Raw genomic sequence first — 72,089 nt, forward strand, 5'->3', positions numbered from 1 at the left:
CTCATTTCTTACCTTTGGAAGAATGGATTTTTCAAAATTATGGGCATAGAGGAAAGACTACAAAGGGACATGGGATTTTTCCTTTATTTTACAAAATGGTTTAGTTTGAATAAAATTCCACAAGTTATTTTCCAGCTTTAATATTCTGGAAGTCTAAAATTCTGTGAATCTTAGATCTCCTTGAGAGATTGGAAAGTGGATAAGTAGAGGTGTTGTATATAAGGAAGGCTTTATTTTATTTGTCAATAAAGGGCAATGGTCAGCAAGGGAAGAGACAGTGACAAAGAAAAAAAAATGATAATGATGGAGCACAATCCCTGGAGGAGAGCTAAAGCAGAGATGAGGACATTTGCTGTGGCAAGCTGATGCAGCTCCACAGGAGCACTGATGAAAAAGGCATTGGATAAAGATAGGAGAAGGCTTGAGAAGGGATTTGAGGAAGTGCATTTCGTTGGGCTCAGCCCAAGCAGTAAATTAATAAGTGACGTTTCTCTTCTGGGAATGAAGGGGTAAGGAGAGGGAACTGGAGGGATCAGTAACATCTGCTATCAGGAGTGCAATAGACAAGAGATGCACTGAAAATTGCCAAATAGCAGTGAGGAGCAGATTCCTTTGAGTCTACACATTCCTTTGTCTGCATGGCCTCTCTGTATGATTTCCTTAAGCAGAGAATGTTAATCTAGAATGTTTAAAAAGATATTCATAGATGAATGTATTTGTCCTGTACCCCTCTTCAGTGAGGTTAATTGAGGCTATAAAGCCCAGGGACATGCAGGTGTGACATGGGACAAAAGGCATTTTATATGACCTGAAAGGGAGATGATGTTTCTGTGATCCATTGCACTTCATTTAAAGTAACTGGTATAGATAGATTGTCAGAGAGGATTTTCCTCACTACAATTTCACATCCACTGAGCCCAAATTATCATAGTCAGCAGTTTCTTAGCTTTTGATAGAGGGTAAAAAGGAAAGCAGGGTGAGAAATACTGAGCTAAACCTCTTGTCTGATTTTATCCGGCCTTAGAGAATCTAGGGTACATAGAAATGCAATGTTTAAAATATTGGCTAAATATAAAGATCAAAGAAAGGGATTACAAAGATAGCTTAATTTTTTTAAATGAGAACATTTATACATATGTAGAACATAGCAGTGGTAACATGTGATGTTTGGACATTTTCAAAGTGAGTAAAGAGAGTCTTCAAGTGAACTCTTAGAAAAGTCTGTTCTGTCAGTAGTCATCTATAAACTTCCCTAGCTTGGAGTCACAGCTGGGAAACTGGAGCAGGATCAAGGGCACATAGCATTTCTTAGCACCAACAGATCCACAGTAATTGGACTTCAAAACCATGCTGAGTCCTTGTTTCTTAAAAACCAAACTGAGAATTATGTAGCATTTAGCAACAAATAATATTCCCTGGCCAAAATCGAACACTGCACTTGTAGACAATGTACAATCTGGACCCATTCCACCTGCTTTTGAAAGCTGCCAAATGTTTACTTTCTTCTAATTTTGTCCTGTGTTGTGTTTTCACTCATAACACATATTTTGCACCAAAAATAATTTAGTGGGTTACTGGGAATAGAGTCATAAATGAGGAGAAAATGGAGAAACTGCTGGCTGGTGGAACAGCCCACGATTAATAAATTGTGCAACATGTGATTTGGCAGCTCTTTGATTCACCAGCAGAGTCCCCTCCCTTGTAAATTCTAGTTGGCTTTCCCATACATTATTATGTGGATTCCTTATAACCACTTCCCTTTCTGATTTTCCAGAGACAGGGTATAAAGTTTCCCTAAACGCCAATAAAATGTGAAATCTTATCCCTCTCTTTAGGCTGGCTTTGTGTAGTCATCTTCTAAAATAAGAACAGCAAATGTCTTAAACGTTGCTATTTTCTATTTTTATGTTCATTCAATAGTTACAATTCTTCACAGTTTTCATTTCAGTGGCAGTTTGTTAAAATTTGAGAGATAGATATTAATAGAAATTGTACATATTTTCTTTTTGCCTTTAAAAATAAAATTAATTTCTCATAATGTTGTGAAGAAAAATCTACATACTTAAATTAGTACAGATTATATACTAATTTCTCTACCTAATCAAAATCTATAGATGAGTGGACTTGAAGTACATTAACTTCAAATCCATTAACACATAATTTTAGTTTGCTGTTGTATTCCTGAAATAACATAAAAACACTGGGGTTTGAATGTGGATTCTGTTTACATAATCAGAGAATATTTGTTTTTTATGGAGGCAATATGTTTAGTCATTGTTATTAATTGTGACACACTAAAAAACGATGCTTTACTGTATTTTACTATACTGAAGCATTTGTTGACAAGCTTTTAAAAGGAGGTTTTCATTTTGTGCAATGGAGGAGAGGAAGGATATAAATAGCTTTCATCGTGCGCAGTGTCTTTGGAGAATAATTTTTTTCTTTCTTTTCTTTTTGTTTTTTAAATGGAACTTTGGCAAGGAAAAGCCTAAAATATATACACAGCATTACATCATTTGTATTAAATTATTTTGTGTTTTGAGGGCTTTCTAGATTCAGAAAGTAAAAATTAGTTAGAATGAAAAGATAAATCATTCAATATGTTCAAAAGCCTCAGAACCCATGTTCCCCAGTATCAAAAAAGTTCATGGCATATTTATATTAGACCTGCAATGTATAAGCCTTGAATGTTTAGAAGTTGCCTTGGAATGCAACTAGAGAAACAAAATTTGCAAAAAGATTTAAGTAAGTTTGGGATGAAGGGAGTTGTAGCTTCATTTAACTTTCATTATTATAGCTCTCTATAAAATTTAAGTAATGCAAATAATATTTTGAGGGTTCTTATATGCTTTTCTCTTTAGCATTTCTGACTACATGACTTTCCTGCTTATTGGACTTGAGCATTTCCCTGCCTCTGGGGATGGGATTTGGGGTTGGGTAGTGTTGTATGGATTAACACATTGGACATGTTTCTAAAGATAGAGAGACTTAATATTTAGCTATGTTTGCACAGAAGATAATAAGCTTGAAAGCCAGGTTTAGGTGAAGGGAAAGAATTGTCCAAATTTCTTTCACTTGCATTAAGATATCAAAGATCCAGCCTGAAGGAGCCATACATAGAGTTAGGCTTCTGTGTGGATAGAATGTCCCCTCTGCTTCCCTCAGTGAGGCACTTTCGTGGTAGAAAACAGGACATATAGAAAGTAAAAGGCAACTTCCTCTCTAGCCTCAGGAAAACATGAGAAGCTTTGGAGAAAGAGGGAGAGGAAAACAGAAAAGTTGCCAGATGTGTGTCTCTAATTCATGTGTCTCTAATTCATGGTGTGTCTCTAATTCATCTGCCTAGGAGGTATGTCATATAATTAGCGTAGGACAATGAGAACAGGATGGCATCAGCTAATTCCCCATCAAGAAGAAACAAGGAGGGAGGGGGTTCCAATATAGGGCAGTTTGGTCTAGCCAAGAAGCAAAGCAGCATAGTTAGAAAGGATAGGTCGGGCTGACACACCTCAGCCTCCTTCAGCTCCTGTGATTGGTAGCTGAGATGAGATCCAGGGGACTTGTGGGGTGCAGGGGTTGGGGGTTGGTGAGCTATGGCCAAGACTGCAGTGGGCCATCAGGCTTGGGGAGTGATGGAGACTCAGCAGAGATTTGGCTATGAAACCTGTGATAGCTGTGGGGAAAGTCAGCAAAGGACAGATGGTGGATGTGCCAGGGGAATCCCCTTTGCGCAAGCAATGGGCAACGGGCTAATTAGCCATGGAGTTTAGAAACAGTTTAGAGATACATGCCAGCAGATGCCCAGGAATTAGGTGGATTGAGATCATTATGCTAGAAACAAATGGATACAGCCAGTATACATGTGCAGGTCTGTTTAAAATAAGAGTTGGGATAGGGATTGTCAGATAAGAAGCAGCATTACCTAAAGAGACTATTTGCATATGCGCACCAGGCTGAGTTTTAAACTGAATAAAGTTGAAGTTTTAATTTTTCCCTTCACTAACCAGTAGGTGATGGCTCAAGAAAAAAAAAAAAAAAAGCTTATTTATAAGTTAAAAAAAGGAGCTACATTTTTTTTTTTAGCGTGTTTGAGTACATTGACCCATCTATACTTTGAGCAAAGCTCTGGATTCATTATTAAAATTGCTGGTTGTCTATTGAGCAGCATCACTATATCTGAATTCCCAAATGTGTCATGTGATGTCATATCAAAAATTTTATTGTACTCAGAAAGTGGCAGTAAAACCTTTACTCCTGATGCTTAAAAAAATCAAAATTATTTCATAGTTCTTTGCCAATACTAGAAGTCATAAACTAATGCACTGCAGGTCACAACATGCTTGTATACGTTTTACTTGACCCAAGCAGTGTTTTTAAAAATAAAGATAATAGTTGAAGCACTATTCACAGTAGCCAAGACATGGATTTCAACCTAAATATTCATTAATGGTATACTAGATAAAGAAAATGTGGTACACGTACTCCATGGAATACTATGCAGTCATGAAAAGAATGAGATCATGTCCTTTGAAGGAACTTGGATAGAACTGGAGGCCATTATCCATAGCAAACTAACGCAGGAACAGAAAACCAAATACTGGATGTTCTTACTTATAAATGGGAGCTACATGATGGGAACACATAGACACAAAGGGGTAAACAACAAACACTGGGGCCTACCTGAGGGTGGAGAGTGGGAGGAGGGAGAGGAGTAGAAAAAAAATAACTATTGGGTACTAAGGTTAGTACCTGGGTCACAACATAATCTGCACAACAAACCCTTGTGACACAAGTTTACCTACATAACAAACCTGCATATGTACTCCCGAACCTAAAATTAAAGTTAAGAAAAATGTGTTGTACATTTCAAAATTGCTAAGAGAATAAATTTCAAATGTTCTCACCACAAAGGATGTTAAATATTTGGGTTGGTGCATATATTAATTAGCTTGATTCAATGATTTCACATTGTATTCATAAATCATAACATCACTTTGTACCCCTTAAATATATACAATTATAAAATGTTGTACCCAAGGCTGGGCGCGGTGGCTCAAGTCTGTAATCCCAGTACTTTGGGAGGCCAAGACGGGCGAATCACGAGGTCAGGAGATTGAGACTATCCTGGCTAACACGGTGAAACCCCATCTCTAGTAAAAAAAAAATACAAAAAACTAGCCGGGCGAGGTGGCAGGCGCCTGTAGTCCCAGCTACTCCGGAGGCTGAGGCAGGAGAATGGCATAAACCCGGGAGGCGGAGCTTGGAGTGAGCTGAGATCCGGCCACTGCACTCCAGCCTGGGCGACAGAGCGAGACTCCGTCTCAAAAAAAAAAAAAAAGTTGTACCCCATAAATATATACAATTATAAAAATGTTCAAACTTAATTCCATAAAAATATGACAAAAAGATTCATACCAAAAAATTTGACAAAAAAGGAACTAGAATATTTTACAAAATCATGGATTTCTGGTTACTGTTGATGGTATCTCGAGGTCTGGCCTCACCGTGCCTGCATTCCTAAACATCACTGATTGCTAGAGCTGAGTATTGCGTGTCCATTTCTTATGAGTGATGGTGTTTCACTTTGCCACTGTTCCTATTATTGTCTCTACCAGGCATGCTTCACCTATACCTCTAACCCCCTGGCATTCTTTGACATTGGATATGTAACTTGTATATCCAAAGGATAAATTTCTTCTTTAATCCTATACTCAGCCCCTGACAATGGCCCCTGAACCTGTATTTTTAGCTTCATCTCTCACTCTCTCTCTGTAAGTTCTCTACTCTTCAAACACAGCAGAGAACTCTTCATTTGTGTTTGCCTGATCCCATTATTTTCTTTCTTTATGACATTGGAGGTCCCCCTGCCTCTTTTTAGTCTAATCAAACCTTCCAAATAAAAGAGTTAAGTCAAACCAAGACCACAGACATTTTCTTAAATGCCACCGTGTGGGAGCCATTGTGTTGGATGCTGCTGGAATCCATTCCCATAAGGAAATTACAGTATTTTTGGGATATAACACATAAACATTTAAGTAAACATATAGTGCATTGGATAACAGATCACAAGAGTGATAGAATGGTATAATGAGGCAGTATCAGCAATGGCACCATGAAAATCTTCATGAGTTGCCCACATCATCTGCATCTCCCTAAAGCAGAGACTCTAAATCCTGGTTTTTGTCATGGAAGAGCAGCTTTATTTCGAGGGTCTCACTAAAATCTCGATGTTAAAAATATATTCATTTAAATTTAAAAAAATCTAAGAACACAATGTACATCTCAATTTCATGTATACATACACACATAAAGAATACATAATGCACATTTACTAGAAGTTAATGAAAATTAAAAGCATGCATCTATAGTTCACATTTCTTCCAATTTCTTGGTCAGCGGTTCTTCAAAGTTATGCAATTGAAAACTTAATACTATGAAAATATTTAGAGTTGTTTTCTATTAGTTCATCTAAGTAAGAACATGGTATTTTTTCTCACTATATTAGAATTTCCCCAGAAGAATTTATTGCCATGAAAAAAAATATGTTCTAGGAAACAAGAGAAATTGTTTTTTCTCATTTCTGTCACTGTCAGGACTTGCCTCTCCATGCTTAGACCTAGCAGAGAAATGCTGAAGATATCCTGCTGGTAAGCAAGTTAACTGTTAAATAAGGCTCTAGGGTTAAAGGTTAACAGGCATGGATTCAGCAACAACTTTTTATAATAAACATGCATCACACCTATTAACCTAAACACCCTATTGTATTAATCATATTTAATTGATTTTATTTCAATTTTCAGCATTCCCACCTAAGAAAATTGCTGTTTCCCTAACGTTCCTAGGACTCAGTCATTATTATCATGTTAAAATTAGTTCCTCTATTGATCATATTGACATCAGGCATTTAAATGATTATTTAATATAATAAATAAGGTCTAAATGGAGTTTTGCTTAAACTGAATTAATGCTGCTGCCTCTTTCTTTTTATTGATTTTCATGAATTATTTTAGTAGGTCAAAATAAAATAGCATATAGCTAAATATTATTGTACGAGAATATATATGGCAATTCATTTATCTCAACCAACTCAGTGATTAATTAATGTAGGTTAATTAATTAACCTTGCTATATGGTATCCTGTGGGGTTAATGCTAACCATCCATCTACATACTTCTGCCACTGCTGAGGCAAAGGAGTAAGGCATCACTAGGAACTGGAAGATTTACAATCTTCCCCGGTCATACCTACATACGGCATAGCAAAAATTATACACGTTCCTATTTGAATAGACCATTACTCCCAGCTTAAAAAAGTAGAAAAGAGGCACAGAGAGGCAGAGAATGCTCCCTCCCTCTCCATTGCTTTCCCAGATCACTACTGAAAACTTATCAGGCCTTGGTTTAAAAATCTCTATTCCTTGGCAGTCTGCTACTTAGCAACTAAATCATTCTCCCTTTCCCCATTTGTTCTATTCACCTTGCAACCTAAAAGAAGAAAACATTTATCCCAGATGCATAAATTAAATATGCAGGCATTCAAATTCAGTAGATTTTCATACATTTAGGTATGTCAGGAATGTAGCTAAATGCTAATATTATCTAGGGTATCTCTGATGAAATGGGATTTAAGTGTGCTTGAGTAGCAAAATTTTATCAGATAGAATGGGGTATTATTACCAAAATAATTTATTTAATGATCCATCCTTTCCAAATTTATAAGCAAGTATTTTTCCTTAGAAAAAAGAGTGGAGGGGTTCTTAGGGCTGCTTTTTAGTGAACAACTGACCAAAAGGATAATTATGTAATACTTTTTTTTTTTTTTTGAGATGGCATTTCACTCTTGTTGCCTAGGCTGGAGAGCAATGGCGTGATCTTGGCTCACTGCAACCTCTGCCTCCTGGGTTCAGGCAACTCTCCGGCCTCAACCTCCTGAGTAGCTGGGATTACAGGCATGCACTGCCATGCCTGACTAATTTTGTATTTTTAGTAGAGATGGGATTTCTCCATGTTGGTCAGGCTGGTCTCAAACTCCTGACTTCAAGTGATCCACCCTCCTCGGCCTCCCAAAGTGCTGGGATTCCTGGCCAATTCTGTAATTCTTAAAAGCTGATGTCTAGAATGGGAACATTGTGGGGTTTTCGTTACAATAGTTTAACTTTCCCCATATTAGGAATATGTGTGTGGGTTCTATTTTATTCATATAAACCTCTATTGTTTAAAAAACACATAGAAATAAAGATTGAAAGAACATTTTATGTTCACGTGTATACTCATTATGATTTTCATCTTTTTTCAACTTAAATGTTTTTAAACTTTAAAGTTTCTCTAAACATTTGCTTGAGTAAAGGATAATCTGCACTTTAGATACAATTACCAAAAAATGCATAATTAGAAAGAAACACTCAAATGCACAAACACATTAGTATAGTAAAAAAATACACTGCTGATAAAGCTTTCTTATCTAAATATTTGTTAATGGTTTTGCCAGAACAACAATTACCACACACACACACACACACACACACAATGGAATAAACTTTAATTTAGGACCACAGATTGTGTAAAGCAAGCTCACCGATAATTACAAATCAGGCAAAATTGTGGTTAGTTCAATGAAAAGGCTCAAAAGTGTGCCAGGCCAATGGCAAAGGACCTAAATCTAAAGACAGACAAGCTTTTCTTGATTACAGTGATTACATCATGGTCATTAGAATTTAAAGTAACTAACCCAAACACAGACATCATATCTTCATTTGATAGCTGTAGTCTAGTAAATAGTGGGAAAGGATGTTATGTATGGATTAAGCTTGATGAAATGAAAACAGACATTCTTTTTGAACCTGTCTGGCAAAGAAAATAAAAACTTCAGAATCAGGCAGTAAAGTTAGCTTTTAAAGTTCAGTCTCTTTGATTGGAAGGGGTCTGTGTACTGTTTTTGGCTATTCTTTGTTTTATAGAGAAGCCACTGCAACAACTAGCTATGCATGACTCTTTCAGCATGCAATCTCTAGTCAACTCAGATGTTAGAGACCGACTTCTTGGTACTTAGGCCAATCAGGAATTTAAAATTTTCAAAGCATGATGAGGTGCTAGCAATGGTTCAGTATTTATTTTCTCATCAACTGTAATACAATTAAACCTCGTGTGTCTTAACTCTCCAAATGTTGATCCTCAAACAGTCTGCAGGATCCTATCCTGCTCTGCATGTAGCCATTCATGCTGAGAAGACAAATGCTTTGCTCAGGGGAAAGAGATGCATTGGGTTACAGTTAGAGCTACACACATGAAAGCAAGCCCACTGGCCCCTGACCCTGAACCCCTACTTCACAGCATTACCTGTGGGAACACTGCCTGAAGAGCAGTATTTAGGATCAGGGAAGGGAGGCAAAAGAAAAAAAAAATGTGGAGGTACTAGAGAAAAATAACAGCATCGAAACAGCATGTTGAAGTTTTTCTGTATTACCTGTCTTATGGATAAAAGATCCCAGCTTGTTTTAAGAAAACACAGCCATTATTTCCTTTTTTGTGTTTTTGGATTCTGCACTAAGAAAATGAAGACATGGAAGCAGTGGACTAATACACTGACGTTATTTAACCTTAAGGAACAATGACATTCTACAACCTTAGGATAAAAAATAACTGAATAAGACAACTTGTAGTCTGAACTTTATGTATTTATTTATTTATTTTTATGTATTTGAGACGGAGTCTCGTTCTGTCACCCAGGATGCAATGCAGTGGCAAGATGTCGGCTCACTGCAGCCTCTGCCTCCCGGGTTCAAGCAATTCTCCTGCCTCAGCCTCCTGAGTAGCTGGACTACAGGCTTGTACCACCATGCCCAGCTAATTTTTGTATTTTTAGTAGAGATGGGGTTTCATCAGGTTGGCCAGGATGGTCTTGATCTCCTGACCTCGTGATCTGCCCACCTCAGCCTCCCAAAGTGCTGGGATTACAGACATGAGCCACCGTGCCAGACCAGTCTGAACCTTAGTAAGACATTCACTGTAAGTAAATACAAGAACGCTCATGTTGCAACTTCAGCATTATCGTCATCAAAAAGCATTTATTGAGTGTCTGGACTCACTGAGCATCCTTGAACCTATTAAGTTTAAAGTACTTAAGAAAGGAAACTAAATCTCATCGTAAACACAACTCAAGCAACATGAGCTGACGTCAGCTCCTTAAACTGTGCCTTGAAGAAACCAGGTTGTTTAAAGAAAAACTGTGTAGAGACTACATGTAAATCTTGTATGCTTTATCACTCTGGTAAATAAGTGCTTTCATTTTCTACTTTACTAATGTTTCAAAATGGTCAGAGGAACTCACAAAAGCTTCACAGCAATTCTCAGATAAGGTTTTATCATCAAAGACAACAAACTATAGATAAAAATTAATCTTCCAAAATGCATTTTCTTGGGTCATGTTTTCTGGAAAAAAAAGTCAATGAAATTTGTAAAGTTTTACTTTATGTGTTTTCCTGGCATCTGCTGCAGCCATTGCCAAGAAATTTTCCTCCTAGCTAAGAAAATGTGCAAATACAATTGTATTGCTCGGGAACTTTTAAATCTATTAATATACTAAGAACCTGAAACCCTAGCCTGCTCAGTTAGAAGCCAGAGAGGTGGCCATGCACAGAAGTCTCAGGAAGCAAATGTGTGTGTTCAACTTCTTTCAGGGCATCGTATCCCAGCCAATTCTGATTTAATTGTTTGGGGTAGAGACCAGGCAGAAGCATCTTATAAAATCTCCCTAGGTTGATCTAGTATTCACTGTGATCTGGTTTGGATTCTTTTACCTATTTCTAGTCATTAAAGCAATGTTACCAATATGGTAGTGACTGGATTTTCAAGCAGGATAGAAATCACAATGATGATTCCACTAAGAGATAAGCTCCTGGATATCTAAAAACTCTGATCACTCTCATTTCTCTTGTTAATTCCTGCAGCCATGCCATGGGATATAAGAGACAGACAAGCTCTAAATTATATTGAATTGATTGTATAGAGCTTCTTAGACACTAGCATTTTTCATTCACTTGGATATAGACCTCACTTAGCTGTCCTGGGGATGACGAGACTCCAGCTTCTGGGACATTTACCACTTAAACAAGTGGTATGTTGCAGTGACGATTATAAAAACTGATAGCACTGTACGGATAAAAGTCAAGTTGGATTCTAGTTCCAAGGGATTCAGCAGAGGCTGTAGGCAGATGCATTATCACACTGAAGGGAAAACAAACAAACAACATCCATACATATACATAAGAGTTCGAAGTAACAGGAAAGGTAAGCACTGAGGCCTGAGGAACCCAGAGCTGGTCAGGATCCAAGACAGAGTGGGTGAAGAACCCAAACATTAAGCAAGGAAGTCAATGTATGCAGTTGATAGACAACTTGGAAACAGAGGCCATGTTCTTCCCACTTAGAAATGATATTCATGCTTCTGAAGTTGAACAATGAGATCAGGCAAGTGAATAAAAAATATCTGAAAGGGAAGACGGAGCAGTAAAAGTTGACCCCAGTCCTAGGTCACTCATTATTCAGAATTCCATGGAGCTGGTAAAGAAAATAAGTAAATGACTCATGTGCATCTGCTTACTGTTCTAGAGACTTCACATATATTGTCACACTTAATTCTCATTATAATTACAGATAAGAATTATTGAATCATTTTTCAGATGAAGAAACTGGAAATTCAGAGGTGTTAGCTTGTCCAAGGTATGTACTTATTAACCATAGAATTAAATTTGAACTATCTGCTTATAATAAATGTTAGAAATTTTCCTCCACACTATTTTATTATTCCATTATAATTTCTGTGATCCAGAATATAGAATCAGATAATTAACTAAAAAGAGTTGCTGCTTTCTGTAACATTTGTGAAATTATAGAGTTGTTTTGCTCATTTTTCATGTTTTTGTATTTTCGTATGCTTGGTTTTTTTCTTCCAGTTTTGTAAACTTTGCTGGAAATACCTGAAGTGTTAATATTTGGCAATATATGTTTAAATTTTCTAACATTAAGTTTAATAACCTTAGTAGAATTAAATATATAAAAAGAGAGCTCACCATTATGATGCAGTGAGTATTTTTAACAATGACTTCAAATGGTAGCATAAGTTTACCAAGAGTCTATGACTTTGGGATTACTAAATGATATGATTTCAGGTTTTGTTTAAGCAACACGCAAACATGAGCTAAATTACTGAGGTTCTGTTTTATTAAAGACATAGAATTAAAATATAATTATAATTTTTGAACCTAGTTATCTGTGTATTAAATTATTGAACTGTTCACACCTCTAAAACCTAACCTATGTGGATTAGGAGCTCACTTTTTATCCAATCCTTGGTGTTTTAAAACTTTTCTAATATGCTAATATTTGAATTTAGAGACAGTTCGTAATTTTTTTTTTTTTTTTTTTTTTTGAGACAGAGTCTCACTCTGTCACCCAGGCTGTAGGACAGTGGTGCAATCTCAGCTCACTGCAACTTCCGCCTCCCGGGTTCACGCCATTCTCCTGCCTCAGCCTCCTGAGTAGCTGGGACTACAGGCATCCACCACCACGCCTGGCTAATTTTTTGTAGTTTTAGTAGAGACGGGGTTTCACTTTGTTAGCCAGGATGGTCTCTGTCTCCTGACCTCGTGATCTGCCTGCCTTGGCCTCCCAAAGTGTTGGGATTACAGGCGTGAGCCACCGTGCCCAGCCTATAAAATATTTTAAAAGTCACAGCTTTATGTTTTAAAATAAATATCTGCTCTAGAAGGCAGCATCTATCCTAATCAATAAATCAACTAGAGTTTATTAATCATTTTCTACTTCCTAGATGCTGTTGTACAAGCAAGAGAAGGGCAATTAAGACCTGGTTTTGCTCTCAAGAAAACATACAAAAAATACAAAGAGAATACTATAAGGTAGAGTTAAGTAAACGAGTATTTAAATAGATACTTTCAATCCAAGACATGAAGGAAGCAGAAAGTGAGGCTTGGAGATGGGTTTATAAAGGAACTGGCATGTTAAATGAATGTTCAACAAAAAGGTATTATTTAAAGAAAAGTGGCAACAGCTTATCAGACATAAACAAATTATGGAAGGAAAACTATGTCATGGCTAGCCAGAGAGATGTGCTCATTTTAGAGAAGTGATACTGAAGACAGAAAGTAAGCCAAGATTACAGAGAGCTTTATTTTCCCAGCAGTGTTTTAGACTTAGAACAACTTGCTGAAGGTTTTTGAGGTAAGAACTTTCTTAAAAAGCTTTGTTATAGATCAACTGGATGAAGTTCTGCAGAATGACTTGGAAAAGAAATGTACTATCAGTCACTTCAAACATTTATCATTTCCTTGTAGTGAGAACATTCCAAATCCTCTCTTTTAGCTATTTTGAAATATACTTTATTATTAACTATAGTCACCCAGTGGCATAATAGAACACCAGAACTTATTTGTTCTATATATAATGGTATTCAAAGATGTATTGAATTTTAATTTTTTTCTTGTATCAGTATATATATTTTAAAAAGTCCTGTTATTGTTGAAAATCAAAAGGAATTTTGAAGGAAAAAATAGGAGCTTAAATACCTGAATACTATGGCTGTAAATGATAGAAAAATTAAATGTGACTCCAAAAGGCATTTGTAACAGAGGTACAAATAATAGAATGGGAACTGGTTAGTGAGTGGATACTAAAATTCCATTTTGAACGTAGTGACAGTAAATTGAAAATTCTCAGAAGTAGCTGAGCACATGAGACTAGTGATCTGTTCTGGAGATGGAGATTTGACAGCAGGGAAACACTATGACATAGTGAGTTAATGTTCATACAAATTTAGGGCTTATGATGATCCTTTCTCTTTGTAATCTGGGTGACCTCAGCTAAGTCATCTAATCCTTGGAGTCTTAGATTTTTTGAAAATAAAAATTGTCTTTCAAAATATTGGTGACTAGTGCTTTATAGGCACAATTGAAATGATAGTTATTCCGAAGAAATAATCATTATCAAAAAATTTATTACAGCATCTCCATTGCTATTTCACTTTAATTGAAGATTGTCCTTGGCATACTAGTTGAGAACACCGTCATGAGTTAATATGATTTTTTTTTTTAAGTCAGGAATGTTCTAACGTGGGTATGTTGGCCTAACACATACAAAAATATTTGTTTGGCATAAATCTTTTCTCAATTACATGCCTGAAAGAACAAAACATCATTTTATGAATAACTTTGTTTTTTCTAAGTTCATCTTCCTAAAATACTATATAACATATCCCAAAATATATTGCTAATTTGAAACTCCTATTTTTGTAAAAGCTGTCTAAGAAATGAGAATGAGAAATGGTCATTTCCATGTAGCTAGAATATGTCTATCAGAAATGATGCCTGATGAAATGTGAAAATGCTGATTAATGAAGGAGAGATTGTATAGGTCTGGAAATGCCAGATAACCCAGCACTCCAGGTTGCATCTGAAAGCAAAGAATGGGGGAAAATGTTCTGGTTTAGCCTCTTAATAAAAGAACTTCAGTCCTCGTGACTGCCCATCTGGCATTTTTCACCAGCACCAAATTCATTAGCAATGATTAGTCCTTTTCTCCAAACCCTTCACTCAAAATAAGTAAATAAAAGGAGAGTTTAGGCAGCAAAAGATCAAGGGACAGTATCTCTATTTTGAGAAGTCCTTAAGTTATCCTGATTGGTCAAAGCCTAAACAAGCATTAAAGAAGGAGGTACATGATGAAAAGATGAATTTTCCCTAAACATCTCCAATGTTATGTTCTATGTTAGGTAACATAGAGAATTTGGTTAAAGTGATTCATATATATTATCATTTTTTCATGTTAATTTAGATCAAAAATGACATGGAAAAATCTTTTTTCTTTATTTCATCACCTCAGCCTTTGTTTAATAGAAACCCTCACTATATAAAATTTTCATGTCTTTTAGCTCAATTTTGAAAAAATATACAATGTTATAATAAAAGATCTGTTTAATGCTGAGTCATCATGTGGTCGGTTGGACCCTCCAACATTATATCAGTTGATATTGTAAAGCCAGTATGCTTCCTAAGAGTTTAACCTTCAACATTTATGTATCAGCAGTCAACTCTAGATTTTAGGACTCAGTTTTAAAAGGAGAACAGGGAGAGGGAGATGGAGGGGGAGGGAGAGAAAGAGAAGAAGAGAGAGATAATTTAAGAATAGAGATTTAAGAATAGGGATTTTCTCAAGAAAATTATATGATCATTTTGATATTAGATTTCACATAGGTTTGTACAAAAGTAATGGCCATTTTGGCCATTACTTTTTTTTTTTTAGACAGAATTTGGCTCTGTTGCCCAGGCTGGAGTGCAGTGGCACGATCTCGGCTCACTGCAGCCTCCGCCTCTCAGGTTCAAGCAATTCTCCTGCCTCAGCCTCCCGAGTAGCTGGGACTACAGGTGCATGCTACCACGCCCAGTTAATTTTTGTATTTTGAATAGAGATGCTATTTCACCATGTTAGCCAGGATGGTCTCGGTCTCCTGACCCCATGATCCATTGGCCTCCCAAAGTGCTGGTATTACAGGCATGAACCACTGCGCCTGGCCTGGCCATTACTTTTAATGGTAAAGACAGCAATTACTTTTGCATCAACTAATAAATATGCTAGTTAACAGTGGTGAGAGAAATAATATAAGTTGTTTTATGAAATCCCATAGTATAGTGCTATAGCCATATCTTTCCCAAGTATATTTTTATTTATGCCTGGGCAAATTTCTATTATATTACTTACTGCTGTCCATTCTTTTCATATATTAACCATGTTTCTCATATTCTCATGTTCCCTTACTCTCTTACTCTTAGTTATATTTTATGTTTTTGGAAATTCATTTTGTAACAAGATTTGTGTATGTAACTGCACATTTAGTATCATGCACATTTAATACTATGCACTCCTAATAACATCTATCATATAAAGAACATGCATTTTAAGAAGTACGTTGCCAATAGCCACAAAGCTATTATTTATTTATTTTGTGTGTGTGGTGTGTGTGTGTGTGTGTGTGTGTGTGTGGAGGGGGACCTGATCTGTACATGTGTTCTCAAATATAATAATATTAATATTGTTGGATTTTTTTAAAGGGATACAATGTGAATAGGTAACACTTATTGAGCACTGGGCTAAGCCATACACATACACACACACACACACACACACACACACACACACAGAATCTCATTTTTGTACATATAATAACCTTATAAAGATAGAAAATATTTTTATCCCCATTTTAAGATTAAAAAAGAGGTTTGAAGACAAGTAACTAGAACGAAGGTAGATTGTAAATGGTGGGACTGTAATTGAAAATCTTGAGCTCCACATGGTTGTAAAACAGAATTCTCAGGAAACAAGATAATTTTCATGTATATTGGCATGAAACTATAGTGCTTATGGCCTACAATTTTGGTTAGTTCTGCCATTGAGAGATTAATTTTCTGCCATTGAATATTCCTCAATACCAGTGGTCCATCACATTTCTCAATTTGCTGAAGGCTAACAATGAGGGAGTGTGTGTGTGTGTGGTGTGTGTGTGTGTGCAGGACAGGTAAGGGAGAAAGGATTTCAATAAGAGTGAGTTCTTCACCAGACTGAAGGGTGCTGAACACTGCTGAGTATGATCTCCTTGCCCTGGTAATAATTCCTTTAGAGTTCTAGGGAAGCAGTATATGGCACCAGAAACAAGCCTTTGGGTTTAGATGATTGTTCAGTTTGATAACTTGGGAGTTGGGACTTCTGATTGTGATTAACTGGTTGGTGCACACTGAAGTCTATCTTTAGCTGCTTCAGCATCTCTCCGATGGCATTAGTAGATGGGGAATTTACATTTTTGTTTTCAAAAGAGAATAACTAAATGCCTAGAATTAGTACTAGCATAGCAAAATTTTAGTGGTGAGTACACGTAAACATGTTCTTGAAAAATCAATTATTTCATAATGGTAGCAAAATTAATTTGTCAAATATTTATGACAAAGTCTGTGCCAATTCCTGCTTCATTTTTACCTTGATCAAGAACCTCCAATGCTGCTAATGCTCTGTTTTCATTGAAGGAAACATCTGTTGCCTCAAATATTAATAACTCAAACAGGTCCATTTTAAGACTGTGGAACCTCAGAGTCTATTCCATGGTTATTTTTATTTGTTTAACTATTACAAATAGGCACTTCATCTTTGAAATGAGAACAAGTTGTATAACTTTATCTATTAATGAAAATGAGAAGTTTCTGAACTGTTCTACTACTTGGCTATGTAAGTGGCTTGGCTTGTGATAAGCAATAAATCCTCCTTTCATGAAATGTTCTAGAGATACATTTTCCTGATGTCCTTAGTCAGTTGATAGCTTATCTCCGCAGGAGCCACGATTTAGTTTTACAGATGTAGGAGGAGGAAGACTTTCCAATATATTTTTTTAAAAACTAAAATTTGATTTCCATCTGGGCAATATGGATTCTCCATTCACAAGGCTGTAAAACTTCTATGAATAAAAATGTTCTAGTATGAGATCTCTATTGAGGAGGAGCCTGGGATAAAGACTATTGGATTAGAAGTCAACAGCTTTAAATTCTTGTTCTTGCATAATGTCGAACTACCCTGACACCTTGGTTACATCACTTAATTTCCCTGACACCATTCTTTTCAGTTGTTAAACAAAAACCACAGTTTCTGGGGACTCTCCTTACTCCAACTCAATTAATGATTACCTGTCCCCTCCGGTTTTGTTTGGGACCAGAGTGTGCCCATTGCCATTCCTGTGGCTATAAGCGCTTATCAGCTTGATATATCCTGAGAAATGAGTATTTGGCTTGTTTAGTGATACTAGATGAAAGCTAGCATTTATGAAGCTGCTGTAGGTTTCATTGTTTTGGCAGCACTTTTTATTATCATATCTATGTATCGTAAGTATTGATTAATATAGAGGGGACAACAGATTTTTTTAATTAATGTTTTATATACTATAATCCTATTTTTTAAAAAATCAGTTATTCAATTGGAACATTTAAAAAAGGATTTGTTTTATTTAAGGGGCTCCAGTTTTTTAAAAAGTTAAAAGCAATCTTAAAAAGTTCAAAATAGGGCTGGGTGCAGTGGTTCATGCCTGCAATCCCAGCACTTTGGGAGCCTGAGGCAGGTGGATCACCTGAGGTCAGGAGTTCGAGACCAGCCTGACCAACATGGTGAGACGCCCCCCCCATCTCTACTAAAAATGCAAAAATTAGCCGGGCATGGTGGTGGGTGCCTGTAATCCCAGCTACTTAGGAGGCTGAGAAAGGAGAATCGCTTGAACCCAGGAGGCAGTTGTAGTGAGCTGAGATCGTGCCATTGCACTGCAGCCTATGCAACAGAGCAACACTCAGTCTCAAAGAAAAAAAAAAAAGCTCAAAATAGGTACATAACATCAAATAAGAGAGTTTAAAAAGCTGAATTTTAGCTGTGTTGAACTCAGTCTTATTCAAGAAGAAATCTGGTAGCATGTATAGTTGGCTCAAAGGTAATTATCTAGCGAAGCTGAAATTTTATTGTTGTAAATATTACTAGTCATTGTATATTTATGTTAAGATAGACTATTCATATGTAAATTAGTCAAAACTGAAGAAAAGGAGGAGTTGAAATCAATGAAAGTATTTTCAGAGTTGATTTATATGATATTCAAAAGTAGTAACTTGTTTATCAAAGACTATGAGTCTAAAAGTACATGTAAATTCCCTTTCGTTAATGTATCTCTTTCCTACTTCCCCATCCACCTCTAAAAAAGTCAGTAGTTCTTAGACTGTGACCTTTGCTGAGACTTTATCTTCTAAATCAAGTTATTACACTAGGTTTCCTAATGCTCTCCTTCATTCTGTTGAAACTCTAAGTTGATATTTAAGAACAATTCATGCAAACTTCGGAAAAAAGTACCATTTCCGATTAAAAAAAAAAATCTTAAAGCTACTTTGAGTACTGTCCAGGAAAGAAAACAGATTACAACTTTTGATAACATAGGAAGAAAATATTATTATCACAGCTTGAAATCTGTTAACAGGAACTTTCTTTAGGGAACAAACATTAAAGTACAACAGAAATTTAATTACAAGAAGATTTTCCACTTGTCAGAAATATTTGCATTAATGTCGGTAATAACTACAATAAAGAGACTATTGTCTGGTGCTGGGAGAAAAGGAGATGAAAGGGATCCCTGAGTCCCTGTTACAAACACACTAAAGGCACGTTGATTATTGAGATTCTCTTTTGGATAAACCAAAACAAAATATTGAGTAAAAAAGTATTAAAGCAATATTCATTCATTAGTATCATATTGATTGTCAGTGTTTCACCAGGGAACTGTTGGGGCTACTATTTGCCCTTTTAGCCTGGTATGAAATTAGCTCATTGAGTATATAATATTTGTGAAGAAATGTGACAGCAACATAAAAGAGCACTGGCATCTTTTATTGATTCTTCCTTTGCTTTTCACCCCTGAGTTCAGGACACTACTTATAGGATGAGCTTCATGAGCTGTATCTAATCTAGATATTGAATTTGTTTGTTTGTTTTTTGAGACAGAGTCTCGCTGTGTCGCCCAGGCTGGAGTGCAGTGGCCAGATCTCAGCTCACTGCAAACTCTGCCTCCTGGGTTTACGCCATTCTCTTGCCTCAGCCTCCCGAGTAGCTGGGACTACAGGCACCCGCCACCTCGCCCGGCTAGTTTTTTGTATTTTTTAGTAGAGACGGGGTTTCACCGTGTTAGCCAGGATGGTCTCGATCTTCTGACCTTGTGATCCGCCCGTCTCGGCCTCCCAAAGTGCTGGGATTACAGGCTTGAGCCACCGGGCCCGGCCAAGATATTGAATTTGTTTAGAACCTCTATCATAATGACATTGCGAGAGTGAGGGGCAAGCGGAGGTCCTTGGCAGATCAGGTAATCCTTTCAAATGCAGTGTTTGTAGGCCTCTTTGTGCTAGTGAAATGAATATATTGCAAGGAACTAAGAGTATTCTATGAATTAATTTTTGTTATACATCTAGTTTCTCTTGGAAAAAAGGGAGCACTTTGCAGAGCTCTTACTATGTGTGAAACCCTTTGCATATATTGTTTCACTTGTCCTTACAATACTTTCTTTCCTTTTTTTTCTTTTTTTTTTTTTTGAGACAGGATCTTGCTCTGTCACCCAGGCTGGAGTGCCGTGGTGCAATCTTGGCTCACTGCAACTTCCACCTCCTGGGTTCAAGTGATTCTCCTGCCTCAGCCTCCCAAGTAGCTGGGATTACAGGCACCCACCACCATGCCTGGCTAATTTTTGTATTTTTAGTAGACATGGGTTTTCATCATGCTGTCCAGGCTTGTCTCGAACTCCTGACCTCAAGTGATCAGGCCACCTTGGCTTCCCAGAGTGCTGGGATTACAGACGTGAGCCACTGCACTCAGCCACAATACTTTCTTAATGTGGGTATAATTATGTTCTTTCCAGATACTTCAGAGAAGTGAAGTGTATTTCTTAAGGCCATTTAGCTAGAACACAGTGGAGCCATGATTGAAATGTAGGGCTGCAGAGTTCACAAAACATGCACTTAACCACACCATTTTCTATAGCTTTGGTGAGCAATTTGAAATATCCTTTGAGACCAATTTCAACGTTAACATAATAAAGGCAAAAGTTTTATCTAGTCCTTCCTAACTTATAGATAATGTACTCTTTGGGGATATCTGAGTTAATATAATGCATCCATAAATCCAAATATACATCAAGCATTATCTATATACAATAAAGATGTTACATACTGCATTTATTAAATGTAAATATATGCATATAAATAATAAGATATAAGTCCAATCATTAATCACCATTGATTTTTAGGAGCTTTGTTCATTATAATTTTCCTAACCAATTTTGTCAAGAAAGAATAACTCTAAACATGTAGGGTTAGCAAAGTTATTGTCATGATTTTTTACTTTGAAAAGGAGTTCTTGTTCTTGAAAACGCTAAGAACTGCCATTTTGTGGGGTAATGATTTGGACTACTTTCATATCACTCATTGTGCCTTCATTCATTCAGTAATTAAACAAATTCTGGTTGAATATCAACCATATGCCAGACATTATTTCTAGTAGCAGTAAAGAAAATTGACAAAGATCTCCACTTTTGAGGAGTTTCAATTTTGGTGTCATGTATATTATGTTATAATGTATATGTTGTAGCACAGCCAGAGCTGTTTTCTAAAGTAATCTTTGCCCTACATGAAGATATTGCCTTGGTAACCTTTTTTGTAGAGTTAGAGTGGGAAATGATTCAGACTACAATCCTGTAACGTTCTGACAGAGGCGATTTTGGAAGTTTGGATTGGATAAATTGTCAATCAGGATCAGCTGTTGCCATGCCTAAACTCTAGGGTATTGCCATAGAATGTAGCCTTGGTGATCCAACTCTCATTAAAGCTCGTTTTTTGAAAATTAATGCTAAAAAAATAGCCTGAAGTATATGCATCCCGATCCATCTAGTCTGCTAAATAGCATAAGAATGTATCCCTGAATAAAGTTAGGCAATCAGAAAGCTGCATGCTTAGATTGTGTGGTTTTGGCAGTCCTTCCGAACTCTGTATATTAAATTGTGCTTTGGCATGAAGTCGGTGAATAAGGTGGGGCAGGCACAGTGAGAAACAGCTCTATGGAGCTCTCTATGTATTGCAGGTTTATTATTGAGGATGACGCTCCCCAAAAATTCTTCAGTGTCCCTTCTTTGATGAACTGTGGGAGAGTTTTGTGTAGACTTCAGTGTAGCAAAATGTGTGTTTCTCTGGAACAGCTGGTATTATTTTTATCTTATGCATAATGATAATTTATAACTGATCATATTTCTCAATTTATTTTGTCTGATAGGGGAGTCAGAGCTGAATTTATGATCCATCTTTAATTCTTTTGCAGAAATATACACATTTATTTCTGAGTTCTTGCTCTCTGGCATCTTCATACAATATGAACTTCATTTTCTCTGTGTCCTGATTTTCCCTAATTTAAAAAGTTTTATTTTACTATGTGAATTTTTATAAGCAACTACAAATACTTTTGAGAACAAGGCAGCCCATGTGGTTATTAATGAAATATAAGTACAATAAGAGCTAGGAGAGATTGGAAGAGTAAAAACTCTAACCTCCAGTGTCATAACAAAAATCATAACAAATGTACCATAATAGTGTAAATTAACCCTGTAAGGTGACTGCTCACCACTTCTAAAAGACTGTTTCAAAATCAGCCCCAGAAAATCCCTTGAACTGTCTTCGGATTCTTGCCCCTAACCTAGCACTCTGTGGTTTGCTGTTCTCTGGGCTTTCCTTTTCTCTACAGGGTGGCTCAAAGAAAACAATTTACCTGAAACAAGAATTTAAACAACAAAAGATAAAGTTGGATGATATATTTATATTTTATTTGAATTTTACCATCTACATCTTTAAGGACCATATATTTTTCTAACTCAGTCTAAGACAGAGTCCTTATTTCTGATAAGAGCTTGGATAGAATATTTTGACAAGTACACTGATTTTTACATTCTATGCTTACTCTAATTAGATTACTTTCTTGAGTTGTTTAATTTCAGTCTCCTATGAAATAGAATTCGTATGAATAGAAGTATTTGCTTATTTAACAAAAACATATTTTAAAAACACTCTATATCTAAGTTTCAGAGACCCAGTTACATTGAGAGTATAGAGATACCTTCACGCTCTAGCCATGCTGGTGTATCTTTATTTTAAAATAAGAATTTAAGCCATTCTCCATTGTCAGTTCTGTTGGTTTATTAACAGTAGAATATTAAAGTAACTGATGCTCACAGGAGGTTCCTCTTTAAGTTCATTGGACTGAGGATGGTAAATCTCTTCAGAGGAATTTAGATTAGGAAATGTACAGCCCTCACAGGTCATATTAAGCTTATTATTCCCAAATATGACTTTGGTTCTGTCCATAGAGCATAATTCATACTTCTCCATGATCCCAAGGAGATTATAGATGTAAACAGGAATTTTCTCTTGTGGAGTGAGAGAGGAGTCCAGCAGGATGTGAACCAGGCTAATAAAATGTGAATTTATAGGTGTTCTGCTTCTGAGCCCACTTTCTGTATCTGTTAAGTCCAGGTCTTCCTAATCCTTCCCCACTGCAGAGAGGTGCTGTCCTTCTTTTTATATAGTTAGTGAATATTAACTACAAAAGTTTGTTCTAAGATAATATTAGGATTCTGGAATTCATAGCCACTGAAGGCAAACAAATCAATGCTCAGGTGAATTAAGAAGAACCAAAGTCCCAGTTGAACAATCTCTGAGAGATTGTTTGGCCATGTATTTGAATAAAGTATACACAGCTTCCTTAATTTTATAAAATGTTTTAGTTAGTTCTGAAAAAAACTTTTGTCTTGATAATTGTCTGCATATTTATTTATAAAGACTGATAATTGATCTAAAATATTCAGAAACAATTAAGCAGTAGACATTATCCTGGACCCATATGGCAACCATTTTATGAAACTTTATTTAGCACTCAAACAAACAAACAAACAAACATTCCCAGTGGAAAAAAATACTGAGCACTGTATTTCTCATACAGTCACAAATAAATGATGTGGTTTTCGAAGATACTTAACACTTTTCTCAAAGTGAAAAGCTTTTCAAAGTCAAAGTCAGATATTCATGTGGAATGATTCTTAAAATGTGTAAGAATGCAAATGGCCAAAAATTGAAGTTAACCTCTTTTGACAATTCTGTAATATCTACCATTACAGATTCAAAACAGGACAATAATTCTATATGAAAACTTTACTAGTTGGGTCCTAAAAAAAATCTAGGATAAAAAGATATGTGGGATGCTCCCACATAGTATTTCATAAAATTATATGATTTGATCTGATTGTCGTAGTCTGGAATGTATTTTCCCTAGTGTTTGGCTTTTTTCCCCTCATGCCTGAAATAAATTTTCTGGAGTTAACATCTTTGCTACATACTATGTAGTCTGAACAAAAATATCTTCCTTCTCTAGGGAGTGACTGAAGCAAATGCTTCTTTACATGGGGTATTTCACCACCTATACTTTTTCAGGTGCTTTTGTTTAGAAACATCACTCAGTTCATTTTTACTCCTTACTGTATTTTTAATGCACTACAATCTCCTTTGTGTCATGTCCATTATGAACTCTCTTAATTTCAACCCGCTGCTTGCATAAGTCTTAACCTATCTGAAATACTGCCACCTATTTCCTACCATTTCTCTTCTTTGCTCTTTTGTTTCTTCCCACTTTTTGTTGCCTTTCTTAGTGTAGGCTCTTTGGAGATATTCAGCAAATATTTGTTGAATAAATGAACAAATGAACAAATTCATCTGTTACATCTACCACATATTGCCTCGTGTTGTAATTAAATTGTGTACATAGAAACTGTAAGTTCCTTGAAGGATACAATGTGGAACTATATCCCCTCCTCCAAACTTGTAAGTGTGTGCACACACATACATATACACAGTACCTTGCTTGGAATATTTCCAAGGTAGATTGTAGTTGTCAAAACGTTTATATTGAATATGTATATCAAGGTAGGTTAGTGGCATATCAAAACATGAAATATACTGACACCACATATTAAACGTGATGTTATTCTTTTTTATGTATTCATTCCACACACATTTAGGGAGCTCCATAGTATGCTACACATCGTTTCTGATACCAACACAGTGGTGGTGAATGAAATAAATGGAGTTTCTGACTTCATAGGTCTTATATTCTAGTAGAGAGACAATAAACAAAGAGATGAATAAATATGTGACATGCCATTATTAATAGCATGCTATAAAGAAAATGAAACAGGGTCCTTGCAGTGATCATGAAGAAAAGGGCTACATCAAAGCAAACCTCTCCACAGTGATATTTAAGTAGAGATATGTATGAAGTAAGGGAATGAGTCATGTAGCTACTTGGTAGAAAAATGTTTTAAGCAGAGAGGACAGCAAATAAACAAGTTCTTAGGCCAGAATGAAATTGGCCAATTCAAGGATGAGCAAAATAGCCAATGTGGTGAACTCATGTGAATGAGACAGAGGACTGGATTATCTACCTGGGCATATCCACTTGAATGTTACCCAGGCATCTCTAATGAGAAGGAGCCAGCAAAGGAGACTGCAATGACTTGGCCATTGAGGAAGGAGAAAAATTAGGGACTGTGAACCTTTGGAGCACAAAGCGTCCAAGAAGAAGGAGATGATCTTCCGTGTTCAGTGCTGCAGAGAGATCAATTAAAATGAATATCGAACATTGATCAGTTGCTTTGGCAAGAAGAACACCCATGGAAATCTTTAAAGGAATGGTTTCCATAATGAGTGGAGATGAGCACCCAACTGGAGTTGGTGGAATAAAGAATGAGAGGTGAGAAATTGGAGAGAGTGAATATAGGTAGTATTTTAAGCAGGCAGGAGTTTCTTTAGAAAGGAAAACATCAATGGAGAAGTTTCTGTAGGGGATACTTAGGGCCTGGGGAATTTTTTGTTTGCTTGTTTACTTTGTAAGATGGTCAATATTACAGCATTACAGGTTGAGCATTTCTCATCCAAAATCTGAATCATCCAAAAATCTGAAATCTGAGATGCTCCAAAATCTGAAACTTTTTGAGTGTTGACATGATACCAGAAGTGAAAATTTCCACACTATACCTCATGTGCTGGGTCATATTAAAATGCAGGCACAAAACACACAATTTATTCAGCATCCCCAAGGGAATAAAGACCCTCCCAGCCTGTTTCAGCTGTGATAGATCTGTTTCCCACACACCCAGATTCCTCTACGCAAGCATACCCGTAAAGGGTAGTAAAATGGAATGTGCGCAGGCTGGATAAGCCAACAGCAGGGTCTTCATCATGGGGTCAAGACCTACAGGCACTACTCACTGTACTTTTTGCTTATTCTCTGCTCTATGGTGTAAATACATTGTTAAAAATGTCAAAAAAATGTGTGCACATACCCCAACGGCGAACAGGAATATGAAGAAGAGGAAGGACTTATGTTGATCTACGGCACAGAAGGTCACACTGTTGAAGAAACTGGACAATGGTGTAGTGTGAAATGTTTTACAGAAGATTATGGTGTTGGACCGACTCCCGTATACAACCTGAAGAAACAGAAGGATACACCGTTGAAGTTCTTCTGAAAGCGATGAACAGAAGTTAGTGAAAGATAGAGAAACACTACATAAAGCTAAAAATGAAGATCTCAATTGTATATTGAAAGAGTTAAACCCTAAATGTTGCAGTGAACACATCCACTTACTTGTATGCTGATGGTAAAACAAGAAAAGATCTATCACGATAAACTGAAAATTGAAGGGGACTGTGAATATTCAACAGACTGGTTGCAGAAATCTTTTTTAAAGACATGACACTAAAATTTTAAAGATATTAGATATAAAGCAGCTGCTCATCATAAAACAGTAGAGAAATTCATTGATGAGTGTGCCAAAGCCATTGCTGATGAAAATATGACACCAGAACATATAATGAACATATAATGCTGATGAAACATCATGCTTTTGGCTTTATCACCCCAGAAAGACACTGACTATATCACGCTTTTGGCTTTATTGCCCCAGCAAGACACTGACTACAACAGGTGAGACAGCCCTTATAGAAACGGAGGATGCCACGGACAAAGGATGTGTTAATGCAGTAGGCACTCAAGAGTGTAAACTGGCTGTGACAGACAGACCTTTGCACCCTTACTGTTCTCAAGGAGAGAATGTCTTGCCAGCCCATTATTATGCTAACCCAAAGGTATGGATCGCCAGAGACCATTTTTCTGGTGGGTTTCACAAACAGTTTATACCAGTGGCTTGTGTTTACTGCAAGGAAGCTGGACTGGATGACAACTGCAAGGTTTTCTTATTCCTTGACAACTTCTCTACTCATCCTCCAGCTGAAATTCTCATCAAAAATAATGTTTATCCCATGTACTTTCCTCCAAATTTGTTCAATCCTCCTGTATTAATTCAACAATGTGACCAAGGTATTCTTAGATTGGTGAAGAGTAAATATAAAAACAGCTTCTCAAACAGGCTGCTAGTAGCAGTGAACAGAGTTGAGCATGTGGAAGGTTTTCAAAAAAGTTTAGCATGAAAGATGCTGTATATACTGGTGTGAATGCTTGGAACATAGTGACTAAAGACACAGTTATGCATGCTTGGCAGAATCTCTGGCTTGAAATTGTATTCAGTGATGATGATGAAAAAGGTGGAGATGTTGAAGGATTTCATATGCCAAATGAGAAAGAAATAATGTCTGACCTCCATACATATGCAAAAAAAAAGTACCTTTGAAGTCCATCAGTAAGCTGGCAGAAGTCAATATTGAAGAAGTTTTTAATATCAATAATCAAGCTCCAGTTGTTAATTCCTTAACAGATGGCGAAATAGCCAGGGGATGGTTCTGAATCAAGGTGATTGTGATAACGGTGACAATGAAAATGACATTATGGCATGGTTAAAATGTGTGGTAGTGGGCTTTTTGAAGGAATAGAGTAGTGTGCATTCATAACAGAAAAATAAATTTCATAAGTTCATAAAATCAAAGAGCTCTTTAAAACAAAACCATTGTTAATGAGACAGATGACTCTGGAGGAAACATTTTAAAAAGCCATCCAGCAGGATGCTTCCTCATCCCTGCAGGACCCATTTCCTGGTCCCTCAACTGCTTCTGATGTTTCTTCTCACCTAAAAAAAAAAAAAATACAGTGCACAGCAACTTTTTCATCAAAGCACAGCACTGTAGGTGGGACTGAAAGCCTGCCATTGTTTGTTGTTGCTGTTGTTTGACAACTGATACAGGTATTCTGGTCATGCTACTGGGCGGCTTCATTATTCTGAACACATTGTTTTTATCATGGTATTAATAGTATGTCATATTTTTTACTGTTGAGTACTTATGTGTGAATAGGTATAAGGAAATGATTGCTTATAGGTAGCAGAGAAATTCAGAGTCGGGAATGATGGTGATGCCAAATAACCACAGATTGCCTCATGGGTGGCTGAGATAGTCATACCTTTGTTTCTGAGGGTTTAATGTTCACAAACTTGGTTACATGCACAAAATTATTAAGACTATTGAATAAAATTACCTACAGGCTATGGGCATAAGATGTATATAAAACATAAATAAATTTTGTGTTTAGACTTGGATCCTATCCCCAAGGTATCTCATTATGCATTTGCAAATAACCTATAATTAAATTTTTTTTTAAACCTGAAACACTTTTGGTCCTAGCCATTTCAGATAAGACATACTCAACCTATACACACAAATTTTATAAAGAGAACAATATATTCAATAATAAATAATCTCTGTTCTCTGCTTGTAAAACAAGGGTGAGAAGTTGTGATTGGGTCACAATCAGCTTGACTGATGTCATTTATAAACACACACACACACACACACACACAAATGCATGTTAGTTCAAGGTTCCAGAGATCGGCTTTAGTAACTGAGAGAATATTTAATATTGAGATAAGGTCTTTAGATTTTTTAACTTCCTTCATCTCATCTCTGCCTCTCTGTGAAAAACCTATTGATGTGTTTGTGGAATATTCATTCATTTGTCTAATAAATACTTCTAAAATGCATTCAACACTGTTCTATGTTTGGAGTGTAGAGAAGAGAAATGAACATACTTGTCCTGTACCTTCTTGGTATTTGCACTGTCTATTGATTCAAAGAGAAGATAGCCTAATTTTTATCATTTGTATCTCGTAGTGTTTGTCTTCAACATACTGGTCTAAATAGCACAGGTTGAAAGACCTAATTTAAAATTTTTTCATATTTCTTTTTTTACTTTGAAGTTCGGAGTGACATGTACAGGATGTGCAGGTTTGTTACATAGATCAACATGTGTCATGGGGGTGTCGTTTAAAATCTGTTCATATTTCTTTTATTTACTTTGAAGTTCAGAGTTACATGTGCAGGATGTGCAGGTTTGTTACATAGATCAACATGGGTCATGGGGGGGTTGTTTAAAATTTGTTCATATTTCTATGGGACTAATTTAATTTCTATTTTTATAAGAACATTAAAATGAATAGATTTTTTTTTGTTATGTTTCAGAGGCTGTCAAGAAATTTTGGAGTATAGTTTAATTTTATTGTGAAAACTATTTTTAATTACTTGCAGCTTCTGTGATTATTAACTCCAGTGATAATAAGTAAAACCTTTAAGACATTGAAAAAAATATATTTGGCATAGGATTGTGAAATGAGCTTTCCAAAAAAGATTCTGGGGGAAAAAATGCTTTCATTCCAGTGAACATCCAAGTCTAGGACACACATGCAAATCTCATATTATCTGGGAGAAATAGATGCATTACACTCATAACTAGCCATTATATTTGCTAGTGACTCCTCAAGCAAAAATTATTGACTGTATATTATGTGTTTGAGTGACATTTTTGTTGTCATTTCTGCCTTAGCTTTTACCGAAAGTTTTTTGAAACTTGAAAACTCAACTACTTGCAATCCTCTGGGGGCCAAGTGAAAGAGAGAAAATTTTATGTGAATTTGTTCCATAATGATATATGCCCAGCATGGGGTGGAATGTGAAGAAGGAAAAAGGTTGAAGACATTGAGCAACTTTATTGAGCCTCCTGTGTGGTGTCTTTACAGTAGGACATTATTATTTCCCTTGGAGTGAATCCCCAGCGCAGCAGATTCCATCTTAGTCAAATGTCAGTGTAAAAACACAATTGCTTGATTCAAAATACAAGCTTTCCTAGGAAGATTTGCCAGCTTGGGTTATTTACTCTTCTGCTTTCTTCCATTTATAACAGCAACCAACAATTACTTGCACCTATATAAGACTTATGACAATTTTTCCTAATTAATTGTGTGGTTTTATCTGCTTATCTTTTACTTGCAAAATCAACAATAAAATTCCAGTCTCACATATCCCATGTTTTTTAAGTTTATTTTTTCAGATCCCATGAATGTTATTTAGTTTAGTAAAACTGAAGTCAACTTATAAATGATAAGCAATTTTCTGGATTTGAGGGAATCAGTAATATTTTTTGAGGAGTATCACATGCTGGATATTGTTCCTGGTGTCATGGGAGAAACAGTGACATCACAGATGAACCTTGGAGTCATGAAATTAGAATTAAATTGGGGAAAGACACATACACATACAGAATTCACTGAATATAAGAAAGAATGCTCCTTTGGAGTAAAGGTTTCAGGTTAATAGTTTGTGAGTTATTTTTTCCCCACATTCTCTCTTAAAATGCTTAAATTCTTATTTAAAGTTAAAATAGTCTGGTAATGAGAAAAGACTGCAGTAACTTTCAAGGGGACTTAACCTTGGAAGAGGAAATAGTTCAGCCTGGAAGAGGTGAGACACAATGGCAATACAAATTTCAGCTTCAAAATAAAAATGTTAAACCTTTAAGTATTTTATAATTAAAAAATAGAATCTTAGTTCTAAGGGAGTTAATCCATTATTTATCCAGGTCTTTTTAAAGAATGGTGAAATACCAAAGAAGGAAATTTCAGACAAACCAGAGCATTTTTACCCAGAAAATTATACACCCATAAAAGAGAATAATGATTAAAAATGTGTGACTCTTATGATAGCTTTTTTTCCCCCCCATGAACTTGCATAATTGTATCTAGAGGGAGAGTTCAGCACAGGTCTTCAGTATCTAGACTCTGTGGAATCAGAGTCTTGCATCCCGGCAGACTAAACTCTACTCTTAATCCTTCTGGGGTGGATAAATTAAGTTTCACACATTTGGGTTTTTAGATCTCATTGATACTACAGTGCATTTGTGATTTGAAATATCATTGGTGCTACAGTGTATTTGTGATTTCATGGATATTGTGAACATCACAGATCCACTCTGCTGTCCTTGGTCTAAACATCTGTGAGGCAGACAAAAATGCAAGGGAATACTTAGAACTTCAGCTAGTTACACAGTAGTGAAAACAAATGCTCTCTTCACCTCATCTCATTTGTGTAGAAGGTATGTTAAAATTAAACAGAAGGGAAAAACTGTAATGACAGTGGTCTTAATCCTTTTGTCTAATTTGATCATGGGGAAAATGTTCGTCAGTTCAGTTCAAGTATACGGAAGGCTCAGGGGAGAATCTGGTAATTTTCAATGTCAGCAGTTTCAAATTTTTTCTTGATAATTTATTGGTAGTTAAAGGTACTTCCCCTATTAGAAGTGGAACAAAGGGAGGGAGGGAGGGAGGGCTGGAGAGAGGAAAAAAGAAATTTTAAAGGAAGAAAGAAAGGTAAGGGGGGAGGAAGGAAGGAAGGAAGGCAGGCAGGCAGGAAGGAAGGAAGGAAGGAAAGAAGGAAGGAAGGAAAGAAGGAAGGAAGGAAGGAAAGAAGGAAGGAAGGAAGAAGGAAGGAGGGAGGGAGGGAAGGAGGGAGGAGGGAGGGAGGGAAGGAGGGAGGAGAGAGGGAGGGAGAAGGAAAATCAAACGTGTTAGCATCTAATTAATTTTGTCAGCACTGTCTTGCTTCTCTCAGAAGTTCATTTGCCACATTTCAGCCAACTTTCAGATAGACCCTTCCAGCGAAGTCTGTATTCTCTGTAACCAGCTCACCATGCCAGCTCCTTCATGCAGCTCTGAAGTGGGTCTTGCAAGTACCATTCTCTTGGGATTGACATTATAGTACTCTTATGCTTAGAGCATGATTGGATAGGGTGAGAAAAACAGGGATTAGGGAAACCAACTCTCTGTTTCCAGAGGCATAAATGAGCAAAGGTTGATGTTTTGCAGGATCCTGCCTCATCATGGGATTGTGTTTTCTTTATTCTACTGTAATCTAGCTACCTGTATTAGTATCTCATTTAAAATAACCCATTAAGATATATAATATATATTATATATATACACACATACATATACACACATAGTATATATGTAAGTGTATACACATACATATGTATGTATGCATATACATATATATGTCAATATATGTATGTGTGTATATTATATATTATATAGCTCAATGGGATATTTTAAATGAAATTTTATATATATGTGTGTGTATATATATATATATGGAGAGAGAGAGAGAGAGGCATGTAAGCACTACCAACTCATAGGTAATTGGTTTTAAACTGCAGTCCTTTCATTAAAGGGTTCCTTTCTTTGCAAAACGTTAATTTTCTAATCTATATGTCACCAGTGCCATATAAAAAATCTCATGGTAATAGTTTCAGCATCATTTACATTTTCTCCCTCAAACTGGAAATGAATTAAGTATCGTCCCCACTTTTTTTTCTGATTCTCAAACTTAACATTAGCACAAGGTCATTCATTTAAAAATGAGATGATCATATAAGCCACACCAATCATACATCATTTCATCTCTGTTTGGTTGCATTACCCTCTATAATATATCCTAACCAAGGATATTTATAATTAGAAAACTACCACTTCCTACTCAGGTTTTATTTCAACTTCTCTTAATTGGTAACTTGACCCAACTTCCACTGTAATGACTACTCTGTCTGGCTTCTCTCCCTTCCACCTGTGGGGTGCAACTTCAAACCTCCTGTTTTTTATTGCACCCATTCCACTCTAGAAAACTACTCCCGTTTGACAGCTGAATCCTTTTCTTTCCTACCTTAAATCCAATTCATAACAAATCTTAAAATTTCCCATTTGACAAATGTCACAAGGACCCTTAATGAATATTGCCTTTATTTTCTTAAATGTATTGTAAATGCTTTCATCTAGTGATCTATGTCTTAGGCTTCTAATAAATTTCTTCTTCCATTCCTAATACAAGATATTATATAAAAATAAATAAATAAATAAATAAATAAAAATAAATACAAACATCATATATGTGTTTTACATTATGTATTATATGAAAATAGTAGACAAAATTAACTTTTTATCTATTTTTTTAAACTGGGGCAAATGACATTTTGAACTGTGTTCTATGCAATTTTTAAATCTGAAAAATCTTTTTTTAGATAAAATGATAGACATTAATTTAAAATCCTAGTTCAGTATCAATTTTGTATTTCATAAGGTTAGTTTTTGACAATATTTACTTTTCAAATAAAGAATTCTGGACCACCTTATTTGGTATTTCATACTAAATAAGGAATTACCTTTAAACACCCAATCATCTGAAAGTATTTAATTTTGAAAAATAGAAAAACTTAAAACTGGTAATTTATTGACTATTGTTAGCCTTGTGATGATTATATGGATATTTAAACTCAATTGAATGTATATATTGAACCCAACATTCCTACAATGTGGGAATAAAAATAATTTCTATTAAAAAATTAAATACATCTTTCGTAGTTATTATGAAGGTGGATTTAGACTGACTTTAGAAATGGACTGAATTGAATGGCTTTCTGTGCAAATGTAAAAGATCTGACCAGTTTGGGGTATAGCTGTACTTTTAAGAGAAGAAAAGAAGAAATGGAGAGAGACTAGAACTCCAACTAAGATGTCTTTTGAGAATATAGCCCTCGAGTATTCTTTGGAATCTTGAATTTGATTCATTATTCTAATCTCATCTTATTTGTCTAATCTCACAGCTCCTTCCCCTCCCATATTTACAAATGAAGCTTAATAGTGAATTATGTTAAAAATACTTTCTGATTCTATACAGTTTAAAAAATATGTATACATATACCAGAAACACAGAATAATTGACTAAATCTGAAGAGGGTCTAAAAATTTAGATTTCTTTTTCTGTGAGATTAGATTTCTACTGGCTAACCCATACCAGTACTATGTTTGTATGTGCTGTAAAATGAGGGTAACAAGTAGAAAATTATAGACAAAGTCACTATTTCATCTATCCTTTTTGCCATATACATTATTTTAGCTATTTCCAGCAAAAATGATGAGTGTTCTGATTTCTTCTCAGCAGGACATTTGGAGTAAGTTTAACAGCTTAGGAAGAACACATTTTGTTTTTTGTAGAAGAACAAATTGCCACACTATATATATATATATATATGTTTTTGGTGTCTGTGTAATTAATAGCTCTACCGTCTGAATAGAACATTGTCTGTATCTAATATTTGTATTCCTTAGATTATATTCATTGTGTGTATGAATGGGACATTAATGATTTTAATATACCAGAATCTGGTTTTTTAAAACAGAGGTCATGGTCCTATCATTCTGAAAAAATTACCTGGGAAATTTATTTCAAAACAGCTTTATCTTCCCTTAGTGTGGGAAACCTTTCAGCTCATTACCAGACATCAATTTAGTGAGACATCACTCAAGATGATGATAATGGTTTGAATTATTTTGAGGCCCCAAATAATGAGGATTCTCCTGCAAGTGACCAAAATTTATAGCTATGGCTTGCATAGTAGCTTAGCAGTTCACATATGGCTTATGTCAATGGCAGAAACAACGTTATTTTCTAAATCACATTGATTTGTTATGTGGTATTGAAAGATCTTAAACAGAATCATGGTCTATAAATTGCAGAATGGAGTCCTCAAAACTTCTTATCTCTGTTTCAGTTTTGTCAAAATGAACCCAAGAGCCAAGCATTCTATGTACACAATGCTACTAGTCAAAGAATAAGAACTGAGACCATTCAATTTCCTCTTTTTCTGGCAAGGAGCCAGACTGACATTTTCTTTTCTGTTAGTTTTGGCAAGGAAGAAAGAGAGAGGAAACTTTACTGCTCAGTTACTGATGGTTTTTCTATTTTGTTTTTATTAAAAATGTTGAAACATGGGCCCTTTGTCAAAATTATTTTATTATTGAAGGGTTGGTGGGGTGAATGAACTGGCAACTGTTCAGAAAACCATTAACAGCACTGACAATGGACAATCTTATTTGGGTTCCTCAACACAGAAGTGCTTAATTGCAATAAATTATGCTGCAGGATGGTGACTGATGTGCATGTTTAATGAATTGGTACAGACTTGGAGGTTAATCTGCTGGGAGGTAACAAACTTAGCCCATCTGATATTGCAATAAAAGTATGATCTTTTTAAGTTACATGATGATATATTTTGGGCACGAAACTAAAAAAATGAGTTTTCATTGGCTGCAGATTTGTTGGGTCTCCAAGACTAAAACATTGAAAAATCAACAACCCTAATGGTGACATTTGAATGAAATACAAAACCTAAGTACATCAGCAGTGGAATGCAACCCACCCAGAATGAGAGACTGGTGGCCATCAAAGCACTTATAGAAAATGCAGTGTGTTCTCAGAAAATAATTGTTCCTAAGTTAAACCTTTTTTTACCTATGCAATGGATTATATTTTTAGTTCTTAAACTTATTTGTATAACAAGAAAACAAATACTCTTTCTACATGATTCTACAATAAATATTCCTTGGAGTTTGTAGGGAATATGTGACTTTTCTCAGGAACCACAGAGAGAAAATGACTTTGTAAGCCTAAACATAAAACAGTTATCAATTCAAAAAACATTATAAATGGTTCTGTTAGTTGTAGGGTTACTAACGAGGTGAGAGGAGAAAAAAATCAGTAAAACTAAGAAACAATCCTTTAATATGGGAAAATATTTGCATGCAGGCAAACACGGGAAACAATTACTTCTCTATTTTGTAATCAAGTGTTCATTAGTCTCAGTTCACATTGTGATATCTAGTCCAGGCAGAAAGTGAGATTAATTGTTTCACCTCAAAACAATTTTTTTTCTGCACCTTAATGCTTTAAGAATTCTTTTTCTTCTTCATGGAGTAAGTATTCTGACATGGAGGATATCAGACTGAAACATTTGAAAGCCAGATCCCCTGGCTATGAAATCAATGAAAGCAGAAGTGAAGGACTAATTAAAATGCTTAATCTGCCCAGAATTTCTATCTGTACTTTTTTTGTGGTGTCCTTTGCAGATGATTTAGTGACAAATTGCTGACAATTAAGGTACTTGAGAAAAGTTAAAATATGAAGTACTATGTTTCCAAAAGAAGATAAGAACCATTCTTCTAGATAAATCAATTGAGAGGCCTGTTTTGATAATAATTATCTAAGTGACTGTATAATAGGTTTTAAAGAATAGAAATGTAATGAGAGGATTTGCCTAATTGGAGACATTGTGCAGGCTCTTATAAGATAGATGTCTTCATTTCTTTTTAAGATTTTCTTATTAACTGAACATACTCATGGATACTCTGATACATATCTTTTACAAAGTTTTACAACTGAAATGAAGGAAACTATTTTTACAGTGCTTCCTAATTATTACTGTTACGAATTCCTAAGCTGCTTGAACCCTATGTTTTCTGAACTCTCACACTGCTGACATTGAGGTCATTTTTGAGATTGTGCAAGGATCAAAAGCATCCTTATATGTTTCTGGCAATTTCACTAATTTGCTTAACTCTTCTGTTAAAGAAGGTAGAATATCAGAAACCATTTTGTTCAAATCTTATTCATGCAATCATTACATAATCTAATACATATTTAATATAAATATACAAATACTGTTTCTTTCGACCTTCAAACAGAATAACATAGGTTGTAATATAAAATTCAGTCAAACTGCTTCCAAGTAATTCCCATGTCTTTTTTTACATAACAAATTCTCTAACTTATGTACTTATGTGTACTGCCTAAAATTGAAGAGAATTTGGTTATAGCAGTTTAGAAAAAGGATTTGGGAGAGTAGTTGAAGCCATTGGTCCAGCGTTTTCACCTTTGAAGAAAAATTTCTACCAATCTCTTTATTTTGTGGGAGGGAAGATTGCAAGTGAGAGTAACAGTGGCAGGGACAGCTTTTTATGCAATGGTGCAGGCAACTAAAGTGTTCCTACAACAGCTGACTCTATGAATTAGTAATTTTTCTCTGGGTAGGGAGAACCATAAATTGTCTTCTGAATTTGCGAGGATCTACTCACAAATCCTTAATTTGCCCTCAAAACTGTACTTTTGAAATTGTGTAAATATATGGCCAACATTAAAGTAACTAAAATGTTAGATTTAATGACAAGATATATATGCACATATGCATATATGTGTGTATATATGTGTGTACTTAGCTATGTAAGAGAATGAATTTCTTATGGAGGGATTTTTTGTTTGTTTTTTAAGGTTTAAATAACAAGTAATATTGGTCAAAAAGTTGAACTAGGATTATATTTAATTAAAAACAAAGTCATGCACCATATAGAGAAAACTTGGAGGAATTCAAGAGACATTAAACACATTGAACTGAATTGGCCATTTGCAAATTCTAAAGACTCTAACAAATTACGTCTTCATCAAAGTCATCATGATATTTTCCTTAGCTCTCTGAGGAAATGCCTGCAGAAGACTTGAGAGGATCATCCTTTTATAGTTTAATGTCTCTTCACTGATTAGCGAATATCATGTTCACTGCAAACAGAGGGTGAAGAACACACTAAGCAGAAATGTGTCCTGAAATAGGGGGCAACCAAGTTTCCCACATTCAACATGAAAAATGGAACTGTATGGAAATGCAAGATGTCAAGACGAGAAGTGGAACAGGCTGTACTTTGTGTATATATAGGAATTTCTTAAGTTATTTGTGTTTGAGATGAAAGAGTTGTTTTTGCTTCTTGAAGGAATGTACAAAATAAGGATGGTGATGAAAAGGGAAGGATGAAATATTGCCTGGAGACTGTCAAGATGGTGATAGAATGATGGAATGAGGAGCGTCATCGTGATATGCAAGGGGAAAAGAAAGAAAGTGAATACCATGCTAACAAATTCCTTCTCTTTCCCGGTGGTATTTCTAAGGATAGAAATAAATATAAGAATTATCATATTAAAAAACCCACATGATAAAAATGTTTTCTGGTAAAATCTGTTTAGGTTTTATTTTGGAAAGCAATATTTGTTCAGTTATATATCTAAGTATTAATTTTGAAATATATTGAATTCTAATTTATATCAAACCATAAGTAACTCAAGATAGTGATTATAATCAATCCTTGTATTATTTTGTTGAATTAACATTATGAAAATGCACTTGAAAGGACTGTACGCAGCCCTCATTTTGTAGTAAGAAAGTAAGACTTGAAGAAGTGATATTTCCAAAGTAACATAACTAATACCAATTAAAATTAAAATGAAATATTTTGATTCTGATGGCAGTGCACTTTCCAATACACAATACTGTAGGTGAAAGATGAAAGTATCCCATGTTACTAATGAAAAATTTAAGATTCAGAAATATCCAAAGCTGCGATGTCAGCAATAGAAGCACACATATCAACTACCCAGGCCACAAGATTGCCAGTCCAGCTGTGGATCAGCAAGGCCTACATTTCCAAATGTTCATTTGTGAGTATCATGAATAATATTGAGTAAAATTCTTATTCACTTATCAATAAATAAATACATAAAGCCTCTCATGGAAGATTTGGTATAAATGGTTTTAATAAGGAAAGTGCATGTCTCCATATACTTTTCTTTCTACACTTAAAAAAAAACCCAGTTACCTGAGTAAATCAGAATTTCTTCAGCAGTATGAGTTTGGGAGGCCAATAGGCTTGGATGCAAATCTACTCTTTACCATCAACAGGTGTGACCTTGGGCAGGCACCTTACCTTTCTGTCATTTAGTTTCCCTACCTGTAACTTGGGATAATAATAGTACCCACTTCTGGAGTGAGAACTAAAGAAGATGATGTATGTAACTGATGAATACAGAAAGCACTCAAAGAATGTTCACTATTATTAGCAACCTGAAGATACTCATAATGACGTACAATGCATGGTATAGCAAGTAGTCCTGAATTTTGAAATCTGTTATTTTCTATTTATTATTATGCTTAATTGTGGCAAAATACATTTAATACAAAATTTACCATCTTGTCCATTTTTAAGTGTACAGATCAGTAGTGTTAAGTACATTCTTATTGTTGCACAGCCATCACTATTCTCTATTTGCAGAATTATTCATTTTGCAGAACTAAAACTCTATACTCATTAAACAACAACTCTCCATTCCTTCCTCCCACTAGTCCCTAACAACCAACATTCTACTTTGCATTTCTATGAATTTCACTACTCTAGGTGTCTCATATAAATGGAATCATATCTTATTTATACTGGCTTATTTCACTTAGTATAACATCCTTGAGGGTCATCCATGATGTAGCGTGTGTTAGAATTTCCTTCCTTTTTAAGACGAAATAATATTCCATTGCATATGTATGCCACATTTTGTGTATACATTCATATACTAATGGACATGTGGGTTGTTTTTACCTTTTGATATCCTGAGTTATGATACCATGAACATAGCTACACAAATAACATTTTGAGACCCTACTTTCAATTATTTTGGGTATATATCCAGAAGTGAAATTGTTCAATTAGATAGTAAATATATTTTCATTTTTTTGGAGAATTGCCATAGTGTTTTCCTAAGTGGCTACATCATTTTATATTCCCACTAATAGGGCTCAGGGTTCCAATTTCTCTACATCCTCACCAACATTATTATTTTCTAGTGTTTTTTGTTGTTGTTGTTTTTTTTTTGATAGTAGTCATCCTAATGGATATGAGGTGGTTGAAACCTTTTATTTTTAATATAAGAGATCTTTGAAGATCTGTTTGTCATTTGTTATAGAAAGTGACTGTTAAACATACTCTGAATCTACTGTGATTGTTAGTTTGTAAAAAATCACAGCAAAACACTGGGGAGATAATTCTAAATACCTAAGGACTCACTGGTGTTTGCATGGCAACCATGGAATGAAATTATCACAAACTAGTAACTAAAATTTTTATTTCACAATTGTTAGGTTTATATCATTGTCCTAAATTCTAGGTATTACATAAACTATCTAACAATTGCAATAATAGAACTCAATCAGTGTTGAGAAGATTAGGAAGCTTGAGTTTGTTTGTTTGATGTTTGTCAATATTAGGATATCTTCTTGAAATTTCCACCATTTATTCCCTTTCATTTCCCATTAATAGTGTATTGTATAGAGCCTGGAGTATTCTACCCAGTACTGGAATACCAGAGTGGACTTTTTTTTCCCTACTTAATGTAAGCTTAAGGCTTTGTGCTTATTTTTAAAAAATCAAAACCAAGTATTTCATTCTTTTACTATTGATTCTTATATATATCTGCATATAGTGAGTACTATTTATAGAAATACATGTGCAATTTAGAAATATGTATTTCATTATTTAAATTAAGATGAAAGCAGAAATTTATTAGAATCTCTTTTAATTCATTTTAGAGAAAAATAATGATGAATAAGTTGTACTATGGGTTTTTGTTGGGCAGTATCAATTTCTGGAACCACTAACCAATAATTGAATAACTAAGTCATTAATCCTTCAATGTGCTTAAGCTCTTAAATAAATGGGCACAGAGGATAAATAATTTTTTTAAAAACAGTAAAAACTAGCCACCAAAGTTTATTTTGTTTTCCCTCAAATTTACCTAGTAGTTAGCTGGCATTTTTCCTATGATATTTTAAAGTCAATTAAATGGATGCTTTAGTCAGGATTAATTGTATCACAGTAAAGTTAAAAAGGAGGAATTTGAATGCTTATGTTTTTGTTTACTTGAATGTAAAAGGAGAATCATTTTACTCTAACTTCTAGGATGTTTGGATCCATTTATGACAGTCTGCAAGCTTATCTTCTTATACTTTTTTGCATATTGTAATGTATGATGGGCTCATACCACGACAAAGACTGAGGATTAATATTGCCCAAAGAATACTCTCTTCCTTTGACCTATTCAAAAATATCAATGAGAACGTTTTTGGAAATCTTTTCTTATTCTACACGGAAGTGAAAATATGCTACAGGCCTTGGCTTCAAACTCTTAATTTCTTACTTAAGTTTTACACCTTGTTTATAAAAAGAAGATAACGTTAAAATAGCATTGTATGAACTAAATTTAACTAGAAATATAAAGCACCTTCTATATAATAAATTTACTAAAAATATTGATTCAGGGTCCCCCTCTGCATATAATCTACATATTCAGAAGAGATGATTTAATTATGGTCAAAAGGAAAATTCATGTGCCCCTGATTTTGTTTTAACTTGACTGTAAATGCCTTATTTATACATGAGTATCACCTAAGAGCACATTGTTTAAATTGGTATTACAATTTATCCGTTTTATTTCAACTCTAAATTATCAGCGTAGACTACTTCTCTGTAGTCTATCAGGTGCTGAGGAGAGCTGCTTTAGAGTGAAGACTTTTAGATTATCTAGGACTTTTCTTTTTTTCTGTTTGGTTATTGTAAGCAGAGTTGACAACTACCACAAAAGAAAGTATTGTTCAGAAAGCCACAGCTGGGATTGCTGATGATATTATGAGGCCTTCTGCAAGCTGAGTTGAAAAGAGGAGGGGCTGATAGGGCTTCTATTCCAGATGGATCAGAGAGGCTCCCAGTGAGGGGAAGAGTGAGAGCTCACTGACAATGCATTATGTGTGGAAAGTAGCACCTTTAAACAAGGACAACTAGAACATTTCACTCCTACATACATAACCACAAAAAATAATTTCAATACAAATAAGTCACTTTCTCAACGATGTCTCAGAAAATGTTTCTATTTGATCACTTACTGAGTTTTCCAGAAGTATTTCAAAATTTCATTAGATTCTTAGGTATGAGTACACTTACTAATGATTGAAATCCTTAACGTTGAATATGAGTGGTTGTAAAGGACAGGAGAAGTGAGCATCAATGCTGCAGTGGTGTGAGCACTGTTGCTTTCAGATTTTTAGAAGGTAGAGGGAGAAATGTACCTAGAAATAAATGACCTTGCAATGTCCCAGAATATAGAGTTCTTAATTACAGCACTGCATTTCTATCAGTCCCATGACTCTGGATTTATCAACCTTCATCTTTAGAGTTACGGTAATTGGAAATAATGAAAAATTGAAAACATAGTATTTAAAATATTAAATCAGAGAGAATATCATTTTTTTTCTTAAAAATTTTATACAAGTTATCATTAGATGGAAAATTTCTTATTTTTGCTTTCCCTTTCCTCTCATGATATAATTTAATAAAAGCAAACACTGAATTGGGACACCGAATCACTAGGACCTTAAACTGTATTCACTTGGGCAAGGCATGTTAGTAAGTTAGGCTGCTTCAGTCATACCCTTGAGATACTCTGTGTGAGGCTGACGACTGACTTTACTCAAAAGATAACTGAACATCAGGAAATTCCCATCCTTAGAAAGATCAAGTTGGCCCTTATGTGTAGAATCATCTAAGTGGGTAAAAGACAAGAGACAGGTTGGGAAGCGAGGAGGCTAAGGATGAGGGGACAAGGTCCAGAACTGGGCAATGGCAAAGGAGCACTTCTTGCCTCTAGGTGACTCGCAACTCAGACTTCATGTCCCTGCTTGCTCTTTTTGGTGGAGCATCAGCGTGATCTTACAATATAGATTCCATCAGGATTTTTCTGTATGAAATCCTTCCACGGCTTTTCTTATCAGTTAGAATAGAATTCTCACTTCTCTCCATCTGGCTCTATCCAGTTCTCCTACCTGTGTCATCTGGAGCTGCTCTCCCCAAGCTCAATTACTCTAGCCGAACAGCAGGTCTTTCTGTTCCTCAAGCCTTCTTCCTTAGAGTCTTTGTAAATGTTCTTGTTTTCTCTTGGAATTTGCCCCCCTCCCTTGCACTGTTTCCCCTTCTCCCCTTCCCTCCTTTTCACTAAGATCTCAGACCAAGAACTACTTAATTAGGAAGTTTATTGATTAAACCGTGCTATTTTCTACCTCCGTTTCTTGCATAGTTTCCTTCACATCACTTCACATTTGCCATCATTTCATTTATTTATTTACTTACCTTGGGGATGTTCTCTTTGGAAATTTTGGCCTGCCATCTTGTTAGCCCACAAAGAGCACTGACTTCATTGTAAAGCTACGAAGGAATTACAGAGCACAGTGACTTACATGCTTTTTTCAGTACACTAAAACAGTAACAAATATTAGTTAAACACTCACATGTTTTCTGTGTGAATGTTGCTATTCTGTCCATTCTGCTTTTCTGTGGAGGGCTGTGACATGACGTTTATATATTTTAGCAGAAAGTGTGTGTATCTCCTAGAAATGTGCAAGGGACAGCATTCATGAGTATGTCCCCAACATTTAGCCATTCTGTATGCCTAAATTAAGGGCTTCCCTGGTTTAAAGCACAGGTGCAACCCTCTCTACTTATTTTACTTTATTTTCCTTTACTTTTTTTGTCTGACATAAATGATCCTAACACCTCTGCACTAGAAGCTCTGTATCCTTTGGAGTGAGGCCCCTTCCGCTACTTTCCTCAGATGCTGGCAAGACTTCAACTTATTTCTTTTCCTTTGCCAATGACAATATTCTCAAATTTTAAGTTCTTTTGAATATCTGTCTGACAAGGTTTTCCTTGCAACAAATGCACATGCGCGCGCACACACACACAGAGTAAGTGTTCACTAGACTCATGTACTTGGCTCCAATTGGCAAGAGTCAAAGCAGATGCGACACAGATCTTTGCTATATTTGTTACAGCCATGTCATCATACATTTATTCTTATTATTTCTCTAATACATGTTAATAGATACAAAAGCCTAAAGTCTATGTTTTAAGTGGTTATTGGTATCACTTTTACAAAGTCTATAAACTTATAAACGAGGGCCACAGCTCATATCTGATTGCTTATGTGCTAGCAGTTTCAGTATAGCATGACATATTTTCTGTGTGTTGAACTGCTTAATTCCCTCACAGTGTATTTTGAGGTGGCTAGACTTCAAATTGTTCTACAAGTGCTTTATAAATCGTACTTTGAATATTTGTCAAAAAGTTCTTTGAATGTTATTTTCCCACTAACATTTAAAAATCTATCTTGGCTGGGCGCGGTGGCTCGCGCCTGTAATCCCAGCACTTTGGGAGGCCGAGGTGGGCGGATCACAAGGTCAGGAGATCAAGACCATCCTGGCTAACACGGTGAAAACCTGTCTCTACTAAAAAAAAAATACAAAAAATTAGCTGGGCATGGTGGCGGGCGCCTGTAGTCCCAGCTATTTGGGAGGCTGAAGCAGGAGAATGGCGTGAACCCGGAAGGCAGAGCGTGCAGTGAGCTAAGATCGAGCCACTGCACTCCAGCCTGGGTGACAGAGCAAGACTCTGTCTCAAAAAAAAAAAAAAAATCTATCTTAACCAAGGGATAACTATCCATATTCATCTTTCCAATAACAAATTTGTTGGCTACTGTTACATTACATTTATCTTCATTCTTCTCTTAGATTCCAAAGTCACCGCACAGGAATTGAATCCACTAACTCAATCTAACTAGCAAGATCCCCACTTTTGTCTTATTTCCTTCATGGTTACTATGGGACACAGAAAGGCACATTGTAGATTATAAGTTATACAGGACATGCTTGAGGTAATCTATTCTGTGCCTCTTCAAAAACTTGCTACCCAAAATAGGTTTTTACTATGGAGAGCATTATGTAAGATGATATTGTACCTGGAAAAATCTTGACACTTGTGAGACAGAAACAGTAATAATATGTCATAAAATATACATTATCATGTTACTTTAAAATTTAATGATACACATTAGTGACCTTGATTGACTACAAATTAATTCAAAATTATATAAATAGAGGAAAAAACCCACTACTGTTATCAAATTTCAGCTTAGGTCCAAGAATGACTTGTCCAATATAATAAAGTTCTTACTGTCTTCAGAACATCAGAGAACTTACTATCCATGGTTTGGTCTTTGAAGTCACCATGACACCATCGCCTCTGATAAAAGAGTTTATTTATAACTTGCTCAGTTTATGTCCTTTCCCACTGAATCAGCAGGCTCTCTAAGGTTTGGGGATATAATTTCAAGGACTGTTAAACCTCTGTCAAAGTTTCCTTGGCCCCCTGAGGGGCCCTGTTTTTCAACATTCTCTTTGCTAAGACAAGACTTCTCAAGAAAGTGCTCAGAAAACTGACAGCTTCAAGTACCAGAGGTTTTGTAATTTGAAGTGGCATTTAATCTGAAAAATAACATTAGCAAATCAGCATATAATTGGCTTTCTATTTCCTTTTTCCCACCCCTTGTCTCTCTCTCTCTCTCTCTGGTCAGGACAAGACAGAAGTCAAATTTTCAAAAGTTTACTTGATAGAGCAATTTCTTCATCTCTTCAGAAGAATGTGCCTATCCACACAGTTAAGTAGATGGAATATCATCCATCAGAAAAGTAGAAACATGTACCTTTTAATAGGAATTATTTCTATTTCTAGTGTTCTTTTTACATTCTCTCCTTTGTTATTCATATATAGCTGACATTTAAAGAAGTCTTTGCAAACAACTAAACTTTGTGAAAAATTTAACAAAATATGTTAACAAAGAAAATATCACACAACTTTATTTCTGTATTTAATTGTTCTTGGGTCCCCTTATCATAGTTCAAGTTTTCTTGCTTTTTGTCTCTTATACTCCACGTTATACTATCTTCACATTGAAGACTTGTCGAGCTAAAACGTGAGAAATGCCCAAGGGGCTTCTGTGAGATCTAGACTCTCTTAGTATCTTCCTAAATTATTCTTCTTCAGAATTCAACTTTCAACAGTTCATTTGTTAATATCCTTTCTCTCTCTCTTTTTTTAAGCAAAGCAAGGTTTTATTAAATATAAATCTAAATGTCTTTTAATAAGTTATTCTTTAATTTAAATTTGTATCACAATGATTTGACTGACATTCACTACTCTGCATGAAATATACATAAACTGTATCATTTTCATCATATTCATCTCCACATGACTGTGCCATTCTACTGCTCCTCTTACTGCTGAGACAAGGAGGGCTATGAGGATACTGGCTTTGCTTGAGGTCACTGTTCCTGATGACAGAATAGGAGTTGGAAATCTGGACTCTGGTTTTATTGTACTAGTTTTGAGAGTCTTACTGCTGCTTCTTTAACAACCAATTATTTTTTATTTTATCTTCAACAGAAGAGGTCACATTTTGTTGGTTCACATTGTTTTGATCAGGTTCTCAAGGATCTACTGAATGTCTACGTCCATATACAACTAAAGTTAGGTTCTGCTGCTTGTTTTATGTTTTGCTATTAGTTGCACAGGCTTTAGAGTTTATTCTTTACTCCCAGTTCCTTTTTTTTTTTTTTTTTTTTTTGAGATGGAGTCTCACTCTGTCATCCAGGCTGGAGTGCAGTGGCGTGACCTCAACTCATTGCAACCTCCGCCTCCCAGGTTCAAACGATTCTCCTGCTTCAGCCTCCCAAGTAGCTGAGACTACAGGTGCATGCCAGCACACCCAACTAATTTTGTATTTTTAGTAGAGACAGGGTTTCGTCATTTTGGTCAGGCTGGTCTTGAACTCCTGACCTCAGGTGATCCACCTTCCTCAGCCTCCCAAAGTGCTGGGATTACAGGCATGAGCCACTGTGCCCAGCCCAGTTCCTCTTTAATAACTTGTCACCTTGAGCAAATTCCTCAATCTTTCCAAGTCACATTTTCTTTTTCATCTGCTCACTGGGTTCACAAAACCTTCATCATAGGATTGTTACTAATTTTAATGAGACAGTTCATATAAAGTGGTCAGTAGTCAATAAGTGATGACTATTATTGTTAATAATAAGTAGGAGATATAAACTTTATTCTTAATTACATTGAAATCCAATTGGGGAAGTAAGAACTATATATTGAACTTATTTAAGAAATAGTAATAGTTACCAATTATTAAATATTAAGTGTGTAAATATAGTAAATATTAAGTAATAATATTTAATAATGTATGCTAGATATTGGGATAGCATTACACAAATATCTCATTTAATTCTAACAATAAACCTATAAGAAGACATTATTTATCCTCATTTCTTTGGACAATGAAACTGAAGCTGGAAGAGGGTAAATTCCTTGTTAAGATGTCTTACTAATGAGACAGCCAGGTGGAAGGGGGTCCTTGGAGAAACTCCAACCAGCCTGTCCACTGAAGTGGAGCCTCAGGTTTACAGCACGGAGAAGGCGGGCCCCTCCTCTTCCTGCGTGGAACCTGGGACCGAAGCTATGGCGGGTAAGCGCTCTAGCAGGGACTCTGGCCTAGTGAGACTGCCTGTTTCTCCTTTTCTTTCTTTTCATCCAATCAAATCCTGTCTTACTCACCATTCAAATTGTCTGCTAGCCAAAGTTTTCATGGACGTAAGACAAAGAACCCCGTGTTTAACTGAATTAAGGAAAAGTCCTGCAACGTTTTTGGCGCACAACATGGGGGCTGGAGAAGCGGTGAGGGAAATGGGGACTCAAAACTTCTCACTGTTGCTTCTAAGCCTTTTCATCCTCGGACTTCCGAGGGTTCAGGAAACCGTGACCCCAACCCCCATAGCTCCCGGGCCTTTTCATGGCCTTTTCCTTCCTTTTTGGGGATCCACCCGTGAGCAGCAGCTCCCGCCGTTCCCCACTCGCTGCTTGGGCTGGGACGCATAACCCAAGGGTCCTGCACAGCCGGCTGGCTGGTTCCCAGGTACACGAGGCTGCCGCAGCCTTCCTCTTCCATGGCCAAGGGGTTTAACTCTATTGGACAGTAAACTTAAGCTTAAACTCATCTCCCTGGAGGAACCATTTGCGTAAGAATAAGAGGTTCTTCCCCATGCACTTTTAAACTGTTTTTCTTTCCCCTTCTGAACCCTGTCAGCAAGTTAACTTTTAAAGTTTTTTTTTTTTTCTTTCTAGAAGATTTCGTTTTGTTTCGTTTTGTTTTGAGACGGAGTCTTACCTGTCTCCAGGCTGGAGTGCAGTGGCGCCATTTCAGCTCACTGCAACATCTACCTCCCGGGTTCAAGCAATTCTCCTGCCTCAGCCTCCTGAGTAGCTGGGACTACAGGCGCGTGCCACCAGCCCCAGCTAATTTTTTTTGTATTTTTAGTAGACACTGGGTTTCACTGCGTTAGTCAGGATGGTCTCCATTTCCTGACCTCGTGATCTGCCCGCCTCAGCCTCCCAAAGTGCTGGGATTACAGGCTTGAGCCAACACGCACTGCCTAGAAGGTGTTTTACTAGGCCAGGACCACTTCACCCTCCACCCAACTAGCACTGTTTATATTTTCTGCAAAGTTTTGGTTGTGAAATCAAGCCTCCATCTTGTTTTACACCCTGAGGGTATGGCTTGTAACTCCGGTGGTAAGGCTTTGTTTAGCAATCTTGCTAGAGGGGATGAGCCCTCTCAGGTTCAACGTCTGCATGTTTTCCTGGCCCTGTCTCTTAAAGAGCCCCACCCAGTGACTGGGTTTTCTTCTGCCTGTACGTGTGTGTACTGTGTGTGATGTCTCTAAAAACAGCGCTAAATAATTTGGCCAGAAGAAAAGCTCTGGGATCAAGTATTTTGTTAAGGGAAGTTAAAAGCTATGCTACCTTTCATTTCACGTGACTGTGACTTTAATCTTTGAGAAATAAAAACAGCCCTGAAGACTTGGTAAAATGCAGGTCAGATGCTAGGTTGCCTAAGTGTTTTGAGGCTACAAACTGCTCTTCAGGTTTTGAGAACTATTTGACTTTCTGGCTTCACTATTGGTAAAGTCCGGGGGCATATGAACTAACCACACCCTTAACTAAGAAGGCAAACCTTGGCTCCACTTAGCACACAATTAAAGCAATTTACCAAGTTTTACCTACCTTAAAGTTAAAACTTGCGAAAATTACCATTATAACTCCTAGTCATAATTGAAACTACTGAAAATAGATTTACATGCAAGGGGTATAAGAACAGTAAAATGTGTTTTATAGTAAAAGGTTATGAGGAGGCATGGAAATGTAAACGTTGGCCTAGGGTTAGAGGATTGTTTTGAGTTAGACAGGAAAAGCTGAAGGTTCAAAGAAGTGGTAGAAAAATTGTGGAAATTAGTCTTGCAGAAGAGGTTCTGTGTGTGTACATATTGACTAAATTCGAAGGGGATTTAAAAGATTTTTGGTTCTTTAAAATTTCTGAGTAATTGTTTTGGCAAAATAAGTAATGTATGGTGATCTGGAATTCTGCTTCATAATATCAAGTGTTTTAAACCTCCAACATATTTGGCAGCTTTCCCAAAATCAAACTTCTGTTTCAAAATGATCTTCCCTGGAACCTGGCTTTTTTGCATACTTCAAAGAGCCGGTGAAGTGTCCAGAAAAGAGAGGTAAACAGGATTGACATGTTTAGATACATGGGATTGCCAAAATGATGTTCAATCTTCTTTAGGTATTTTTTTGTGAATAATGCTAATGTATGTTCCAAAATTGTATGGAATTTATAAAATTCTAATGGCTAAGTATATGCCATCAATAATAATTAGGGTTGTTAAGTTATTGTAAACCACAGAGATAATCAAACTTCTTTGTCAATTGTGTTTCTAACTGTAACTACCCTGGACAGTATGCTGTTCGCAGACAATTGTTATCTTGTTTTAATCCTTTTCAAAGATGTTTTATAATGAGCTGTAGAACTTTTAACAAGTGCTCTCAAATACAGGCTTCTGATAACTTTAGAGACTGTAACATTGGAATAAAGGAAAATGTATAGGACACAAAGAGCTGAAAAGCTCATGAATATCAAGCAAAACAAGAATTAACTAAATGGACTGAACTCAGAAAGCTGAAGCAGTATTTCTGACTTTTGCTTGGGATATTGCTGATCCGTGTTTTGTTTTTCAGAGTCAAGGAAACTGATTTTTGAACTGATTACCACTTTAATAATTAAGTAAGGTATATACTAATGTGATCAAAGTTTGGAGTATGTTTGTTTCTCTTTGCCTGATTCCTCTAAAATATCTGTGAGTATTCTTTTTTTTTTTTTTGAGATGGAATCTTGCTCTGTCGCCCAGGCTGGAGTACAGTGGCACTCTCTGGGCTCACTGTAGCCTCTGCCTCCTGGGTTCCAATGATTCACCTGCCTCAGCCTCGTGGGTAGGTGGGATTACAGGCACATGCCACCATGCCCAGCTAATTTTTGTATTTTTAGTAGAGACAGGATTTTGCCCTGTTGGCCAGGTTGGTCTCGAACTCCTGACCTCAGGTGATCTGGCCTCCTCAGCCTCCCAAAGTGCTGGGATTATAGGCGTGAGCCACCACCCCTAGCCTCTGTGCATATTCTTATGGCAATGTAGTTGTTTGCATCAGTGCAGTAAGAATCCATTTTTTTTTGCAACAGGACACATTGGAGAAAGTGGTTATTTTACCAAGGCTTTGACTGGAAGGCTTTACCAAGGCTTTGCTTCCCTTTAAGGAGTCAAGCTCGACTCACAGAGCCAATAAAAGCTCACAGGACTGAGTTGTTTAAATAGACTTTAGTCTATTTAACTAAAGTTAATGGGGAAACTGGCCTCATACCCTTGTCTACGCAGTCCTGAACATGGTTCTTGACTATCGTCCATAAAGAATGTCACTTTGTAACAGGTGCAGGAGCTCCAGTTTATCTTGGGGCCTTAGGAGGAGAAGATTACCCAACTCACTGGTATTCAAGGATGCAAACCCTTGGCTGGGCTGGGCTTTCAAAGATCTTATCAGTGATTCCTTGTGGAACACATTTCCATCAAAGCCAATCCAAAAGGCTTATGTAGAAATAATTATTCTTGCTGTACTTTATGCAAATAATCAGTTCAAATATAAGACTAAAGTCTATTAAACAACTCAATCCTAGGATCATTTGTTTCTTAACAAAAATGAGGACTGGAGAGAGATAAATCATGTTTAAAAACGTATCATATAGTTGTCATTAAATTCTAAACCCACTAGTTTTTAAGTTTTTTCCTGCATTTTAGACTAACCCTGCTTGTTCCTGTGAACCTACCAAGAATCTCTGGCTGCAGCTCAGAAAGAACAAAAGGGATGGATAATGTAGAAATCTGGATCAATATTTTAGTTCTGAGCAGTTATCCTGCAAAGCCTGCCATGTGATGGAATAAATAGGGAATAAATAGGATGCCCATCATGCGAAGGTTTCCTTTTTGGGAAAGTAAGACCAAAGGAGCTAACCAAAGCCAAGCACCATACACTGAAATCCTAGCAAGCATAACTGTAGCTACCAGTTAGCTGGTGTGTCATAAGACATCCTTTCCTCTCCCTTTTGGAGGAGGACTCAGTTCCATGGTTTCACCTTAGCATTTGGCTTATAAGAAGTTCATGCAACCCCCACCCGGAGACACATTTTTGTCCCAGAGTCAATTCCAAGCTTCGGGTCAAAGCCCTAGAAAGAAAACTGGATCTCAGGAATCCACAGGAAGATGGCAACAGAGGTTAAAAGGCACAGCACAGGTGAACGTGGTTGAAAGAATTTCGAAAAAAATAACTGACCACTATTGGTTTAGAAAACCCTCCTCCTTAGAGGAGTTTTTGCAAAGGAACTTTTGGAGAAGTAGTTATTCCAGAATGTGGGAAAGATTCTTCCATTTTGGTGCATACTTTGTTAACAATTAGACATTTTATCCTAAATGTATTAACTTAGAGATTCCATTTACAAAAGAAATCACATATTTTTGGATCTGATAGTAAAGGAGAAATCGACGATCATGCTAATAATGACCAAAATATCTGGCAATTACAACTTTTTGTTTATTATGTACAATATTATCATGTATGTGAAAGTCAGGAATTACTCAGTTCAACTAGAAAAAAATTATATGAGGCAAATGAAGAATATAGTCATTTAATATTATTATGAATATTAAATGTAATATTAAACAGGAAATATTAGTGACAAGTTTTGATTCTCCTGTGCCAATCCTTTTTTCTCCCATTAAGCGTATGTATCCCCTAGTGCATGGTACTGTGCTTCTCTATTAACTCCCATACTTATATCCCTGAGGAAGTCATCTGTCCATACGGTTTACATTTTGTCAATATCCACAAAATCATTTGTTGATATTTTTATTGTGATTGTGTTGAACCTGTAGATTAAGCTGGGAAGAACTGACATCTTGACAATATTGAGTCTTCCTGTCTATGAACATGAAGTATCTCTTTATTTCTTCTTTGATGTCTCTTATCACTGTTTTATAGTTTTCCTCATAGATGTTGAACATGCTTTGTTATATTTATACCTGAATATTTCATTTTTTAGCTGCTAATGTAAATGGTAATGTATATTTAATTTTAAAGTTCGCTTTTTCATTGCTGGTATATAGGAATGTGATTGACTTTGGTATATTAACTTTGTATCCTGCAACCTTCTATCATCGTTCATTAAATCCAGGAGGGTTTTTTTTTTTTTTTTTTTTAGTTATCTCAGGTTTCCTAAATAATCATGTCATCTGCAAAAACAGCGTTATTTCCTCCTCAATATGTAATACTTTTTCTCAGTGGTTTATCTATAATTTGCAATATACATTTAAAACTAATCAAAGATAACTTTCAAATAACACTATATTGCTTCACAGGTAGTGGAAGTATCTTATAACAAAACATTCCTAATTCTTCCCTGTCATCCTCTGTATCATTGCTGTCATTCCTTTCACGATATGTAAGATACATGTATTTATATCTATAGGCATACATAATCTAATACACTGTGGCAATTATTTTGAATCAAGTATTATCTGTTAAATCAATTAATAATAAGAAAAATATAAATTTTAATTTTACCCTTACATATTACTTCTCTTATGTTCTTCCTTTCTGTAAATCCACATTTCTGATCTATGTCAGTCTCCCTTTCTCTGAAGACATTTCTTTTAACATTTCTTTCTGGGCAAGTTACTGGCAACAAATTCAGTCAATTTTTGTTTGCCTGAGAAAGTCTATTTCTCCTTTACTTTTTAATGATAATTTTTCAAAGTACAGAATACATAAGGTTATTTTCTTTCAACATTTCAAATAATTCAGTCTACTTTCCTATTGTTGGCATGGTTTCTGAGAAGATGTAATTCTTATCTTTCCTACTTGATAAATAAGTTGTTTTTTTGTCTTTGATGGTCTGTAGTTTCAGAATGATATGCCTAGGTGCTGTTTTCTTGTCTTTCTTTCCGTTCCTTCCTTCCTTTACTTAGCCTGCTTGGTGTTCTCTGAGATTTCTGGATTTGTAGTTTGCTGTTTGACCTTGATTTGGGGGACATTCTCACTCCTTATTGTTTCACATATATATTCTGTTCATTTCTCTGTTTCTACTTCTGCTTGTATTTTCATTACACATATGTTACACCTTTTGTAGTTGTCCCACAGTTCTTAGATATTCTGTTGTTTTTTTTTCAGACATTTTCCTTTTGGCTGTTCAGTTTTGGAGTTTTTTTTTTTCAGAGCTCCTCAGGCCTAGAGATCTTTTCCCACTGTGTGCAGTCTGTAAATAAGCCCATCAAAGGCTGGGCGTGGTGGCTTACGCCTGTAATCCCAGCACTTTGGGAGGCCGAGGCAGGCGGATCACGAGGTCAGGAAATTGAGACAATCCTGGCTAACACAATGACACTCTGCCTGTAATCCCACCTACTCAGGAGGCAGAGGCAGGAGAATCGCTTGAACTGGGAGGCGTGGGTTGCAGTGAGCCAAGATCATGCCACTGCACTCCAGCCTGGGCGACAGAGCGAGACTCTGTCTCAAAATAAATAAATAAACAACTGAGCAAGTCAGCCAGCCAATCAAAGGTATTCTCTATTTCTCTTAGAGTATTTTTAATCTCTATAAAGATATTATAGAGATTATAATGCTTTTTTATTCTTTCTTAGAATGTCCATCTCTTTGCTTACATTATTCATTAGTTCTTGCTTATTATCTACTTACTTTTTCTATTGAAGCCCTTAGCATATTAATCATAGTTGTTTTAGGTCAGGCACATTGGCTTACATCTGTAAGCTCAGTATTTTGGGAAGCTGAGGTGGATGGATCACTCAAGCTGGGGAGTTCAAAACTAGTCTAGGAAACAAAGTGAGACCCTGTCTCTACTAAAATTTTAAAAAGTAGCTGGGTTCGGTGATGTGTACCTGTGGCCCCAGCTACATGGGGAGCTAAGGCAAGGGGATCCCTTGAGTCCAGGAGGCAAAAGCTGCAGTGACCCATAGTATGCCTCTACACTCCAGTCTAGATGACAGAGTGAGCCCCTGTATCAAAAAAATATATAGATATAGTTGTTTTAAATTCCCAATCTGATAATTCCAATTTCTCCTACTGTATCTGACTCTGATTCTGATGCTTGTTCAGTCTCTTCAAACTGTTATTGGCTTTTTAGTATGCTTTGTAATATTTGTTGAATGGTGAACAGGATGTAGTGAGTAAAAGGAACTGCAATACACAGGCCTTTAGTACTGTGGTGGTAATGTGTTGGGGCAGGGCAAGTGTTCTATAGTCCTATGATTATGTCGTAGTCTTTTGATAAACCTGTGATGCTGGAATATAAACTTCACTGGGGCATCTCAGTTCCCTGACCCTAGGTGGGACAGGATGGCTACAGGGGATTGGAATTGGGTATTTTCCTCACTTACCTAAGGTAGGTTAGGCTCCAGTAAAATAGTTTCTCCTAAGAGATGATCTTGTTTTTGAAGAACAGAGTGGTCTGGTGTATTTCAAAATGGTTTCTTTTCCTAGATCCCTGCTAGAAGCACAGAGATATTTTCTCCAGTTTTCACTGGAGGACTTGGTAGAGCTCCTGGAGGTAAATCTCACAAAAGCGTGAGGTTCTCCATGTCTAGGATTCCCTGGAATTTTTAACTCAATAGTTGTTCCCTCTGAGCCTCCAGCAGTTCATCACAGCGCAGATTTTTCTATCCTGGAACTGATTTCCATGGAGGTTCCTGTTGATGGGTTTCTGTTCTACTTAGTTGTGAGTATCTTTATCTGTCTTTCTGTGTCTTCAATTTTGGGGTCAGTCATTTGCCCTGTGGTCTCACTTCTCTCGTGGGTGTAAGAAGAGTTGTTGATGTTTCAGTTTGTTCACCTTTTTACTTATAGTGGAGCAGTCACTTTGAAGCTCCTTACATGCCAGACCGGCCATGATTCATTTTAAGACTCTTTTCTCAATTGCTCCCTCACCAGTAGAAATGGAATTTGCTTTCAAATCAGACAGAATTGATATCAGGTCCTACTACTTATTGCTAGCATAAGTAACTTAATTGACTTTTTGAGGATTCAGCAACCTCATTTTAAAATGAAGGATAACAATACTCACCTGAGAAGTATTTCTGGGCCATAACAGACTTTCAGTAAGTATTATCATTTAGTGTTAATTCAACTAACAGTTTGGCCCAATGTGAATACATTTTCTTGCTTATCACATGTCCTTTGCTCTATGCTGAAAAAAAGTTCAAATCACTGTATTATTTTTTTCTTGCACTGGTATAGGAATGCCTAAAATATTTATTTTGTAGAAATAATACTCTATAACCATCATAGTCTTGCTTAATTTTTACAGTGGAAAATAAAACACCCTGCTCTCAATATATGCTTACAGGAATTACATATTTAGGTAATGATGGCTTTGTAAGTCAATTTATTTTATAATCAGGAAAAGAATGAAAAGTTTTGAAGTCTAACTTCAAAGCTCATTCCTTTATAGTTTGATAAAAATGATATCATATCTTCAGAATGTTAAATGGAACATTTCTATTGAGGCCTTGGTTGGTTTCTGATTGTACGCAGGGTCTGTCAGTTTTGAAGCTGATATTTTTTTGTCATCTAATTGACATGTCTCAGATGGTATTTAAGGAATGCCTAAAAGCAATGCATAGATAAATCTGCCAGATTCTCAGTTCTGAAAAACCTTTTGCAATAAGGCAAGCCATATTATTTTTTTACAGTACGTAATTTGCCTGTTATGTTTCAAAATTAGAGAGCTTAAATTTTATGACTCTCTTGATACTCTTATTATGTCAGCTGAAACAAAAATCCTTTCAAACAACGGCAGTAATAAAAAGACGCTGTCCAATTATAATCATTTCTGCCAATGGTCAAATGACACTTACTAGAAAGGAAAATAATTTAACCAAGTAAAATGATATAGACAAGAACCAGTGGGGATTTAATTCTTGCTGTAAACTATCCAAGACCTTTTATTATTTTTTTCCTTTGCGAATGCTATTGCTTGCACTCATTCCTATATAGCAATTCCATGTTTTCTCAAAAAAAAAAAAAAAAACTTCAAAAAGGAGTTTATTTGTTCATGAATTATGTCATTAATATGGACCAGGCACTGTGTAAGGCACCACACTTATGTAAGTGAATAAATCAAACATGGTAACCTTCAAGATGTGCCAGGTTAGAGTCAATAGCAGAGAAAAAACTCAGTGTAAAGAGCTTAAATTTTGATTATGCAGAAAAACGTGTGATATTTTAGCATCTTCTTTTAAGATTAAAAATAATATTACATATTAAAACACATCCAGATAATAAGGAGTATATTTTATATTTCCCTGCTTTGGCCTCCCATTTTCTCATTCTCTCTCAGCTCATCTTCTATCCCTACTTCTAGATCTCATTTGCCCATTCATTTATCCACAGATAACATATTTTTACTAAATTTTAAGGAGGTGACAGAACTTCTTATAATAAGTGCAGATCTTAATAGAAAAGAATACTAATATCTACCAGATTATAGCCTCAGTTAAGAGGCTATACCCTCAGTATATAAAACTTGTCTGCCTTTAAAATTAGGATTCACGATCCTTTTGAGTTAGGACTCCAAATTTCTAATTGCTGGAATGTGCATGTTTAACATTTCTTTTTCCTTTCTTTCTTTGTTTCCTTTTTTTTTTTTTTTTTTGAGACGGAGTTTCGCTCTTGTTGCCCAGGCTGGAGTGCAATGGTGCGAGGTGTGATCTCGGCTCACTGCAACCTCGGCTCATTGCAACCTCTGCCTCCCGGGTTCAAGCGATTCTCCTGCCTCAGCCGAGTAGTTGGAGTTACAGGCATGCGCCACCATGCTCAGTTAATTTTTGTATTTTTAGTAGAGACAAGGTTTCTCCATGTTGGTCAGGCTGGTCTCAAACTCCCGACCTCAGGTGATCCGTCGGCATTGGCCTCCCAAAGTTCTGGGATTATAGGCATGAGCCACCACGATCAGCCCCATAGTCTGGTATTTCAATGGCTTTGTTGCTTTATGCTACTTTGTAAAGTGTCAACTGGGCTATGCTGAAGTGTACTTTCCCAGAACACCACTTTCTGTATATGCCTGGTTAACACAGAGTTGTACTTGCCACTTTCACTCTGGCTGACAGGATACCAATCTCCAGACTGCCAACTGAGGCCTTCCTTGACCATCCAGTCTTCAGCCAACAACTTGAGTAGATCTCTAGCAAACAATAGAGGCAGGTTAGACAACCCACAGTTTTATGAGCAAAGTAAGTGTTTTTCATGTAACTCACTAAGTTTGAAGTAGTTTTTTATGCAGTATATAATTAAGGGGAGAGGAAAAGCCATAAATTGGGATAATACTAGTTGCAATTATTCTGGCAAAAATAGATTAAATCCTTTAGGTCCAGTGTATAAAAATTTTATTTTGCAGGCCAAAATGTAGAGTACTAGATGAAATTTCAAGTGTGATGAAAGTAATTAGTTGAAGGAAATATGGTGGAAAATAGTGTTTTTATAATGTTTCTAAGTTGGCTTAAATATGATGTACTGCAAACTGAAATTTTATTTCAGAGGTGAAGAGTCATACAATCACTATTTTAAAAATGTTAAGGCTAGGTATGGTGGCTCATTCCTGTAATCCCACCACTTTGGGAGGCTGAGGAGAGCAAATCACTTGAAGTCAGGAGTTCAACACCAGCCTGGCCAACATGGTGAAACCCCATCTCTACTAAAAATACAAAAATTAGCCAGGTGTGGTGGCATGTGCCTATAGTGCCAGCTACTCTGGAGGCTGAGGCAGGAGAATCTCTTGAATCCAGGAGGCTGAGGTAGCAGTGAGCTGAGATCGAGCCACTGCACTCTAGCCTAGGTGTCAGAGTAAGACTTCATCACAAAAACAAAAATAAAAACAAAAACAAAAACATAGAAACGTTAAAAGATGTTATACATGGAGGATTGGTTCCTCAACCCCCTCATGTATACCAAAATCCACACATACTCAGGCTCTGCAGTCAGCCCTGCATAGCACACGAATAGGAAAGGTCAGCCCTCCATTTAGGTAGCCTATATCCCTCAAATATTATATTTTCATATATAACATTTGGTTGAAAAAAAAAATCTGTGTATAAGTGGACACATGTAGTATAAACCCCTGTGTTCAAGGGTCAACTGTGATTCAGTTTTAAAGGTCTTTAGATATTTATTCATCATAATAAATACTTATTAACTTATTTGTTTTATATAACATGGAATTGGATAGAATCTATTCAATTGGAATATCTTGGGAAACATTTTATACCACTTAAATAGCATAGCCCATAGTTCTTTTGTGTTGAACATTGACCTGACTTGTATTTCTTTTGTTTTTTTTTTTTTGTATTTTTCATTTAAAATTCTCGTCCCATATAGACCTGTGCTTTTCATAGAATGTAACACTGACCATCTGTATCAGAAACAACTAGACTGTTTGAAATGCAGATGTTTGGATCTACCTTAGAGCTTCTGAAACAGAGGCTAGGGATGTGTTTGGAAATTTTCTTCCTTAGCAAGTGTTCATATAAATTCTAGAGTTTAAGAATTTTTACTATAGACCTAGCATAGTAGTAGGTACTAAAAATGTGTTTTTAAAATGAATGATAAACAGGAATATGTATATTTAGCTGAAACTCCCATTTTAATATAAAATTTGTCTAAAGAATTTATGTAGCAGTAGTTCATGCCAGCATTCCCAAATAAATCAGTATCTTAAAGTTTGTTACATTGAATGAATATTTTTTCAAGTAAATAGTTGAATACAGTGGAACAATTATGTTTGTATTTGTATAGCTAATTTAAAAAAATACTGGATAATTTTCCTCTAACTGGTATAACACTGCATAGATAAAGTGTGGTTTAATATGTAGTTACCATTGCAATACCACAAGTTACTCACCAAGCTGAGCCTATGGTAACTAGGAAACCGCCTCTGTCAAGTAAGAATTAAAATGAGGAAAGCAGAAGGTCCTGGCCAAATGAAAAGGATTTTGGAGATTAATATTAAAGTTCTTAAACTTGTATCTGTATGGCAGATGTGTGTACAGACTCTGTATAAAACTGAAATTTATAAAAACTTAAGTAGTTAGCAGTTTTGCACAAGTCCATCTCTATTTTTAAAACAAAATGATGAAACAAGTTTTAAGGCAGACGTCATCATTATGTTAATACCTTGGAGTAATTGGAAACAGTAATAAATAAACTCTGCATAGATGTTAGTTTAAAAATGCAGTGGTAGAAATGATCTAAAGAACATCTGAGGAGCATGATTAAAATGGAGTCTTGTGTGGTCTGGAAGAAATAAAATGCTCAACAGAGCTTAGCCATTCCTCAAGGGTGAGTCCTTGACTTTATAAATATTTCATTAATTCAGCCCCAACATAGTAGCAAACTATGTTGTGAACTGAACTCTAAGACTCCAGAATAGAAGAATGTTACATGTAGCTTAGAGAAACAGCAATATCCCTTCCTACTGTTTCTGTACTGTGCTTTGCATATTCACAGTTGCTTCTGTTAACCACTCAAGAGAGTAAAATTACCAAGGCTTTCCTTTTATATGTATTTGATCAAAATTCAAAAATTCAAAATGAAAAAAAAATCCCTTACACCTTTTCAGATCAACTAAAACAATATTTTCTAGCAACAAAGACCAGTGACAATCATAATTTCAGTAACAGGTACACAATTGGAAGGAGAGGAGGCTGAAGTTACCTTTCTGTTGCTTTAAATATTTATAGCTGTACCAAAGAGAAATTCCCATATGACATCCAAACTAAGCAGATGTCTTTTTTTCTGTTGAGAATATGTTTCTTAGTCATGAAGCTTCCATTGAGTGTGTGTCATCCAGAGTAGAAACATGTTTTCCAGTCTGGTTTGTAGATTTCTCAGAACCCCTTTTGATCCTTTTAATTTTATTAACTGAAGTGGAAACCTCTTGACATCAGAATTTTTGCAAAGTTTATTCCATATTGTAGCTCTTGAAAACCTTTAACTGCTTAGCAGTTGATCCAGATTGTCACCTAATGAGTAAGAAAATCTTCCAAAGTTCCTAGCATTTGAACCCATTAGTTGCCATAAACTCAGAAATGATTATATTATCCTTGCAAAAACAAATTAAAACCTTAGGTTTATTCTACTATTTTTCCATTATAAATAGGGGCTTTCCAGCATCACTAAAGAAGTACACGTGCCAAAAATGTTAAATCCGTCATTTCTCTGTACCAGTGTACAGAAAATACGAGGTATAGAGGAACAAATGAAACAACAGAATAAGCAACCAATTAAAAAAGAAAAAAATAACAAAACAGAAAATGAGACCACCTAGAAGTCCCAGTCTTTTCAATAAGCTGATATATTGAATAAAAGACAAGTTGAGGAAGGGAAACTTTAGCAAATTAAAAAAGATTTTAGAGTGAAAACAACCAGATGAAATATATTGTCCTTGAATGAATCCTGGTTTGAATAAGCTAGCTGTAAGACATCACTCTGGAGCCATTGCAGAAATTTAAATATGTACTGTATATTAGACAATAAAGATGTTCCCCTTTATCCTTGGTTTTGCTTTCTGAAGTTTCAGTTACTAGCCATCAACTGTTGTCCAAAAACGTTAAATGAAAAATTACAGAAATAATTCATGTTTTAAGTTGCATGCTATTGTGAGTAGCTTGGTGAAATCTTGTGGTGTCTCACTTTGTCCTACGCTGGACATGAATCACCCCTTCCCCCAGAAAATCCATGCAGTGTATGCCACATGTCCCTGAGTCACTTACAAGTCCTCTCAGTTATTGATCAATCATCATGGTATCTCAGTGCTTGTGTTAATTAATGCTTATGTTACTTCATAATGGCTCCAAAGTATAAGAGTAGTGATGCTGGCAATCTGGATATGCCAAAGAGAAGCCATAAAATGCTTCATTTAAGTGAAAATGTGAAAGTTTTGCACTTATTAAGAAGAGAAAAACATCATATGCTGAGGATGCTAGGTTCTAAGGTAAGAACTAACTTTCTATCTGTGAAATTGTGCAAAAGGAGAAAGAAATTCATGCTAGTTTTGCTGTTGTACCTCAGACTCCAAAAGGCGAAGCCACAGTGCTTATCAGTGCTTAGTTAAGATGGAAAAGGTATTATATTTGTGGGTAGAAGACATGAATAGAAATGATGTTTGACTGATGGCAGTGTGTTGAGCCAGAAAGCATTGATCCTATACAAAGGAAGACTTTAGCAATGGGATCTCGTGAAACAAGTGACATGGAGCCATTTATTTCACATAAGGGGTGGTTACTAAGATTCAGGAACACAGAAGGTCAATAGTAGCCTAATACTACATCACTACGTCACTTACCTCACTTCATATCATCAGATAGGCATTGTATCATCTCACATCATCACGAGAAGCAGAGGGAGTACCATACAATAAGATATTGTGAGAGAGAGGGCACATTCACATGACTTTTATTATAATATATTCTAATTCTGTTTTATTAGCTATTGTTAATCCTTACTGTGTCTGATTTGTAAAATAAACATCATAAGTGTGTATATACTTATAGGAAGACACATAGTATATATGGGGTTTGCTACCTTCTTTGGTTTCAGGCATCCCCTGGGTGTCTTAGAACGTATCTCCTGTGGGTAAGGGAGGACTACTATATTTACAAATTATTATTTTGTCACATTTGATAAAGATGTTGTGATAATTAAGTTTATGTCTCAACTCTACTCGGCTAAGGGATAGCTGATAAAACGTTCTGGGTGTTTCTGTGAGGGTTCTTCCAGAAGATATTAGCATTTGAATGTGTAGACTAAGTGAAGAAGATCACCCTTACCAATGGAGGTAGCCATCAGTCAATCCCTTGAGGGCTTGAATAGAACAAAAAGGTGGAGAAAGGTCAAAGTTGCTCTACCTGCTTGAGCTGTGCCATCCGTCTTCTCCCCTCCTTGGACATTAGTTCTCTTGGTTCTCAGGCCCCTTTGAACTCCATTTCTCAGGCCTTTGGACTCTGCCTGGGTGCATTAGTCTGTTCTCATGTTGCTATAAAGAATTACCTGAGACTGAGTAATTTATAAAGAAAAGAGGCCTAATTGGCTCTTGGTTCCACAGGCTGTATGGGAACCATGGCTTGGAGGCCTCAGGAAACTTATAATCATGGTGGAAGGTGAAGAGGAAGGAGATGTGCCTTCCAAGGCCATAGCAGGAGGAAGACAGTGAAGGGGGTGGTGCTACACACTTTTAAACAACCAGTTCTTATAAGAACTCACTCACTGTCACGACAACAGCAAAGCAGAATTCTGCCCCCATGATCCAATCACCTCCTACCAGGCCCCTCCTCCAACATTGGGGATTACAATTCAACGTGAGATTTGGGTGGGACACCAAACTGTATCACTGGGACGTACACTATTGGCTCACCTAGTTCTCAGGCCTTGGGGATCGAATGGAACTTCACCACTGACTTTCCTGGGCCTGCAGCTTGTAGATATCAGATTGTGGAACTTCTCAGCCTCCATAATCATGTGAGCCAATTTCTCATAATCAGTCTTTTTCTATGTATGTATATATATCCCATTGTCCTGGTTTCTCTGGAGAATTCCAATCTATACAAATGTCACAGTCATATAGAAACATAGCTTACTTTCTAAATATATGTACCTTAATATTTAAAGATAAAATGTCCTGATAAATGTAATTAAAACATGTAAGAAAAAATATGAATTAGATTGATGAAGCAAATATGGCATAGTATTTATTATTACATCTCAGTTTTAATTATATGGTTTCATTATACTATTTCTTACCTAATTTATTGAAAATGATCATAGTAAACTTTAAAAGGACCTACGTAGCCTTTCATAGTGCATTAATTATTTAGAATTTTTTGAATGAGAATGGGCTTTATATATAATCTAGAAAGTATGAGTTTTAGTAGCAGAGGATGTTTACCTTAATATTCAGAGATCTGCATTCAGGTAAAATCATGGATAAAAGTCTAGTCCAGTTGTTTTCACTCTCAAACCAGGATTTAGTCAAGGACTTCTCAATCCTATTTAAAATAAGAACAATAATCCTTGTCACCCTCCCATGTCAAAGGGGTGTTATAATGATGAATGAGCTCCAGGAATAGATTTAGCCTGCTGATATATTTGTAACCCATATGGCTGTATCACCCTTTGACTTTTCTAAGAGGAATGGAAAATCGCTACATTTGGTATGCCACAAATTAAATTTCTGTCAAGTTTGGCTTTAAAAACCACTCTTCTAGCCACTCAGGTTTTCATGAGCTGGCAAAGAATCTTCATAGAATCCCAAGGAGGTAACTAATGTTGTAACACTAGTAGTGAATGATTTTGTGTAAAACTGAAAAACACGGTTGGCGTTTGAAAAATAACTACTTTTTCTTTTTAAAATTAGCTTCATTAAAGTATAATTGACATAAAAGCCTACATATGTTTAATGTATGCAATTTGATAAGTTTGGGCACATACATACACCTGTGAAACCATCACCACAATCAAGCTAATAAACAGTTCCATCACCTCCGAAAGTACACTTATTCCCCATTTCAGAAAAACTTTTTTTTTTTTTTTTGAGACGGAGTTTCACTCTTGTTGCCCAGGTTGGAGTACAATGGCATGATCTCGTCTCACTGCAACCTCTGCCTCCCGGGTTCAAGCGATTCTCCTGCCTTGGCCTCCCGAGTAGCTGGGATTACAAGCCTCTGCGACCATGCCCGGCTAATTTTGTATTTTTAGTAGAGACAAGGAGTCCCCATGTTGGTCAGGCTGGTCTCGAACTCCCGACCTCAGGTAATCCACCAGCCTTGGCCTTCCAGGGTGCTGGGGCGGCATGAGCCACTGCTCCCGGCCACGATTTTTTTTTTAATTGAATCAGCTTTAAGAATTATTTGGCAGTGCTGTGCACCCTGTATAAGTACTGAAACAACCAGAGATATTTAGAGGGTCAATATTTTTAGTGCTGATTACATCAGAGCAGTAATAAGTTAATAAATAAATTTGTACAGAAAGGTATTACTTCACTGTAAAATTCCTGAACTCCTATATCAAAACGTATTTATTAAGTACTTTTTATGTGTATAAATGTAGTGAAGATTAATCCAGTGTATTTGCATTAGAAACATATTACACTGTAATCTACTAGAGGATTTTTTTTAAGTTGTTGAATCCAGTTTAGCAAATATTTATCATAAATCTTTATCCCCCATGTTAGGTGGCATTTTCATAATAGCCTGTTTAGGAAAATTCAGCTTTTTTTTTTTTTTGGACTTAATGTCTGTGGCTAATCTTTAGAGAAAATTTTTGGCTTTCTTTTCATTCAGAGAGAAAAATAGCCTGGGTATTTATTTATACTTTATTTCATGAGCTGAGATTACATGGAGTGTACCATAGGTACAGGGTTTAAAAATTAAAGGTAGAGATGATATCCTAAGTAGAAATGAACTTAGAACTGAAGAGTATCCTAAACATCCAAACAAAATGGTAGAGTAAGATAAATTAAATTTTATTTTACTCAAAAGTGAGAAGTTTTCAGCAGAGGTCACATTGAGACCAATGATTAAGAAACAAAAGCAGAAGAGACAAGGGCTTTGTAAACTCCTCAGTCAGGGAGGGTACTGTTTTGGGACTAAGGCTGTTCAGACATCCCTAGAGCTAAGCGCTGTGTGTTAGCTGAGCTGAAATATGGTGTAATGGATAAATTTCTTCTACTTAGGATATCCTGAGAGCAACCCATTTGTAAAAGAGGACCTCACATAAGGAGTGTCCACCCAGGGAAACAGTATGTACCAATCAGGAGGCCTTTGGATTCTGTGAAGAAGATATTTGATAATTAATCATGCCTTGCAACAGGGTGAGAAGTTTTATTGAATGGTGGATCTCTGAATTGATAAAATCTCAGTGCTTACAGTCTTACTTTAGAAACTAAAGAAGTTTAAAAGGCCAAATTGAATAGTATTTGGCATGCAATAACAAAGTCAGCGATTGCTAAGTAGGGTGATCAATGCTTCCACTCCACAATTTCAGAAAAAGAATAATCATTATAGCATACACAGAATTGACAATAATCATAACCATAATAACTTCTATTTGGTTTATCTGTCTGGTATAAGGGAAGTAGAGATTTGGTTATGTTATAGTGGTTATAGTTGTGACAGCGTAATACAGATCAAAGAAATTTTTTATAAAATTCACTGAATATTAAGTATTATTAGGGTTTGATAGTGTTCACCAATTTCATGTGTCGAAAACTTAATCCCCAATGTGGCAGTATTGAAAGTGGGGCCTTTACGAGGTGATTGGATTATAAAGTCTCCACTCTCGTGAATGGATTCATCCATTCATGGATTAATGGAATAGTGGGTGTTCATGGGAGTGAAACTGGTGTCTTTATAAACAGAGAAGGAAAGACCTAATCATGCATGCTGGCATACTCAGACCCCTTGCCATGCAGTACTCTGTGCCACTTCAGGACTCTTCAGAGAGTCCTTACTAGCCAGAAGTCTCTCACTAGATGTGATCCCTCCACCTTGGACTTCTCAGCCTTTATGACTGTAAGAAATAAATTTATTTTCTTTACAAATTATCCAAGTTCAGGTATTCTGTTATAAACAGAAAACAGACTAAAATAAACATTTACTAGTGGGTGGAAACAACATGTCAGTAAACATCCCTAAATGATAATAATATTTGCATTGCATCTACAACAATGCTCACATGTGCATGTATAACTGTTAGGAATACATTCAGATGAGAGTCACAGAAATCCTGACTTAAGGTGACTTAAACAAAAGAGAATTTATGCTTACATTTTTTTCATGTAGCAATTACATCTGAAAATAAGAGCTATGATAAATGAAAAAATGCTCATCATCACTGGCTGGCCATCAGAGAAATGCAAATCAAAACCACAATGAGATACCATGTCACACCAGTTAGAATGGCGGTAATCAAAAAGTCAGGAAACAAAGGTGCTGGAGAGGATGTGGAGAAATAGGAACACTTTTACACTGTTGGTGGGACTGTAAACTAGCTCAACCATTGTGGAAGACAGTGTGGCGATTCCTCAAGGAGCTAGAACTAGAAATACCATTTGACCCAGCAATCCCATTACTGGGTATATACCCAAAGGGTTATAAATCATGCTGCTGTAAAGACACATGCACATGTATGTTTATTGCGGCACTGTTCACAGTAGCAAAGACTTGGAACCAACCCGAAAGTCCATCAATGATAGACTGGATTAAGAAAATATGGCACATATACACTATGGAATACTATGTAGCCATAAAAAAGGAGGAGCTCATAGTTCTTTGTAGGGACATGGATGAAGCTGGGAACCATCATTCTGAGCAAACTACCACAAGGACAGAAAAGCAACATGTTCTCACTCACAGGTGGGAATTGAACAATGAGAACACTTGGACACAGGAAGGAGAACATCACATACTGGGGCCTGTCATGGGGTCAGGGGAGGGGGGAGGGATAGCATTAGCAAATATACCTAATGTAAATGACAAGTCAATAGGTGCAGCACACCTACACGGCACATGTATACCTCTGTAACAAACCTGCACGTTGTGCACATGTACCCTAGAGCTTAAAGTATACTACTACTAATAAAAAAAAAAGAATTCTGGTTAAAAAAAAAAGTAAGAGCTGTGATAATGGTTACTATGTGCAATGATGTCAGGAGAGGTAGCTCCACAATTTTCTTGGTCTTTTCCTTATGATGGCAAAATGGTTACTCCAGCTCTAGAAATCATGACCATATTTAGAATATAAAAAAGGAGGGACACGTTGCCCCAGACGTAGTAGGCAAGCTAAAGATTTCCAAGAAATAACCCTATCAAACTTTTCCTTATGTTGGTGAGCTAGAACTGAGTCAAATGATCAGTTCTAGCTGTAAGAACAGAAATATCTCATATCTGACAATGGGAAGCAGGATTATCATGCTTAGTTTGGATTAATCATAATTCGTCGCTCAGGGCTTCATGTATTACTGCTCTGAATATAAGCAAATTTCTGGTATGAAGGAAGGGCAGAGAAAACGGAGATGTTGCTGAATAGGTAAGAGAATGCCATGGTTTCCTCAAATATCCGCTATATGTAGAAGGTCATTTTTTGTTGTTGTTGTTGTTGAGACGGAGTTTCGCTCTGTCGCCCAGGCTGGAGTGCAGTGGCCGGATCTCAGCTCACTGCAAGCTCCGCCTCCCGGGTTTACGCCATTCTCCTGCCTCAGCCTCCCGAATAGCTGGGACTACAGGCGCCCGCCACCTCGCCCGGCTAGTTTTCTGTATTTTTTAGTAGAGACGGGGTTTCACCGTGTTAGCCAGGGTGGTCTCGATCTCCTGACCTCGTGATCCGCCCGTCTCGGCCTCCCAAAGTGCTGGGATTACAGGCTTGAGCCACCGCGCCCGGCTAGAAGGTCATTTTATGCTTATTCAACACAAAATGTGAGGCATATATGCCAATCTTGGTAGTACATAATCTGTTAGGTAGCTAAAATATATGCAAAATAATGTTAAAGATAAAATAGATTTTTAAAGTACTGGTTTACATATTCTAGAGAATTAAAACATGGAGTTTATTTGAATATTTAAAAATTTTGTTTTACTGTAAGTTCTGGGCTACAAGTGCAGAACATGTAGGTTTGTTACATAGGTATATGTGTGCCATGGTGGTTTGCCGCACCCATCAACCTGTCATCTGGGTTTTAAGCCCCGCATGCATTAGTTATTTGTCCTAATGATCTCCCTCCCCTCACCCCTACCCGCCTCCCCCACCCCGACTGTCCATGGTGTGTGATGTTCCCCTCCCTGTGTCCATGTGTTCTCATTGTTCAACTCCCTGAGTGAGAACGTGCAGTGTTTGGTTTTCTGTTTGAACATTTTTATGTTTGTGTTTATATAACTGCTGTGCTGTGTAAAGGCAAATATCTAAAAACTATAAAACAACCATCGAAATAATATGATCAGAAAACCAGTATAGTACAATAAAAACAACAATGGCATAGTAGTGAAAATATACAAAATTCTGTCTAATATCCACGACTAGTGAGTGGTATGACTTTGGACAACTTCTGTTTCCTGCCTGGTGTTTGGTTTCTTATTGATAAGTTGTATCTCTGGAGTTCTAATTAACTCACTCTAAAACTCATGATGCTCATTAATAGATAAAAAGCCTGACCAAGATTTGATTATTATATATGACTCTGCTGTTTAAAATTAAAAGATTAAACATATTCTTTTATAGCTTAAATAAATTGTATGTTAGTTACTATTGAACTTCATTCAATAAATTATAATTGAACTTACATTAATAAGTCACATTAAACTTATATGTATTTCAAAAATATTTTTAGCATAGCTTATTATGAACACTCAACTCTATAGAAGAAATTCTGTATATATTAAATTGAGGCTTGCCAAATATTTAGTTGTTTTCATGTCTTAAAATATACCTGTTGTGAAAATATAAAACAAGAACAAGATAAATATTATAAATTTAATTTATTTAACATATCATACAATTATAAAATGATTATAGTTTTCCAAAACCAGAAATATTACACCAAATTTTAATAATTTTCTTGTATTTGTACTATGTTTTCAAAAAATATAGCAGATTTTATGAAATTATCCATTAGTATTTTTTATACTTTTGTTACACTCAGGATTCAAAAATGTAGTTATGTGAGTCACTCTACATTTGCTGCATTAATTAATTATGGCTAGGAAATATTTTGTTGCATGTCTAGAAGATATTTCTTCCTCCTGCACTCTGCCTGTTATCTTCATTGTGTATAATAGTAGTTACATTTGAAAACCCATTTATAGTACGGGTTATAGTTGAAAATGTTCTTGTAGTTTAGCAACATTGGAATTATTTTCTAATGTCAAAAATAAAAATAGGCCGGGCGCGGTGGCTCAAGCCTGTAATCCCAGCACTGTGGGAGGCCGAGACGGGCGGATCACGAGGTCAGGAGATCGAGACCATCCTGGCTAACACAGTGAAACCCCGTCTCTACTAAAAAATACAAAAAACTAGCCGGGCGCGGTGGCGGGCGCCTATAGTCCCAGCTACTCGGGAGGCTGAGGCAGGAGAATGGCGTAAACCCGGGAGGCGGAGCTTGCAGTGAGCTGAGATCCGGCCACTGCACTCCAGCCTGGGCGACAGAGAGAGACTCCGTCTCAAAAAAAAAATAAATAAATAAATAAAAATAAAAATAAAAATAAAAATGAATACAGTGGAGGGAGTTGAATGAGAAGGCAACTTTAAAGTTCAGGGGTAAAAAAAATTATGTCTGATTTTATAAGTACCACCATTGTGGCTTGTTCAATCAGTGCGTTCAAATATATTTCCTGAAATTTTTAAGTTGTGTATAATCAAATGGCTGTGCAAATAGCCCTTGAGCAAAACTATATGCAGCTTTTACAATTAAGTCCTTAAAGCTATAGGGTGTAACAAGTAACCTTTAGAGTCTTTAAAATACATCAGCAAAGTTAGGAAATATTTGACACCTGGGAATTTTCTTTTGGCATTATTAGGGTTACAGGTATAGTCAAAATATTCATGTCAGAAAGATTTTTCAATGAAAATTCCAGATGTTTGACAAATGTGTTGCCTTATAATCCTCTTTAGACATATGCTATATGTCCATTCTTCTCAAGACTTTCTCTTTAAAAAAATACGTTAGCATCAGTAACTATCTTGACCTAACGAGTGATGATCATTTAGAATTTTCAGAAATAAAGAAATGTTGAACGGTATACATATAATTGACAATTTTGGAAATACTATTTTCATCTCTTCTTAGTGGCATATTGCGGTGGATATTTGTCAATATTTTGTCTGCCTGGCACCTATCTTTCAAATACTTCTCATCTTTAAGTTTTGGTAAGAAGCAGTGCCTCTCACCAAATCTCTCACCAAATGTCTGATACTTGATTTCCCAGATTTAATGGTAGGTAGGGTGTGAATCAATGACTTAGACTTCAACTTTCTGACTCACGTGGCCCAGACATCAAATCAGGAGTTGGTGATGCAAGGACCGCCAGAACTCAACTTTCTGTTGGAGGTTGCAAAAAGATTCAGTTCCTATAGAGTCAATATCTGTGCTGCTAATGGTGGCATCTTAAATCTAGTACTTTCCATATTAGTAATGCAAACTGCCTTGTGCCATCCTAAGAGGTGACTCGGTCGGGTCTTCACTAGACAGTTTTGAAATATAATTTTTAGAGTTATTCCTGGTTTTATAACTCTGACACTCGTTTGTTAGTCCACTTGGTGCTTGTGGTGGCCATGAGAATGTTTCTCACAGGCCTCCAACTATTAAATGCTTAACTGAGCAAGGGTATAGCTGGTATGCTCTGAATTCATCACTGAATTTGTCCTTGCTTTCCAAAAAGGCTGCACTGAACCACTGACTGAACTCAGCAACAATGTTAAGACAGGCGGTCTGTTGGCCCAAGATTTCTTTAGCCCGTATTCAGAATCCCCTGTTTGATCTTCCCCTTCCCTCCTTCACAGGCATGGAATTGCTGCAAGGTCTGATGGCTCTCCAAGCTGACCCAGATCCCTTCCCATTTTATTTAAAGGGATATTTTCCCTAATGAAATACTTGAACTTTTAATTCTGTCCTGGTGTCTCCTTCTTGGAGGACAGAAACTAGCACAGAGATACTGTGATTGAACACACATTTTTAAACACATTTCTTTTCTGCTTAAGTAAGCTGGTGTTGGGTTTCATTACTTTCAGCGCATTGAAGGATACATCTGTATTGTAGGACCCTTAAAAAATGGTGTTAATTACTTCCGAGCATGAATGTAGTCACCTCTCCTTGCCCTGACATTTTATTTTAATCAGGCATATATTAACATATCAGTGAAATAATATTCACTTAAAAGTATCCAAATAAAGACCAAAAATGATACAAATGTTCTGGTCTGTTTTAAATGTAAAATACAATGTACAAAAATTTACCAAGTCCCTTTCTGCAAAAAGGGTTCTTGGATGAGAACCCACTACTTACTTATTGAACAATTAAAGTTCTTATTTAAGGATGACTTATCATGGAACAATATGTAATGTAGACAATGTATGTAAATGGAATATTTAAATAGAAAAAGGCAAAACAGTAAGGTACAGTATGCTTTTGTTTTTTATTGAGGTGTTACTGTACATAACAAAATGAGCAGACTTGGTATAAAGTTTGAAGAGTTTTGACAAATGAATGCATCTTTGTGACCAAACTGTATACAAATAAAAGTTTTATACAAATCGAAAAATTTATACAAATGAAATCAAACAGCAAATCTTTTGTGTCTGACTGCTTGGGGTCAACACAATGTCATTGATAGTCAGCCATAGTGTTGCATATATCAGCAGTTTAATATTTTTATTCCTTAGTAGTATTCAATTTTATGAATACATCAATTTGTTTAGCTACTTTCCTTTTACAGAAATTTGGATAGTTTGCAGTTTTTGTAGATTATGATTAAAACTACTGTGAACATTCTTGTAGAAGCAATTTTGTGGACATGTTTTCATTTTTCTTGGGTAATTACATAGGGATATGTTTTATGATAGATTAATTACTGTGATGGGATAAATGTGGGTTCACCTTTGTATTAGAAATGTATGAATTATTTTTCAATGTGATTGGACAATTTTTTGTCTGCACCAGTAATGTATAAGAATTGTAGTTGCCCCACATCTGTTTTTTCCTTTTGTGCCTCCGTTCTGTCTTTTCAATTTCTGTGTATTCTTTGTATTCCATCCTATCTCTTTTATTATCTTTTTAGCTATCTTTCTTTATATTGTTTTATAGTGGTTATTGCCGGAGTTGCAATATACATTCCTATCTTATTACAGCCTGTCTTATATTACCCCTTTGTGTACAAGGTAAGAATCTTACATCAGTATAATAATTACGTATTTTACTGTCTTGCTATTATTTTTATATATGTTATTTCTTCATGTGTTATAAACTCATAACATATGGCTATTATTTTTGCATCTTAATATTAATCTGATTTCAGATTGCCTTAATCTTTAGGCAAAAA

Source organism: Trachypithecus francoisi, unplaced genomic scaffold (assembly GCF_009764315.1).
Source record: "Trachypithecus francoisi isolate TF-2019V2 unplaced genomic scaffold, Tfra_2.0 Lachesis_group4, whole genome shotgun sequence".
Lineage (NCBI taxonomy): Eukaryota > Metazoa > Chordata > Mammalia > Primates > Cercopithecidae > Trachypithecus > Trachypithecus francoisi.